Source organism: Macrosteles quadrilineatus, unplaced genomic scaffold, assembly GCF_028750875.1.
Source record: "Macrosteles quadrilineatus isolate MER2022 unplaced genomic scaffold, UCM_ALF_1.0 Scaffold_8__2_contigs__length_117827958, whole genome shotgun sequence".
NCBI classification, from domain to species: domain Eukaryota; kingdom Metazoa; phylum Arthropoda; class Insecta; order Hemiptera; family Cicadellidae; genus Macrosteles; species Macrosteles quadrilineatus.
The window spans coordinates 47,567,497-47,639,585 of NW_026542601.1; the positions used below are offsets into that span (position 1 = coordinate 47,567,497).

General features: G+C 31.6%; 1 protein-coding gene across 1 annotated transcript; it reads left to right on the forward strand.

Moving 5' to 3' along the window:
- Positions 1–20,792: 20,792 nt before the first annotated feature.
- LOC129001807 (uncharacterized) lies at positions 20,793–54,720 on the forward strand. Its single transcript, XM_054429255.1, has 10 exons — positions 20,793–20,978; positions 39,586–39,664; positions 40,016–40,079; positions 41,937–42,797; positions 43,201–43,394; positions 44,081–44,245; positions 45,719–45,904; positions 49,541–49,651; positions 50,430–50,630; positions 51,939–54,720. The coding sequence occupies exons 2-10, from the start codon at positions 39,641–39,643 to the stop codon at positions 52,227–52,229; spliced, it is 2,097 nt and encodes a 698-aa protein (XP_054285230.1). The 5' UTR covers positions 20,793–20,978; positions 39,586–39,640; the 3' UTR covers positions 52,230–54,720.
- The last annotated feature ends 17,369 nt before the right edge of the window (positions 54,721–72,089 follow it).

A 72,089-nucleotide genomic window follows, 5' to 3' on the forward strand; every position in this document is an offset into this window, starting at 1 on the left:
CGCAGGTATTAAGTTGACAAAAATGTGAGTACCAATTTTTAGCTTAATAAGGACGAGAGGGAAGATACTCTTCAAAAGTTACATCACATTTTACGTAATTGAAAATAATTTCTGACTATAAAAATAAGTGCTTAAGCAAAAGTAAAATTAGAAAACTTTTGTTTAACAGTTTGTTCACCCAACGGCAGTTAAATTAATTTTCCGAGACTTGCCTTAAGACAAATGTAATCATTTCCGGATGGCTGGAGGAATTTATGTCTTAAACATTTATGGGCGTCAGATAGAAACAAACTGTTGCTAGAATTAATTTTGTTTTTAAATTTAATAATAGAATTTATTTAATTTGTGATTTAAAATTATGTATAAGAAATTATAATACACTTAGACTTTTAATCCTGTAATAAAGAGAAAATAGACACACTTAACTCTTTTTTAGCTTTAGGCACTAAAATAACTTTAAAAACTACTTGAACGAAATTTTGATATTAAAGCCTATTACACATTTTTGGTGTTATATCTTGTATACTTCCTTTTTTCATTCAATTATTTTAAATCGAAAATTGCAAATAGCTTTTGCAACGAAGATTGTTTCAATAGACACATAAGCTAATTGTGATAAAAAGACCTATTCAAATTGTGTTATTGTAATTTGCCTTCAGACACATTTGAAGTGGGTCAAATTACAAGTCTGTAGATAATTATTTTGCAGCCATATACTATAATGTTAATTCGTTACACCATCTTGGTTAATCTTCCTTTTTCATCTTCGTTTACTCTATTTTAAACGACATAAACAAAATAAATTTTCTTAATAAATAAAAAAAAATTACAAGAAAAATTGGTTCCACTTCTAACAGTGCTCGTAAACCTTCATTGTATTTACCGATACATCCAATGCCTTATCCTCTTCATCTAGAGGCTTTGAACTGAGGAGCTTAGGGGAGCGTCTTAAAAGTTTCAGTTCAGTCCCTAATCGTTTCAATGCTCAATAGTACGATGCATTTTAACAGAGAGATAAATTGTAAGAGGCCTTTTATAGGCAAGAACTAAACATTTATGTCTGTACTATTCAAAAGGCTTAAAATAAATATCCGTTTTCACAAATAGTTATAAAAAAAAATTTGAAAAGATTGAATCCAATCAAAACTCTGTTAGAAAATGATGATTTGATTTTTAATAAATAATCATAATCTCTGTACTGTATTAAATTTGTGAACTATGAACGTGATGTTACGATTTTTAAGGGGTTTACTATCAAGTCAATTATGTAGTTCTACTACAGTTTCATAGCTAGAACATTATTTTATTATAAAATAAAACCCTGTATGTTAATGATAAACGGAGAAAGAAGAGTTTTTAAGCTGCTGACTATAATGTTTCAAAGGGTTTTAGCATTTTTCCAGAATCTGGAAAAAAACTCTCAAACAACGAGTACACGTCTGTTCTTTGTTCTCTTTGTCTTTTATCTTATTCTTTCTTATTGACGACGTGACGAAGGTCTTTAACAAACGTGTTTTAAGCAAAAATGAAGGTTTTAACAATTCTTTGAAATTCCAATAAGGACTGGAACTTGAAGTTTGATGTTAAAAAAAAATTGAGGACGTAGTTCGACTAATAATTAAGTATATATGATAGACACTGTAAATTGCTGGAATCGACTTTTAGCTTCCACAGCTTGTGTATTAGTTATAGCGGCATTTACCTTGTTATTCTAGCTTAATACTAGCTCAACACTGTCTAATTTTCTGTACATAGTTAGTGTTAGTTTATTTACTTAAAAAATATTGACCTCTTTTCCTCTTTCTAGCCATCTATCTTTTTCAATCCTTTACACAAATTTGAAAGAATGAACAGTAATCTATTTTGACTACTTTTTAAGTGTTTTCCAATAAATCTATATAAACCTATGTTTAAAAACTTATAAACCAGTGGAACGCTATAATTTCTTCAATACATGAACTAATTTCCCCTGGGGTAAGGAATAAATCTTATTATGATGTGAACTCGAGTATGAGATCAAATGGTCCCCTGGAGGGAAATTTAAGTAAGTTTTCTTTTTCTTACACTTTCAAGAACTCATTTCGCTACATTGTTTTCAATTATTCAAAATTAATTAAACGAAAAATTTTACCAAGAAGTTATTCAGTAAAACTTTACACTACAAATGTTTAAAATATATTAATCATACTGAAGGCCATCATTTTGTCCGATAGTTAAATAGGTGTATAGTATAATGATAGAGGTTGAAGTTGTACAAATATCACCTTTCAAGTTATATCTTTTTAATTTAAGGTCAATGTGACTAAGTAAAATTTCCCAGCTACGACAATTTTGACATAAGCCTCCATAGAAAGGCGCCTCAATTTGGTGCATCAATTGTGCTGTCGAACACAGTACAAAATACAAGGTAAATACCATTGTTTGATACAATATTACCACCTATGCAGTTAGTTTTGTTTTATTCGAGCATCTCTCATAAGTCTAGCAACACTTTAATAAAACTAGGAGCTTTATCTATGATCTATAAGAATATATATAATGTTAACATATTGGATTTTAAATATGAATACAATTGTTAATCAAAAACACACGATAATTCTTGTGTAGTTTGCGACTAAAGAATGTAACTGTGATTTACGGGGGTACCAAATTAGGGATCTAATAAAAGGCTTCTATTTAATTAGCAAATCTTTCCATAGAAAAAAACTACTACACACTACTATAAAATAATGAAAAACAAATATAAATCAAACTTGTAAGCTAAAAAATACTACTTCGAGTTTTCAACTTGTAGTCTTATGTCTAGTGAAAATATATGTTCCAAATAGCCTTCACTTATCCAACTACAACACAAAATGTGCAAAGTTAAATAACTTTCCATATAAGGGGTTTTATTAGCCTTCGACTAATAATACAGAGCGTATAACGAAGCAAACTGAGCGATATAAACCACTTGGTACGTGAGCGTGAAACCCACCTCTCTACCAGAATATTTATAAAGCTTAGACTGGAGCTCATCATGGGTAATAACAGTACTAAAATGAAAAAAATACATTTGATTTTTAATTATTGAGGATAAAAGAAGTAATTGTTCAGTATTCCAGGAATCAGTTTATTGCATCAAATCTATACTTAGCAAACAAATTACTGCATAGATATACACAATGTGGAAATTTAAATTACAAAAGTAAAGGTAGTAATAGTTAATTAGTTAATGGTTAATTGATATAGACTATTTAAAAATTTTAATACAGTAGAAAAATGCAACAAGTATTCTAAAATTTACTTATTTTCTGCTGACTTTTTTCAGCTACAATACAATGGACTATTTGATGACGTAAAATTCCCTTTAAATGATTTAGTCATGCAAACTTACTTCCAAAATGTCGCACAGATAAATTTTACCAAGCATTTTTTACTAATAGAGCTTTTGCTTAGTCATACAAACTTACTTCCAAAATGTCGCACAGATAAATTTTACCAAGCATTTTTTACTAATAGAGCTTTTGCTCAAAATCTCAGCTAAAATAAGATATAAAAGTATTTTTAAACAAAGGCGCAAATCCTGGGAACAATCTTCTTTGACACAATTAAACTCACAAAGTGTTGTAAACTTAGTTATTTTCATCTTTCAGCATTTACATTTATAACTCCATTCTTACATTTTGTTCCACAGATTATATTTAAAGTTTTGTTTCCAAAATCGCTACTTGGATTTAGATTGAATTTAATTGGAATAATTTAGTTGTTTATACAAATTGGTTAATCAAGTGGGTAGGCATTTATTTCAAAGTAGATTTTTATCAACGTGAGTTATTTTATTTTGTGTTTTTCATTACACCCAACATCATGTAAAAATGTCAAATCGATGATTAAATAATAGTAGTTAACCCAACAACCACGTAAATATAGTGTTGTTAAGACTTTACGCGAGATGCGTACTACTTTACTTATGGCATTTTTCAATTACTAACAATTACTACTCATAACTTCTAGGACAGTTATGTTTTCGTTTTAACCTCTCACTGCCACTGACATTGATGCAACGAATCATTGTACCAAAAACTAATTGCCCAACTCAACAATTCAATTTGCCGAAACAGCAGACTAGTCGAAGTTTGAAGAGTTACAATTTTACTTATTTTCTCACAATCTTTGAACCTAATAGGTCCGTAACCCGTGTTTTTAAGTAAAAAAATCTGCTAAGTTAATCGTTTCAATTCTAAGAACTAAACTGGAACGGCTAGTTTAAAAAACGGTCGTAATTATAAACAATTACGGTGTTAGCTTTGAGTACTGAACACCTAGAATTTATTCGAAATTACTATCTGCTGTATGCCGAACTATGTTGAAACATATAGATATCATTAACTAAATTGCATAATGTACTACTACTGATAAATATTTTAAAATTAGCATGGTTGGTCCATATAATTTTGTTTTGTTTAAGTTCTGTTTTAATTGTTTCTCCTTCCAAAGATTTCCGACAAACCACGTTAACTTAGTCAGACAGAATTTCTCCTTAGGTAGAAGTAATGGATCACTAAATGGGACTAATCTAAGCTGTATCCCGAGAAACATTCGTATTCCGCTCAACGACTCTCACAGCTACAACCTTTACAATCTACAATATTTTTTCCTTAAATTAAGTTGTTGAACGCATTGTTTTACAACTAATTGACATAATTTAACGTAATTATTTTGGTTTCAAGTAATATATACCTATCTCGTATGTATTCTGGAGTAAAATGAAAGGTTTTTAGGTTTATAGAATTTTATTTGCGGTTAACCAATGTCTTAAAATAATACACGAAATATTAAATTTATTTCATCTGTACTTGAGACGCTCAGGTACTATCATATTCGATGGGTAAAAATCAATTTTCAACTTGTCCCTCCCATGCTTCACTTAGTAGGTAAGTTCCACTTACTTTGGGGAAAATTTCGACGAGCAAATTCTAGGATGAAAAAGTCCTTAACCTTAGAATTAATATTTTGTTATGTTCATAACTCCAATAATTTGACCTAACAAATTTTGAACATACGTTTGTCTTAGATTGGTGCATTTAATTTTGTTTTATATTTTTATTAAGGACGCATAAGAACGCTTAACGGATAAAGTAGCTAGGACAAACAAATCCTAACTTGGTAAACGTGTATTCAATCAAAGCCTACATTTTACCAACCAGTGTTCTGTCTTTCATACATCAAAAACTTTCAAGGCTACAATCTTTAAACCTTTAGTTTTTTTTTGTACAACATTTAAGAAAGTATTAATTGATATTAAATGTAAAAAAAAATAAAAATAAAAGTAAAACACACACACAAATAAGGTTATCGTTGCTACAAATTGTGCTTTAATTAATTAGAATGTTCACTGTGTTACTCAGAGTTATTAAATAAAATTCATCCTTTGGTACAAAATAAATTTCAGGATAGGAAATTTAAAGTTAACCCATTTATAAAATGATGTAACCTGTTTAAAGGCTGTTTTATACCCCTGTCTAGAAAAAAACATTTAACAAAGTGGCTTCATCAGTGGAACTATTCATACTGTATTTATAGTTGATAACAGTTAAAATACCAACAGTAATAGCCAAATGGATTCACCGTGTAATGCATGGTACTGAAAACCTATTATTATATTTTATCTTGACCATTCACCTCAACATAAAACCTTTCTTTATGACCACAAATGTGTATAGCCTTAGCTATGTCCAGAACATAAAATGATAGAGTTTGTCCCAAAAACATTTGGCCGCCTTTATCAAAACTTCTTGAAGAATATACTTAAAAGTTAGTTATTACCTGGAATGCCTGAAAACGTTAAAAATCATATTGGTGGACAATAACGTTTGGATGATTTAGTATTCACTCAGTATTAAATTACTTTAAGGGAATGACATTTCTTTAAATTTGTCTTTTCCAATTTAATCTTGAACAAACAAAGCCATCATAAACTTTTTTTATCCTGGCACGCTAGGCTATAGTCCATGACTGTTTTTCACATAAATTTAGGCTAGACATAAGGGTTGGGGCATTATCAGTTAGAAAAAATCCATTGGTTACATGTTAGGATTTGAACCCGGGACCTCAGGGAATGAAAGTCCTGCGTTTCTACCAACTACCACTAGACCAGCTCGCCCCCTTCATCTATGTACTACCTACCTAACATGAGTACTTACCCATTTCCGGATTGTATACTATGACGTAGTGTTCTAAATCATGCTAGCTTAAATAAAAATGATTTCTAGGTAAACACGACGTCTTGAGCAAAACGGGGCTTTTAATTTAATATTTAAGACGGATGTGGAATCATGACTTAGTGTAGCTTATCCTTTGACATGTATATTTTTTAAACGCTGTGTTTCAGTATTTATGAAGCTTCCATACCTTTTCATCTCCGGAGATATTCACAAATTTCCTGAACGATGAAACGGGCTAGTATAGTTGGTTTTATTAATTGAAAATGCTCCTACAAAGTTGTATTAACATGCTTGCTAAGTGTTAAGAGAATCCCTAAGTGCTTAATTCAATTGATCACCTGAACAGGTTTGTGATTACATGAAACAAATTTGTAATAGAACTTTTCAGTAGGTTAAAACATAATCTATTACCAAAGTGGTAAGGTTATACCCTACCTTATACCCTCGTGACAGGACTATAAGGACTTAGCGTACTTTTAGTTATTTGAATTAAAGATTGACTTACAAATTTAGTTTTATAAGTTGTAAATGCAAAGCTTCAAACTATGGTGAGGCATAGCGTTATTCACTTGTATGCTCTTAATCTTTACAACATGCCTAGTAATCCGAGCTGCATTTTATTTCAAGACTTTATATTAGTTCTGTTGCACTTTCGCGGTTACTCAAAATTAAATTGTGTAAATTAAACAATGTAGGCTAATTGTAAAAATCTGCATAAAGTAAAACTGACTAATCAATATATGCTATTTTAACAACTAACAATAATTTGAAATAAATAATTATATTTTAGTTATAAGGTTCTTAGATGATTTTATTTACGTGTAAACCGGAAACAATTTCTTGAATTCGAAAACCAATGCTTTTAGATAAAGTGATTTAGAGTCCTGCCAAGTGAGGAAGACACGGTTTTTGCAAGAGAGGATACTTTATGGCTCAAATTCAAACATTACAATTTGCTGAATAAAAACCACTAACTTAGAATGAAATATTTAAGTTTTACACGAGTATCCATGTTTGCAATTACTGAGGGTAAAAAGTCATACAAATATCTTTATAAAATACCATAAAAGTTTATTTTTATTTTAACTTAACATAAAACTTTAAAACAGGTACTAAAAAGTTTAAAATGTAACGCCAAATGGTAATCTCTTCAGTAACGTTAACTTCTAGGCTGTTCATTAAACTTGATGAGCTAAATGATCATACCTGTATTTATAAGATAATGGATTGATGAAAATATTTTTCTCGTATAAAGTTTCATAAAACTAAATAGCTTAAAACATAAATTTCTTAATATATATTAACTTTAGTTAGTTCATTATCTTGTTTAACTATTAAAACTGTAAATATAAGGGGAATATAAAAAAAAACGCCATTGAAGTAAAACTGATGTCAGAACTAAACGTGTCTTTTGATGTTAGGATTTCACGTCATAACACAGTTTTTTCGTAGCCTCTTACAATGGTTATTAGTAATTAGAAATTTTAAAAATCGTCTAACCAATGATTATTATGATAACCTAGCTAATATGAAAACATTGTAGTTTTATGAATAAGTGTAGCATTGTGAAGCTAACAAAAGGACAAAAAGGTGTTCTGTGTTAAGGACGCTCTGTTTGGAAATGTCCATCCTTTTGTTCATAGAGTTACCTTTGGGAGCTGTTCATGCATTATGTCCTCTTTGAATGTTCATACCGTACTTAAAAACAATTTACTTGCTTTGTTTAATCATGTTTGAATTCTATAACACAAAAACTTAGCAATTCCGTTTTTTTATTAATTTTACTTAATGAATAAGTGTTTAAAAACTTACATTAGTTATTTAAGTAAACAATCGTTTGAAATCTATATACTTTATAAACTATTCACCTATACATATTATAATAATGTCCATTATCCATTCTTGGCCCCCCTGAACAAAAAAAAAGTGGTTTTCGAAGTGATTTATTTGTGAGTGAGTGAGTGTGAGTGTGTGTGTGGGTGTGGGTGTGGGTTTTATGTATGCGTACAAGATCCAAAGACCTGAGGTCTGATTTTAATGGCATTTGGTATGTACTAGGGTACTAACCTGTAGTATCTATGGTTATTGTTATATTTTTTTTTTTTTATTATCAATGATGATTTTATTATAAAAATCCATAAAAATGGGATCAAACAAAAGCAATTTGAACTTTTGATAGACATCTAGTATGATTTGGGCTTTTAACTCCAAACAAAATGGGTAAACCACCAATGCTGTACAAATTCTATTGTTCAAGTAGTATCGCATTTTTTGTGATTTTGCTTATACGACATCATACCTTCTCCCACTGCTTACCCATCGAGGGTTTATGTTAAAGGTTTCTAGACAGTACAGTAAGTGCTTCTGGCAAGCTAAATGGGGTAAATAAAGTATATGTCAGATTGCGATACTGTTTATTTAATTATTGGTGATACTGTTATATCTTAAGAAAGTGATGTATTACCTGTGCAAATAGTGTCGTTCAAATATATATAGACGGGAAATTTGAATACAGTAATCAAGTGACTTCAGACGCATAAAAGTAATCAGTGAATTTGAATTAATTAAATTACAAATTCATACTTTTGACAAGTTTTCAAGCTTTGAATCAGCGATTCAAATCCAGTTTTAGAAGGATCAAGTTCTGAATGTAAAGAATCTTTACCACCAGTTAACAACAACATTATTTTAGCTTTAAAATGGGTTTTTACCAGTACACATCCAAATTAAATGATTTACTGCATCTCAAATTAGGTGATTTTTTCACTTCAATGTTGTTATTTTTGTAAAACTGATCCCGAGTATGTGTAATGAAATTTGTAATACAGTTTTTTTTCACAGTTACTCTCGATAAATATTTTCAATGGATTTCATAAATAACTGTAATAAATACAATAATTCCCACGATTAATACATTTAAATCGAAACTATTATGAGAAAATACTGTACAAGTAAAACGTATCATAAATTAGAAAAACAAATAATCTATGAATTATCAATGACTACTATAACCACTATTTAATAACCAGAGTAATAAACTGTTTTCTATATCATAAAAAAAAACTGTTTATTCCCAATTTTGTATGAATCTTTTGTATCAGGTGTGTTTATAATCCATAATCTTACAATTTAAACAACTTACCGTCTTAACTAGTTTCTTTGTAATTCTTTATATTTTGTATAGATTAGGTGAGTTTTAAATAAGTATTTACACCTTAAAATTTGCACAAAATTTTTTTTAATAAATAAAATAATCCATCAATATTTAGAAAAAATATTAAGAGCAATTAGCATACCGATTTACATAGAAAGCATAAGGACTAAACTTTTATGCATAAAATAGAGATTAACTGAGAAGCAACTGTATTAAAAATTTTATTACATATACTCGGATAAGTTTTACAAAAATAATAACATGAAGTGATTAAAAAATCACCTAATTTTTAGATGCATAACATCATTTAATGTATGCATAAAATAAATAAATATGTATTTTTTATTATGTATTTTATTATTCAGCCGCTATACTATCAGCCGATATATCCGTGCCTTGCAACGGGGTCAGGATGAAGACAACATTTTGGTTCCTTAAAAAAATGGCATGCAGTTTGAGATCGCTAAAGAGAACAATTAATTATTATGTTCCCTAGATCTGTTGTATGTAGTTAGACTTATATTAATTTACTGTTAGTATTAACGGGCTACATAAACATAACTGTAAAAAATCTATCCATTTCATGTATCACACAGCTTTTTGTTTCTGCTTGGTACAAATTAGCTGTTGTAATAAATTCAAACAATCAATAGTGGTGCACCCTGTTGGTAAACGTATTAACTTTTTATTGCTATTGAACATCACAGAATCAAATTGTTTAGGTGAAACAGCTTTCAAGATTCTTTAATTCCATTTAAATATGAGTACTCATAAGGTTAACATGGGGAAACTCCAGAGCCACTGGGGCGGAGCAGTTAGGACGGATCACGAAATTGATGGTGTATAAACCTGTTCCATGAAATTATACACGTAGGCCAATGTACCAAGTTTCATGGCAATCGGTCCAATGGTGTCCGAGCTCATAACGTTCAAATATATATACAAACTTCCTCTTTTATAAATATAGATTTGTTTGTACTTTATGCATTTTTATGTCTAATTCTTAATTTACCACACGGATGAATCAATGCATCAATCAAAGTGTGTGTATCTAATCAACATTGATTAACGATCGTAAACAGTAACATATGGTAAACATAATACGTCATTGTGTGAATTAATCAGTCAGAGATGAACCGTGCTTTGAGTATAATGTCAATCAAATATGTCAATATACATAGGAAACTGACGTGACGGTTGGCCAATAACGAAACCGTGGTTAAATGAATAAAAGCTACATTTTACTCTAACAGTATAGATGTATTTTTTAATTATTTAATATTTTGTTGAGGAGTTGGGATTTTTCTGTTCATTTACAAAAACAAAAATAACAGATATATCTCAAATTATGAACGTAAATTACTAAAACTTTCAATAGACATAATTAGAGGCAACATTGACTTGATGGAGATATGGTAGTAATGTGAAACTATACCCTAACGAGGACCTATTCAATCACCCACCTAACTAAGGGGAATTCACAAGTGGTCTGTATATTGAAACAGTCTCCGTAGCGCAATTAAAACTACATAGGAATAAACTTGGCTTGGTCAGTGATAAAGGCAATATAATCGTAATATTTTACTTCCATTGAATTCCTGACTGTCCAAAATGGTTTACACATTGTAATTGCTAATACATGCAACAGCTCGTCGGTACCTGCAAAAAGCTTACGCTGTTTAATTTAATTTTACATGGAAAATTAACTTATTTATTATTATTATAAGATTTAGGCAATGAAGAAAATGAAGAGTAGTTAAATGAATGCTAGGTATGTTAAATTGTCAGTTATAATATTCAAATACGAATGGTCAGTTTTTCAATACAACATTTCAATATTCACTTTATTTATCATTTGCTAAATCATATTAACAATATTAAAAATATGTGATAATTAATCTTCACAAATAAATTATACAGCAGAAATATATAAGATTAATAAATGGACATACATATATGAAATTTAGTCATTAACAAGGTACCTTATCAAAACTAGAAAATTTTAGCCGTGATTTATGTCAATTCCTTATTCTAAGTAAATTAAGAAGTTTTGACAATTTAGGTAATGCAATCTTGAAGATAAAAAAGTGTACTTATCAAAATGAAGTATTTTTTTTCTTCAAGATGAAATGAAACGCCAGATTAAATATTTGCCAACCAAATTGCTACGATAAGCCGCAAGGAAATTGGTACCCTTTACTCACTTTATATAACTATGCATTTTTTTACAGAGAAATATTTTTTCGTATTTAGCCCTACCGTAAAAAAATGTCTATTTATAGTAGTTGGGTATTTCAAAAGATTGGCATATACAACCCTTTACGATTTTATTACTATGTTTTTATGTACATAGGAAAGCTGTTGCTTACTTATTATGTAGTTATTTTTATATTACTCTAAGAAAGGAGGGTGTACTAAAGTTAACATAAAATATTTGTGTCCAAGCCTTTCTTATGTACAATTTACGTCAAAAAATAAAATATATAAAATAAAAACACAATATTTAAAAGGGCAGTTGTAACAGTAACTGTTTATGTGCATTATTAGAATTAGTAAGATAAATAATGTGTTTCTGATTTGCATTTAGGTACCATGTTTTTTTTTCTCGGGACCTCGCGAACCAAAAGATCCACACCATACCACTAGACCATCTTGCTTCCCCTACGTGCATCTATGTAATGACGACATATAGTTATATATAATTTATTAATACAATTATGTTCATAATAGTTATAAAACGTAAGCACATATAATTTTGAAATGTTAATTTGAAGAGAAAAGAAAGCTGTACAAGCATTAAAGAAAGCAAAATGGTTACAATGTTGGCAATTTCTTTATTGACATATTTTGTAATAAGGTATCATAAAAAAAACAAGCATTTTGCCTTGTATTGATGTCGGTGTTATATTAATCTTTATTTATTAATTTTAGTTGGTTCATAAGATTTACACAAATAATATTAATACCATTATTCAAAATATGATGAAATAAGATGCCAAAAAATTGACAGTTATACAGTATAAGAAACTTTACTAAGTCAATCAATTTTAATCTAATTTCTGTTTATCTACCAAACAACGTAAAACAATTCTTCGGAGTATTTGATCAGAGTACATCAAAGATGTTACATATGGTTGCAACGTAGTATTTTGTTTGAATTTAGTATTTTTTACTATTTAATATCTGACTAACAGATTCCTTACCCAAAGGTTAAGAAACAAGAATACATCTTTTAAAATGAAGATGCAAAACAGACTTAAAACCTTGTTTGTCGCAACTAAATTGTCTAAGCAATGTCAACGATGCTGTTTGCTTCTCGTAGGGTTCACAAAGTTACCCTTTCCTTATTTTCACCAGAGGTTTTGCAACTTTTAAAACTCTTTTAAATTAATTAACAGCTGAAATAAATTGATACTGATGTAAAATAGATATATGTTAAGGGTAATTAAATATAAAACACCACAGAATGTTTTCTGTATAACCAGAAATACTGTGTGTATTTTCAAAGAGACCTGTGATTACAATATGAAAGTATTGGTTTGAATACGATAATAAATATTTAAATTACTAAATTTAAAAGAAATATACAGCTATAAATAAACTAACTTGAAATGAGCTTTCAACTTGTATATTCTCAATCTATATATTCATGTCAGCTGGGTCATTTTATAATGTATAACATATTATTTTTGCAGCATAGAACTAGTTTGTTTTATAAAAAAATTCATAGAAAATATTACAAGTCTTCTATCTATATCGAAACGAACAAAATTAATAACATACCATTGACTAAATAGTTCATTGAACGTTAGCAGTTTTTTATAGGTTCAGCCCGTTTCAAATACATTATTCCGACAAACCACTTTAACTTAGACGGTATTTCTCCTTAGGTAGAAGTAATGGATCACTCAATGGGGCTAATCTAAGCTGTATGCCCAGAAACATTCATATTCTGCTCAACGACTCTCACAAGTACAACTTTTACTAGTTGCCATGTTATTTTCCAATATAGTTATTCAATGTATTTCTTAGCAACAATTTGAGTTTTACTTTTTATATTGTTAAAAATGGTAAAAACATATTTTCATACACTTATTTTGTGTAACACTCAATTTTGTTTGTATTTCTTAGACTACCAGTATTCAAAAGCTATATGAAACCTATTACGATATACCGTAGATATTTTCTGATGTGGTATAAAATAAGGTATTTATACTTTTATTTATTACAATGTCTAGAATTGGACGTCTCAATGAGGACCTGAGCAATTCAAACGGTGATAATATCCAAGAAAAACGACGACAGGTTTTGTTACGGCTTACTCAAGCGACACTTAGATTTTACAGAACATTTCTTCTTTTGAAGTTTCAAACGGTTGTAAAATTTATTTAAATTGTAATTGTTTTATTTTATAAAGATTTTCCTTTTTTCCAGTTAATGTCTGTAAATATACATTTCTACTAAGAATAGTTTTAAGTTTTTATCTGCTAAAATTGTTTGGTATTTGACATTATTAATTATTAACATTTAAATTAGGCTTTAGTAATAAAAAATGATAATTATAATTAATCTTACGAACAACTAGCATAAAGGATATCTTTATGCGAGAGCATAAACATTTAAATGATAAATCAATCTAGTTCAAAATTTTTTTTTGCATTAGTAAATGTTATCCAATTGAATACTGTATTTTTGCACGAGTAAATTTTTACTCTCTACTGTGCTGTAGTATAAATTAATATTGGAGCTTTATGGCAATCGTATGTATACATTGACCGCACTCTACGATTCTTAAGAAGTATTCTAAAACAGAATGGCGTAGACCCAAATGTGCAAAACGGGGCACCTTATTTAATATTTATGACTGGTGGGCAACTAGAACTGTAACCGACCTGAGTTTAACTAGTCCCGGGATATATTTGTACTTGAAATGTTGGACAGCGTGCTTATTTATCTATGCGCTGTCTTGCAGTTTGTTTCTTGAGATATTCTTCCATTACGGAAAACACATTACAGTATAGTTCACCATACGGTGTTCTCCTATTAAAAAATTTTCTACTTGAATATTTTTTCAGCTTTAGACAGATTATACAAAAGCTAAGATAATCTTAAATACGATGTAACAACTAGCAGTTCAAATCTTTGATAAGATAGTAATGAATAAGATTTAAAATAAGCTTATATCATTCTTTTTTTACGTTCATAGGAATTATTTCACCTTTCATTCAGGTAACTTTTAACTTTATTACAATCATACTTACAAAGTTGTATTAAAAAAATGTTGTTTATTATTTCATGCATAGCATCTCCAAGTCAGCCAGTTCAGCTCGTATGCCAATTATCTCGTTATTCTAATATAGCTTATTACACACACTTTCAACGTAAGATAATTTGTATTAATTAATATTGTATTAATATTAATCACTTTAATCCGAATGTAGATTTTACACAGATCATATATCTTAAAACACATCATGAACCATAATCTTGACTTTAGTCTGTTAGATATTGTTCAATTAAAGGCAATCCTTAAGAGTACAATATACTGTATTCGGTTTCGACAGCTTATTTAAACCATAAACAAACCTAGACAAAATTAACATACACAGCCTCACTTTAGGCTGTGCTGCTGCACAAGTAGGTTTATTTTATAATTCCTCGAGTTTAAAAAGTAATATAAAAGTTCCCAAAATATAAAAAAAACTGCAATATCTATTATTCAGCAGATATATTATAGCTCCACATGTAACATTTTTCATTTGCATGTATATTATTACAACAATTATTCTAATAATATACAATACAACAACCTTAAACATGATGAATATCATCTTTTGATTATAATTCATAGCAATATTTTTTGTAATAGTAAATTATCTTTTAACGAATCGCCCAATACAATTTTTTTTTGTGATCGCTTTTCTAGAGACACGGGTATCAATTTTACGGTTATTGACTCTTGCAGACTTCAAAGGACATCATTACACATCGGCTAACAAGGCCCAATGGTAAAGACAAAAATACGAATATCTATACGATAAAAACGCTCTTTTTATGAACACATTTAAAAAGTGTTTCCATATGAATTTAATGTATTGGTAGTCATACAAATGATACCTTAATACTATTGAACAACTTGTGTGTCAAATATCTTAACCTCTTTAAATTTGATAGTTTAATTGCCACTGTTATTCAGAATTTTAGGTTTTATCTTGAAGTAGTGTGATTGACTTCAGACTTGGCAATGTAAGTAGTCGTCTAATTTTATTTTATATCCTAAATTCCAAAGTGAGTTAAGTTGTGTGTTTGATGTCTAGCTCTGGTTGGAAGCATTGTTGTTGAGGCAATTTTCCAGCAATTTTTTTATGATTTGTCACAATCTGTCAACACACTTAAAAGTCACCGGACTTAAGTATGACTTCGTTCCGGTTTCAATTGTTGTTTACATATTAAACTAATAGCAATAGGCTTTAATAGGCCATACAGGACCAACTATTGCATATCAATAGAAATGGTTCTATGTTGAAATATGTATCGTCTAAATAGGTGGCTTAAGAGGGTGGCTTTTTTTAAATCACGTAGTAGTAAATCCGTGTTTGATTAAAGGGATATGAAAATAAATACGAAAGTTTGCAAAAAAAGTAACGTCGAATTTTCATTTTTCATTACATCTTTCCTAAATAAATTCGTGCAACATGAATAATGAATTGTAATAATATATAGATTTTTAATAAAAACTATTTTAAAAATCCATATTGTTTACTAAATAAGTTATTTAGCGGTAGAGTATCTCGTTTTGGTACCAAAAGTGATATAAACATGTGGTTTTATAAACAGGCTCATCGTTATGAAACTAACAAAAGGTAAAAACGTATTCTGTGTTGTGTAAAGAGATGCTATATTTTGGGAAATGTCCATCCTCTTTGTTGATAGACTCACCTTTGGGAGCTGTTCATGCATTACAGCCTTTTTGAATGTTCATACTCAATAACAAATTACTCACTTTAAAGTTTGATGATGTTTAAGACCTTTAGGATAAAAGCTATCTAACTGCATTTTGAGGAATTTAGATCGTTCTTTAAACCGATATATATCATTTTAAATTAACAATTTATTTGAATAAGTGTGTAAGTTGATATTATAGAAATGTATTGATCCAAAGCTGTTTGTTAATCAAAGTATTTACCATTGAATATGTTTGTAATTCCAAACTTTAATTCTGTGAACTATTCATTGTACTAAAAAAATTCTATAAACTTTTGAGGAATATAAAGATTTTTAGAAGCTAGTAACTCCTTGTTCGCTCTCTCCTACCTGTACTTTAGTCAAAAGTTAAAATTACATAATGAAATATGAATTTGAAAATATATTAAAACTGTTAGGAAATACAAAAGATTCGTCCCACTAATTATCTAGTTATTCATCACCCCTGATGAATACAAATACTCTGGTATTCTCAAACAGTCTTTTAAAACTGATTTGTTGTCACTGTGATAATTAATAGTGCTTATCGACTATTTTTAAATACCATGAGTGGTTGTACTATTGAATTAAATAGAAGAAGATCAATAACCGTTATTTATTCAATTGTATTTTAAAAAACATGCTAACAATTAATTCAGGATTCTAAAATTTTGGTAATAACCCAGATGGAAATTATGAATAAATAAATCGTGGTTCAGTAAGTTTTTAAGAAAAATATTAAGTGATATTTAATAGTGTTTTAAAATATTAAAAATAACACATATAAATTGTGATTTTTCGTTAGAAAAAGTAAACACCTTTTTTGAAATACGTGGCTTTTAAAAGAGTAAATCCCTTCGAATGGTTGATAATATTATACTTCATTAAATATTTTTCTATACAATAATAAAACAGAATATACCCGTTAGTCTATGAAATAAAATTTATTTTAAACTGTAAATTACCATATTACCAAGTTGTATGACATCATACTTTAGGAATTGTGCTTATGAATTCAGAGAACAATATTTTAATTTAGCTACAAAATTGAGTGGGTGGGTAATTAATTTAAAATATTGCATGGTAAATAAAAGAAATTGTAGATTCCTACTATATGTGTCCTATTTACGGATCTAAATCCCAGTATCAATGTAAGATAGTTACATTATTTCATACAACACTATTCAAAAATAAAATAAATGTCATGTAAAAAATCTGGAAGCATTTAATTTTAATTTTTAATCGTCACAATTAATTCAAATCACAAATTTGTACATTTGTGTGTGTCAGGGCTATCAAGACGAACTTAAGTTATTGGATACTTTAATTATATATTTATATTGAAGTATATTGAAGACTTTAAGAAACTATTTTGCCACGCAAATGCACTTACTCGTCTCGTAAGATATTTAACGTTCAACATAAAGTCAGCAAGAGACTCCTAGAGGTCCCAGAAGCGATCAGTACATGTCAATAAAGTTTGAATGAACCGTGAACGTTTTAAATTATGTTTACTGAAGTAAGAATGGTGGAATTCAGATTTTCTAAGAATTTCTTATTTAAATTTACAAACGTCACACTCTTAAGAAAAATTTAAAATAGAAAATTTGACTATTACACTTAGCAGTTAAAACATGTTTTATTGAATGAGGCAATGCTGTAGTAGTCTGTTGTTTTTTCATAAGGTCCTGCGTAATAATCAAGAACTTGCTTATATCGCCTGTCGAATACCTCAATTACAAATGTTCCTACTTATACCTTCATATAGATGTTAAAGAAGAAAAGTCTGGTGTTGTTAGACGGCTGAATTCACCGTGACATGGCTTCATCTGATTTAATTTCGTGATGATTAAATCCAGGATTCCGGGATAAAAGTCTTGCACTAACACCACCAGTTTCTGTGCTTAACTGTATCCTACCTTAATCCCATGTTACGTCATATCGCATAATTTAAGTTTTGAAAGACTATTCATTTATGATCCGTAGGAAAAAGTTTAATATTTAAAAGTTTAAAACTTTATTTAATTACCAATTTCCATTTAAAGTCTCTGGTCAAGGTCCGAAATGATACTTTGTTTATATCAATGTTAAGTTAACATAAATATCGTATAGACGGATTTAGGCTGGTTCTAGAAATCCCTGTAAGTCCAGTGTGTAACAATAAAGATTACGAGTGTCCAACTAAACTTAATCTCTCTAAGCTTGAGAGACTCTGTAACTTATATTAGGGTATTAATGTAACAGGTCGACAAAAAATACTTTGTGTGAATATACTGTATAAACATGAAAATACAAATTTTTAAGGTAAATACCTAGATGTAAATACTATTATATTTATTGTTTTACTAGAATAATAAAGCTTTCAGTATGTAAAAGAAACGTTTAAAACACCTTTTCACACAGACTAATAGTCATGTAAATAATTATTTTGTCTGTCCATTGTTACTTACAGCAAATTGTAAGACTATGTATAGACGTACCATAAAATCGAGGTATTATTGGTTATCTATTGATTTTATTTTTACAATGCTTGTTTGTTACTAATATTTGTGGCATTAATTAATGTTACAGTAACAGTAAAATCAATTTAAAATCTTTTCTCAATTGGTTAACCCTTATTGCTTTCAAAGATAGACACATTTTAATAATCATTACTGAACAAAACAATATGTTTGTAGAAATATGTACTCTGCACGACGCCTTTAACCACTACATAAAAAAAAAACTATTTTATATACACTTTATGGTAAACATAGAAGTCCTTTTCTCAGAAGCTGTTTTGAAAATGTCTGTTCCATGTCAAAGAAGTCATTTGCCTTTGGATGATTCATTGAGAGTGTACATGTCTGATGAAAAGCTTTAAAACTCCTTTCAGGAAACAAGAGAGGCCGGGGTTTGTAGGTTTCTTTGTAAAAGCAAGGTAGTTTTTAGGTAGGGGTTTTGGACTTTCACAGGTTAAATTGTAATTTTTCACAATGCACCATTTTTACCATACTATATCTAGGTTACATTTTTATATATCTCCCAACATGGCTATGTATCTCCTGAATTAGTTTGTTACCATTTACAAGCTATTCGCAAGGTTTTTAATACGAACATCAGACATATTTTACAGTTCTTTTATCTAATTTATTCTTTAAAAGTCTTACTGAGCACGTTTTATAAATTTTTGTATTAGATATCAATAACCGACTATTGTAAGAGTAATATTGTACCATGTTATAGTATGAATGTAATAGTATATTATAACAAATGCTGCCAAATTAGTATATTTAGTCATGTATTAAAAGGGGTAAATCAGAGGTCGATTTTGGACTGGTCCAAGGCAGTTTAAGACCCTCCAATGCTATGCTATAACAATCTATGCTAATCTAATGCTATTACAATCGTCACTGACTTTTCCATCAAACTTAGACCGTTGCGGTACTTGATCTTTTTCAGACCACTCCTCATTTCAATAGGTTTAAAAAGCGAGCAGGTAAATTTGATTAACCATTCATTATTTTGGACTCATTTACAGTCAGTGTATAGGCCAAGGTATAATGATCCCCCTAAGTGATCGCTAGGAGTAGGTATAGCTCTCAAGCTTAGTAAGTGGATGCAAATTGCTCCATGATCCACCGTGAACTTAACAGAACAAATTTTTACTCTTATAGAATAAACAAGAGGAGAGGATCAGTGTGAGTAACGAGTTTTGAGAACATTGAGTGTTTTGGGGGAACACTTTATGTCTAAGTAATCTGTAGATAATTAATGGTTTCTCAAGCCTAGTTTACTCAAATTATCTTATTAATCGCAGAATGTGCTGTTTTACAGGGTTTTAAAGTGGTATTTTAACTTACCACAGGATATCACTGCTTGATTTGCTGGTTTGTTGCATATAACATATTTTTTATAATTTACCAATTACCAATAACCGACCATTAAAATAGCAATACTCAAAAGAAGGTAGCTCTACACAGGGGGTGTAAGAGACATTTACAGTTTCCTTATTATTTTCTGAACTTAAACTCCCTAATAATCTACACAGTATAGTCATTGATTACAGTGATTTGTTTTATCATATAATTATCTAGGCATGAAAAACTGTAAGAAATAATTTCAATGTTTGCTTTATTGTTGCTGTCTAATAGTAGTATTAGATTTGTTTACAGTATCTTCATACCAACAACACTCATGTACTCATCATAAAGTAAAACAACACAATTTGTTCTCCAGGTGTAACTGACAGAAACTGTGAGAGAAACGAACAATAATGTAATTGCCTGATTTTCCATCGCTGTAGGCAAAACAGAAAACAATCAGGCTTGAAGATGAGTATAATTTGCAGATGACAGTAGGTGGTAGGTCCGCGTCGGGATTGAATTAGATCGGAAGAGCAGAGCAGCCGGGAGAGGGTGTTTTGTAGGGTGTGGGTGTGAGAGGGGGGGGGGGGTGCGCAGATGCAACGGATGCTGGGTGGTGCTGAGTCCAGTACTGCCGGAACCGCGAGTCCAGTTACACGTTATAACTACTCTGACGTGCCTACAAGGATCTACCCGTGCACGTACACGACACGTACACTACTACACGACAACTACACGTGGACCTGTCAACGTGTAGTAGCATATCGCAGCCCAGCCAGCCCGGGCCCGCTGCTCCCAGATACACAGTGGGTACGTGGTCTGTTATTTACTATTGACATTCGTGATTTGTGCTGTTAGAGACAAAATATGTTCAGTTTAGTTAATTGAGTTTTAAATAAGTAGTGTAGTGGGTGTATTTATTCGGATGTGGGAGCGAAATTGGGGATTCACCACGCCCTGCAGCGTGTCTGGTGAACCTATTGCAGATTGCAGTGGAGAATTCATATTTAATACTTTATTTACAACCTTAAATAATAAACTGACTTCTTGTACAATACAAATTCTGTATTGGCCATTGTTCTTTTAAAATATGTTTGTGTTTTAATGTGTGTGTTTTAATGACCTTTTGATGTTTTCATTGTGTAACACATGTATTTGAAAAATAAAGTTGCTCTTGAATACTGCATTTCTTTTGGAAATTAATAGTGGCTGTAAAATACAAAATGAGGCGTACTCAATATGTTACATCCAAAACATTATCTTATATGTGGAAGAAAATACCTTATGGTATTACAAACCTTAGTTATATATCTCAGAAACACTTTTTTATGTATTTAATTTAATTTGTTAAACTGAGATAAAGTTACTGTATAAATAAGTGACAGTTTCATTTAAGAAAATAATCCATTCCACATTTTTTCAGAAGGATTTTGGCTTTTATATAGCACACATTATTTAAAAAAAAAATTGTTAAGGCAATTCCTACGTTAATATTTTTGCAAACAATGTGTGTTACAACGCAAACGTTAAACAAATCGTTTGACATAGATTGTTGAAAAGACTCACAAGATTTGTAAGCTTAAACTAGTTATAATGACTATCGTTGTATAAATGCTCGAATGATGAGTTTCACGTAGCACACGTTTGTAGGTCTATCACTGAACCTAATTATAACATAAACGGATCAGTGTACCTTAATCCGGCTGATCTGTCAAATTAGTTTTAGTTGTTGGCCTAGTCTTGTATATGCCAACTTAACCAATATTTAGCTTTTGTGGTAGTGATTATAGCTTGCAGCTTTGGAAACTCTATACATTTATTACCTACAATTTTAATAGATATGTTTGACTTTAGTCATTATAAACATATCTTTAAACATGTTTATTATGCTTGGAGTTAAGATTTTATTAGTTTGAATTCCAACAAAAACTGTAAACGTAAAATGTTTATACATTTTCTGTAGATTTTTCAAATCGCAACCTTTTTTAGACTTAATAGCTCAACTGTAATTTTTCAGCTGGTAAAAGGACCGAATTTTCACGGAATATATTTTGGTCGCTATTATCTGCTGTTGAAAGGTGCATGAAGCACTCAAAATGACAAATGATCCCGCCTCAAACCCTAGTCGCATTCACCTCCATTGAGCTTTTGCACACGTTTAAAAACATACAATATACACTTAACCTTTTCGAATTGGAGCTTTTAGAACTGTGATGCTAAGTAGGACCGAGTATCCAAACAATACTGCTTGGGTTGTACTGTATTATATATGTCATAACATAACAAAAGTCGAATAGTATAATAATTATATACTGTGTGTTTATGTTAGTGCATTTGATTAAGCTGCTCAGAAAATTATTCTAGTAAACACAATTTTCTGACATCAATTTTAAACTGTCTTTTCATGTTTAAGTAACAAAAAACTAACTAGCGGTACGTACAGGTTTTTACTAGCACAGTGAATATCGTCTCAAATTTAACTATGAGGTTCACGAGGTCAGTCCATAGCATATGCAAACAAAGGGGTTGAATCTATATTGAGATGCAATGTTACTAAGTTTTGTAAACATTGTAAACGTTGTTTCTATATCACTCAGTTATGTTTCCCTTGTACAAAATAAAAGAAGAATACACTTCCAAACAAATTACGCAAGGAAAAAGAGTGAATAAAAAGATATTTCTATACTCAGATTACAATAATATTAATTACTTCAATCAGTTTATTATAAACTTTTTCTAGTTTTGTAGCTTTTAATTTTTAGCAACACGGTGTAACTTCCGTAACTAATTTTGAAAATAAAAGACATTGCCAATTACACAGTAAATATAAAGAACCATCGCCAGTAGGCTTCAAAAGAACTGATTAAAACGTATTGAACCAAGAGATCAATGCGCTGATCTCTGGTGTAAAGGCTTAGCCTCGCATGAAGGACTTTAGTTTTACATAGGAATTTTACACTTCACAGATATGTTGCATCAGGTTTCAACCTTACTAATTTGTATAGTCTATGTAACCATTAAACTTCCTAGTTATAGAGATAAAGTATGTTGATATATCCTAGCTGTAACGTAATTCCATTTAACAAAAATAAAACACTATCCTGAATAGAACCATAGAACCATCCATCACAAATTACAAAACAGAAAGTGTGGTATTTGACTATGATTCATTTCATGAAAGTGTTAATAATATTAGAGTAATGGGGTTTTATTTGTATCCAGCAATCAATATTTGTTACTGATACAAAGTTAGGTTATTGTTTTGTCATATGTTTTATATGTTTGTGATAACTTTTGCTTGAAAACTATATCAAATAGTGTCGAAGAGAATCTAGATAGCACTACTAAAGAAATATACCTCGGTAGCTAAATATCACAAATATTAGAACAGAAACGATATGGATAATAAACATAAATAAATTACGTCACTGGCCCGAACGTCTATACTAATAGCCGCAACAGCTGGTTTGACAGTTCCATTCAAATATAAATAAAATCATGGACAATGCTACACAGATCATCTCATCCAATTCTATGCAATCAACAGAAAACCCCTATTTCAATTACAAATTGTGTCACTATCAAAATACAGGAACTAAGTATTTAGATGATTGTTTCACCCTGGGATGGTTAAATCATTATTTACTCGGCCTAGGACTTCTTACACATTTCACGAATAATAATGATTACATTACACCTTACACCAAATAATATCTCAGAAATTTAAATAAATAAAAGAAAATCGAAATATGTTTACTGAGCAGAAAAGAGAAACATATATTAATAGAGGAACATATCCCGTTATTAGCCAGGTCGAATTCATCAGCCGCGCCTGGTTGCAATAATCACACGTCCGGAACGATTACGTTACTGATCTAGGAGCAACGCTTTGTCTCGCGGACAAAGTTGTGATATAAGATAATATGATATAAGATTTATAGAGGAACATATCCAGTTATTAGCCAGGTCTAATTCATCAGCCGCGCCTGGTTGCAATAATCACATGTCAGGAACGATTACTTTACTGATCTACGAGCAACGTCTCGTCACGTGTACAAAAACATGTGATTAATAGAGGAACTGATCCAGTTATTAGCCAGGTCTAATTCATTAGCCGCGCCTGATTGTAATAATCACATGTCAGGAACGATTACTTTACTGATCTACGAGCAACGTCTCGTCACGCGGAAAAAAACATGCGATTCTGTTGTACTGTAACAGATGTTAAATGGGTATAATTTGTTTCCCTGTAACAGAAAACAGATTTATGTCAACTATGTTTTACTTTAAAATTAGTTTTGCATTCCGTGTCGAAGAAATTACGCACCCACATCTCTCATTGCCAAAATGGAAATTACTTGGTTAGTACATTAACGAAAGTAAAACGTTTTGAATCACTGATCCCACGAATTCTTACTCTAGGAAAATGTTAAAAAAAACCTGTGATAATGTGTTACTTAAACATTTAATAGCTTCAAATATGACACAGTATATCAATACAGTATCATGATTATTATTATCATAGGAGACAAAACCCAACTCTAAACATAAAAAATGAAATATCATAAGTTATGAACTTATTTTAGGAATAATATGTATACTTTTATCCTTTTATTTTTTAATCCAACGACTCAAGTAAGTCCGATATCATTACAATGTCTTCGAACACTAAAATAGAAAGGTTTACCTATGTGAATGGTTGTACATAAAAACATTATATTTGTTTTACACTAAAATGTATCACTTTTTGATTCTCCAACAGATTTCTTTCAATAAACTATTATTAACAGTGCATAATAGTAATCGCTCTCCAATATAACATGTATTGTGACGTAGTGCATGAGTGGGTGTGTGTTCTTTCTGGCGTGGTAAGGTTCAACTCAGCTTCCCAACATCAAAGCGTAGTTTCCAATAGGGATTTGTCGCTGGAGACTGATTGTAAAGGTTTAAAATAAATGTTTGTACATCTACACTGGCAAAATTCTAGATAATCACTCTCTCGGTAACGTGCACATTAATAGTTTACTTTCAATAGGTTGTTGCATCTGAGTATTTGAAATTGTTTTCAATCTTTTAAACAGGTAAACATTGTTTTTTTCGGGTCCTTTTCCCACGATACGGGTCAGTATAGCAGACCTATGAAGCACGTGCTTCTTAAAAGACAACAAAACAGTTTGTTTACACTTATAATTTTTTATAAACGTTTATAATTTTTAGATATTTTGATGTTTACCTTAAATTGCATATCTAACTATACTCCTATTAAAGTAGTATTTGGTATTTGCTACCATTTTTAAACATTAGTTGGTGGGCAAACTACAGTATAAACAGTGAGGATTTACATACAATTATTGATTACAGGTGTTTAGGTGAATAAACTATACAGTTATTAGTAAGAACCTTATCTTAATTGTAATTCACAGCTCTGCTATTTTGTTTTGATTCCCACCTTAACGGTAATAAATTACGATGTCAAGGTTTTCTACCAAGCTCACGCTTTGATTAAAGATAGATAGATTTTTTTGCAAAATATTGCAAATAATATAAACGAGATCTACTTTCATTACTAAACTTAGTAGAACAGAGAAAGTTTATGAAAAGCTGGTTAACGTGTGTCAACAGGAAGGATTATATTGAAGCTGAGTACAATGGCAAATCTTGGTGGCAAGGAAGGCTCCGAGAGTTACTACAATCTACGTCACGTGATTGATGTTCAATCACTGTTCAATATTGCAATCACAATCGGGATTTATGATTACTTGATTAGGTGGATTGAATACTCATTAAACCGTTATCTATGATATCTATGATAATATTCAACGAATTGAGTAACGATCGAAGATAATATAACGTTTGATTTTGCAGTACATGTTTTAACACAGGTGTATATTTGAATTGTTTTTGTTTAGTACTTTGTTCTTGCAGAAGGTTCTCCGAGATAGAAAAAAATAAATCTGTAAGAGCTAGAAGACTATTCTAGTTGTTGACACTAAGCAAATAAACTAAAACATGTATAGTGAAGTTCCTAGGATGTATTGTTAGAGGATAGTTATTCGTTTAAGTTTCGATTTTCACAAATAGTGTAGTGAGTAGCCAATTATTTGTTTACTGGATTATGATATCTTGAGCGCTAATAGAAAAGCTTAAAATTCCTACAGGAACGACACATCTCAATTTAGTAAATTATGAATCAAATATATGTATATTAATTCATATGAATTGGTGTAACGTTGCCTTGTACATTTTACCATAGGTACCACTTCTTATGCAATAACAAAACATGTATTTCATTTATTGTGTTTGGCGCATTCATTATAACAATTTAATTGTTAGTTACAATTAATACAAATTTGAGATATGCATATATCAAAATTATTTTACATTTACACATTTTACATTTATGTAGTTACAAAACGTTAGACGGATTAAATAAACCCTAGACGAATCATCAAGTGATTTGCCATGCCAAGGAAGATTACCCTCCGAGTGATTACCTTTAATTAGGGTGAATCAATAATTGGTTCTCTGTCTTTCCCTGATTACCTCTGGTTGGTTTTGCGAAGCCAGAAACAATCCCTTCTAATTAGTAAAATCATTAGTCTTCCTGACTGCCATGCTTGGGATGTAAGTTCTTTGTCAATAGGAGGCTTTATAACTATCGTCATTTTATGTAATAATCAGTTTTATAAACATGGTGCATTGAAAGAAAATAAACCTTTGATATAATGTTTTAATAACTTGATAAATTATGACCCAGTAGATAACATTTTATGTTGCTCTAACTTTTTGAATAAACATTTGTTTACGATGAAAAAAGTTGCATAGTTTGTAAGATAAACTAATCACTAATCTTTGTAGGCCCTAACTAACATTTATTTAACAATCTTACTATTTGAATACTATTATTTCAACTCAAAGTTATCATATACCTCAAAACCAAACTAAATATCCTCCACTTTCTCCCCTTAATAATAGTCAAGAATATTAAAAAGAAAATCCGAATATTTACAGTGACGTATTTTTTTTTTATTTTTTATAATCTCGTTATGTTTTACAAACGATCTTGTAATGCCAAATTTCTCAAAAATGTGACATAGTTCAGATCACCAACAATATCAAATTTTATGGTAAGACTTGTGAGCACAATTCATTATAATTGGATGTTAGGAACTATATATTTTTTATTTTGGTACACCAAAAGATTTTATACCCCAAAAAGATTTTATAGCCCCAAAAAATTTAAAATTCGTTTTTAACCCCTTTGTTTAGCTTAAAAAACAATAATTTAGTATATTGTGCTATAGCATATTTACTGGCTACGCGTAAAATCGTAATTCCTATGGAGGATAAGTTTATGAGTTTATTCGATCAAATTTGACAAATTAAGTAACTTAATACTAAGCTATTAACGTTTCACTCAAATACACACTTTAATACTTTAAATGAAGCCGCAAGCTAACTACTCAAAAAACCTAATGTTTTTTAAGGGAGAACACATTTGATACGTTTAAGGACTGATTTTAGCGAAAAATGAAAATGGCCAATGGAAATTTGCTTAGTCTGCAGGTTTGCAGTGGCAGGGGTATTTATATTTCACTGTGTTATCATTGACCATTGACCTGAATCTCCGGCCATTACAGTAGGCCAAGCCAGAGGCAAACGAGCTGCATAAGTAATGGCAAGTGTTATTAGGCCCCATTAGATTACACTAGTAGTAATGGCTGTGTCTCGGTAGGCTTAAGTTTATAATGGATTCCGTTTGTAAATTCACAACATTTAACTAAAATGTTATTTGATGATATTTTTTGTTTTGTTTTTTCAATTAAAATTTGAAATTATAAACGAAATACTCTCTTATGCTATGGTACGAATACCTATAACAACGAAACATCAAAATGATTTGTGGCAAGAGTCGGTAAGAATATGTGTTGTTAAACAGTAAGTATATACTTTACAAAGATTTAAACATGTCAAAGTGATCTTTGGAAATACACAATTTTATAATATTTTACCTCGTAGTTTTGGGAGTCGTTCAGTGCTACCTTTTGTAATAGTTATTTCCTGTAAAAGTTCGCCAAAACAATGATTAGTGCCTGGTGAAAAAATATTTTTTGCGGAAGAAAACATCAGTATTAATATTGACCTCAAGCAATTTTCACCACAAACTGCATGTTTTAACACACGAAGACAGTAATAATATCAATTATAACAGGAATTGTGGACGTCAAGGTACGTAACCTGTTATAATTGATTACCAATTCCGGAAGGCTTCAACATGAATAAAAAGTAATAATATCCTTCGACGGTGTACTTGATTCTTGTTTGGAACTGTATTATGGTTATTGTAACTATATCATTAACAAATGATATTATTAACCAATTACATAATTAAAGCTAAACTACACACCTCAGAGCTTGCTATAATAACCAGTTCAGACAGTTATCAAAAGTAAAAAAAAAAACATTAACGATAATTCTTTTCTCACTTCCGCTCATACTTCTATTTTTTTTAAATACCCTTAAATGGGTATACCGTACTTTAGAACTTACATATTGGCTTGTGAAGTAAATAAAAAATTACAATATAAGATTGTTTTACGCACCTCCCGAAAAATATAGAATCAATCTTTGTGCTTAACAGCACAAGTCACATTGAACAGCACATATTGAACTTTTGACTTTTCTGAGCTTGGGTTACAGGGTTGACTTCTGAAGGAAACTTTGGTTTTGACCTTTACCACTGAAACCTTACTAGTGTCCACAAGGTACTTAGTTTGCTGACAATTAATCTATCAACCTAACAAATGTATGCATAAAATAAAATTAAAATATTATTTTAAAAATTGTAATGTTCGAATTTGTTAATGTTAAGTTCGTTTGAAATTGTACAGGTGAGTCAACAATTGTTTCTTCATTAACATTTACACAGTTTTTAATGAACTTGGTAAGAATGGCTAAAATATTTTCTGCCGTTATTGCTTGATGAGGTTAAAAAGATTACACAAGGCCTAAATCTCAATTATTATTATTAAAGTAGTGTTTACTATAAAATTATAAATACAAAAACTGAAACATACATGAAGAGTCAGCTTTAACAATGCTGATTATTTATAAAACCGTAGGATTACTTTTCACAATCTACATATTTTAAAAACTATTGTTATCCGAATTTTTATCTTGCATCCTAACATATTCTTAAATAATAATAGCGTCATTAGAAGTATTAAATTGTAGATGTTTTATTTCCTAATGGAAAGCAAGCAAAATAGTTACCGTTAGTTTTGAACAACAGTGTTAATTAAGTATAATATAATATCATAGAAGGAGTTTGCAAATTACGACAATTAACCTCACGAATTGCACATTTTAAAGTGCACTCATAGTTAAGTGGAAACGAAAAATGAGGACTATTAATCCAAGTGACTCCCTTTACACGTTGAGGTGTATTACCTTTAGTGTAATAGTGTAAGGTTTAAACATAATGATTGAACATCGAGTATTCTTGTGCGAGAATCAGGTGTTTGAAACTCGTGGGGATTAAAAGTATTGTCTGCTATCTGGTTTTTGGCATTAATATATTTGAATGTCCTAATAAAAAAGGACCTACTTCAAAAACGTGTGTACACAATTTTCCCTACGATCTCTCTCTAAATGTTTGTCTAAAGGATTCGATTGAAAAAATCGATTATCGTATAGTGTGGATTTGTGTGTAAAATTAGATTTAATAACGTCGTTTAATTAAAACTATAAATAAGTTATAACTAAAAAATTACAACTAATAAAGTAGTTTCAATCAACAACGAGGATATAAAAATCTTCTATGCTTGTACGTTTTCATTTGATAAAGAAAAGTCCATAATGTATTTTTATATCGTTGACTGAGACACATAACGAAGTACAGAACTACCCTAAGTAGCAATTTCCTAGGATTAGACCTAGGAAATTGCAATTTCGTAGGTCTAATCACATACAAATGTCCACTGCCTGAGTGATTGCCTTTTGTTGTTAATTTTTGAAGTGTTCTATATCAAATATCTGTCTGTTTCCATTTGACCTTAGTCGATTTGGGAATATCTAAACCATTGGACTCTAGATAATCCAATCTGATAGTTTGATACATTATTGTAACATTTAATCGATTTTAAGCTATAGAGACACCTTTTCCTGCACAGCAGTTTGTTAAATGCATGGCAAATTATTGTTAATAAAAAATTATATTTCTATTTTCTTTCGCTTATAACACGAGGTATTTGTTAAAGGACTTTATTTCCTAACAATTGCCTCTCAATGCTATGTTGTATATTGGTATATACAAACAAAGCAACGTTTGTAAAAATGGAAATATTTGGAGAGTTTAGGTCTTTATTACTTTCTCGTATGTAAACAATTAAAATAACAATTCTTACGGTATCCTACAGTCCACAAATCATTAGTTCTACTTACGATAATCTTTTGCACAACTTAAATGAAGGCTTAATAAACTATTATTCGTAATAACTTGTATTAAAACGGCCAAATAATTTAGTTCGTCAGTTGAGACCGTTTAATCTTAATGTTCCTTTTAAGACATTAAGATAGCTTCAAACTGACGTGAAATAGATATTTAATCTATTATCCATGAGCAGCTAATTAAAGTGCAAAAGAGGCACCATTTCAATAAATTTTGTGAAAAAAAGTTAAAATGGCAATATATATTCCAGGTAATCATAAAATTGCAAATATGTTTGATTTTCATTTACCTAACTATTATTTAATAATATATATATTTCCGATCAGATTTATTGCCATTCTTCACAACACTACATACCTAGCTATAAATCAACCCACAAATTCTAACAAAGTAATATTTATGAAGAAAACCTTCCGTTAGCCTGAAGATTGCGGTGTTTTCGATCAGCAAAGTATAAATTATTCATTGACTGCGATGTACCTTTATCCGTCTAGTTGTAAAATGGAAAATGACCCCTCATAAATATTTTAAAAGGAAATGTTACGGAAGCCAACTTTCTGTTTGTCTTGTTTAACCCTAAATGATTTATTTTCCACTAAATTACACTTTACAGGCAAGGAGCTTTTCAAAAATATCCAAACAGTTGTTTCAATTTTCTTATACTTGAGTCGAATACTATAGATCATGATTACTCCAAGTTTGTAACATAATTTATTTTTCAAATACTATTATACAGAAGCCTCTTATGGCATATATTCTAAGTATACTGTATATTTCTAGTGTAAAATGTAAATAATATTTGAATTATTACATAAATAAATATTCCCTGAGTCGAGTAACGGTGGTGGAGTGAACCATATTGATCTATCTAACAAACATACTTCACAACTTGGTAGCATCATACTTGGAGTTTCACAGTTTCAACTTCAAACTTTTCCATTTCAAGTTACCTTTGCTGTTGAGTCCCAGACTATATCATACTAACTAACTCAAATGGTAGATTCACATAGGTTGGCATTACGCAGAGATATTTACTCTCAAGCGTGATGTTTGGGGTTTAAACTTGTTTGTGGATTGAAAAAACAATCATAATACGAAAATTATCAAATGGAAATATAGATGAAACCTTTAGTCAGTCGTTAATAATGCAACTTTACACATACATACCAATGGGAAAAATTTATATTTTGGTTATACATCTAAATTATATTTAAATTTGCGAAACGCTTTACAAACTAATAAAAATACATATGAAAATTATATCTTCACACAAAAATTGGCAGGTAGATAATATCGTTGAGAGGGAATAGTGAAGGGTGAATTGATCAATAAAGCACAACGGACAGGACAGTCAAGTGAAGTCAATGTCACTGGAGCTGCGAAAACACTGCTTTGTTGTTGTGTATCTGATGGACGCTCTCGTTATTGGTAGTTATACGGTTCTATAGCTGCTGTATTGTATACTGATAGCAAAGTACAGTAATATCAATGACATATGTATGCGATAATTGCATACATATGATGCTGATATACTACTGTATAACTTGGTTGTTGTATATCTGATGATCTATTGACGTGACATTAAAAGCTGATATTACTTCAATACATAAAAACATTCCTCACTCATAATGTATAGTACTCATTATGTTTACTCATTAAATGAAGACAAGATCAAAATATTGTTGTTAAATGTTTCAAAGATTATTTTGCGTGAATTTATTTCATATTTTTAGTGTAATCATAAAACTAATTCGTATAAATATGTGACATAAAGGCCTGCTAACTATTGTAACAAAATATACCACTATATTCTATGGTTTCTGAGCTGCTCTAGTGAAAGAGCTCGGGATCATGTGCTAATTAACTGTTTGGTTAAATATAGCTCGTGGACGAGTTATTGTTTATGATTAGATAGTTTTATTTGGTTAAACGAGGTTTTAAATTTACTGAAAAAACAAGAAACAAATTGTAAACAAAACACGACATATACAGAAAAACGGACAGAACTAAAATAAAATTGGCTTCAGTTGTTCCATAAGGATGGGAAATCTACTAAGGGACTATGTTTTATCAATATAAATGCCGTGACCCTCTATAGGACTAGCCTGAAGTAACGTGTAAAACGGTTACGGGCTAGAACATAGCGTCCTAAGGATGTGAAGGTGGGACATAGAACGAATATATGTTTTGTTATTTAGACGTTATGGACAGATTGTGACAATTTTTTCAAACTTAAATATAATAAAATATAAATGCCAACCCTAAATCAATAAGTATTGTAATATTTGTTAAAATTGAAATATCATTAAAATATATTATTAAAATCCATACGTTTTCCAATTACACATTAACTGCCTACAAGATATTAACCTAATAACCAATCATTTTAAGATCAACTTGCACAGTTGACACCCACAATTTGCCACAACAATTTACCAGCTGCATGTAAATACGCTGCTATAAATATGCTCTGTAACCATAAAACATATTTTAATACAAACAGGTAGTGTTTCTTAAGATTATTATTCCTGATGCAATGATAAAGAATAATTAGGTACAGAGCGTTTTATGTCAGAAAGACTGATACAGTAGCTCTGTATTTTATCCACTTTATCAACCAGATTCCTGAAACATTCCTTATCATTTCCTTGAAGGATCAATTACTAGAGCACTCGTCACAGGATCAGTTTATTGCTCAAAAAGTTCTGCGTCAGAGCTTAAAAAGTAAATTAAACGTAAAATGTTATTTCAAAATGCGATTAAAACCCCACAAAAACAATAAAATGATTTTTTTATCATCAATTCTGTCTATCAATGTAGAGGATGTTTAAAGATGAGGTATTTACCAAGAACGTTACATACAACTACTGTATTAACATACCCTATCAACAGCTATGTACACCTTATTTCAGGAATTTAGTTAAAAAGAACACATCCGTTGTGGAAAATTTCTTATCTAGGCTTAGTATACGTTGGCGGAATATATAATTTTGATAAATGTATGCTGGCATAGTTGATGGTTGTTGAAGGAAAATAAATGAAAATAATCATAAAATAAAAAAAAATGTTTTATAATTTATTGATAAATATAATATTTGCTTCTAGCTTTATTTATAAATTTGACGTTTCCAATGTGGTTTTTGGTGTTGTTTGTCTATTAAAATAAAATTCCAACTAAAGCTTTTGGTTTAATTTTTTTTTTGTGTGTTAAGGCTTATTCAACACCCTGTAATTTAGACAGAATCTATATAATTAATACGCTACATGAAACTTTGTCGGTTGAACTCCTCCGCCATTTCTTAACCGATTTTATCCATTGACGTCTCATTGGAAAGAGCGTGTCGCGTAGATTTGCAAACTGGCCTTAGATTTTTGAAAACGTCCCTTGGGCTCTGCCTCAGTGGCTTTGAAAGTTCCCATGTTATCCTTATGGAGAACATAATTGTTTACATTTTGATCAGCTGTATAATTTAATTGCTGTTATTTATTTTTCAATTCAATAAAACACATTGAGTACATTTATTTACTATTTGAGTTTGTGTAAACATAACCCCCAAGACGGATCGTGTTAGTATGGTTGTAGTTGTATCCTAAATTTGTGTATTTATCGTTGTTTTGTGTCGCTATGACGGATCGTGTTAGCATGATTGTAACATAAATTTGTGCATTTATCGTTGTTTTGTGTAGCTATAATTTGTTTATTTGTTGTTTTTTTTTCTTTTAAATGCCTCCGACGCGACGACAACGGAACATAGACAGGAGACGTAATCGTGATAACGACCGCAGCTACAGAACAGTGGCGCGCAATGCTTAACTCATCACAGAGTCAGCACCTGACCCTGGACTATCTCAACTATTAAGATACAAATGCGCCCTAACACTAACCCAAAACGACTTTTCGTTCTCAATTGGCCCTCTATCAATGACCTGTTGCATGTACACTGTACAGCGAGGTATTTTGAGAAGGAGAAAACCGGCCGGAATTCTTTAGGTTCATCAATAACGTAGATAAACATGGTCTGAGTTACACACAGGTAATCTTTGAGTTGACTCTTTTTAAACTCATTGTTAATATGACTGTTATTCGTTTTGAAATAACTCCTGTAATACTTTGCAATTGCTCGAATTCGAGCAACATGTACACTAGTATTAATAATTAGGCCTAGGTAGCCTTAAAACAGGCCATTTTATAATTAAATGGGATAACATTATGTTTCCAAATAGTTCAAAATACAGAAACAATTTAAGGGTAAAATGATAAAATAATTTATATTCAATCTGATCCGAGATAAGTGGTGCTCCAACAGTAACAATGGGGACGAAAAGTTTATGTTGATGTCACTCCCCCGCCCTCTTCCTCTTCTACAGAGTTGACATCAGACAATGTTGTAATCAACATCACAGGTCGCTTCAGCGCAACTCTTGCTGCTGATTGAAACCTTTTGTCTCATCTCATCGCGCTACACTCGCACGCAAACAAAGACTTGCCTGTCACTTTTAATACCAAATAAAAATGTATTTCTTTTTAGCATGAATGTAGCACATTGTATTGCTACGAAAGTAAGCGGACTTCCAAATATACCTTATTGGGGGGATTGATTTACTTCACGATGGATTGATTGTATTGAATTTGTAATTTTGCCATGCTGCTCATACTTCTTTTCAATCGTTAAACGTTCAATTTTTTGTTTGATTTTTTGTATTTGTTTTTATCCTCAAGTTAACTTATACTGCCTGTTAATATTGTTAACGTATAAATCAAGAAAAGTTGTATCTCTTACCAAATGCATTTCATAGATTCTCCAAGTATGATTGAATCCTAGTGGCTACTTGCGTATAATGAGGTATTTAATTTGTTATTTCAGACAAATAACTGTGTACATTATGTTTCTAGAAAATACTAAAACACATTTCAATCCCTCTACAAGAACACCTTTTTACTAGCTATTTAAAGTTTTTGTAAAGAGATTGGTTGGCTATCAAAACTTCCTAGTTTGCTTTGCCAAAAAATGATAACAATAATAACATCCAACTGTATAGAACTGAAATAAATAGTTTTAAAACCCCCTTCCACCATTTTTTTAGTGTTTTCAAAATAAAGTTTTGTTTTAGAATATCCTGAATGCAGAGCAGATGAAATTGGACTCAACTTCGGGTTCAAATGCTAACCATGACCTGTTTTCCCAGTCATCACATGAGACAAAAACGGGACAACTAAGAGGCATAAATTGTTGCCAGACGTATAAGGCCGCACTATATTAACCTCCTAGTAATATATGTGTCTCAGGCTGCTTATGTTTGGGCTTGCTCTAGTTTCAACTGCTTTCTTAGTAGATTGTTGTGTATTTTAAAACGTTGATTGCATAATGTTATCAAATAAACTACTTTTTAATAAGCGATATATATAATCCAAAATATAGATACTTTTACTCAATCATAAATTACGGTAAAATTCACTGGCTGGCTCACTAACAAACATTTTTTTAACTAGATATTTATTTTACATTTTGTTACGAGATTGTTTATCAGCAAGAATAATTCAAGAATCTTAACTTTCATACAAATCATGACGATAACATGTAATTTAATAGAATTAAATAAAATGGTACTCCTCGAATAAATTACGAAATACGTACTCCTCCTTAAATAAAATACGACCCAATAATATTGTACACACAATAATATTTGTATCGTATGTGTACACTGTAAAGTTTAAACTGGTTTGACATCGTACCCAGAGCACATACTACGATTTAATAATAATATTTGTGGTTTTAAATATTCCAAAATGAACGGTCAAGCGAGCATTTTGCAAATGTTTAAACGTGTAAGCCAATCTCTGCCTTTCATTTTAGAAGATCCTGTAAGGTTAATGGATACAGACAACAAGATATAGCAAAAGAAATCTTACACTAGCGATGTTATCCGAAATATTAAGTGCCGAACGGTGATTCAATCTCTTCGGAAACACATAAACTCCAGGTTACAAAACATTTCATCGTTATAGCTTATTGGGGTCACAACCGAGGCAATGAGTTTGTGACGGAAAACATATTGATATTATAACGTATGAGCACATTTTAACGCATACGTTTCTTGAATGTAACGAGGAGTTTTTAAAATAAAAATATTTCCGGACTTAAAAAAATAAGAATGAAAGTTGTTGTAGGAGATTGCTATTGTCAGCAGTTAATGATAGTTTTTTTTTTACAAGGGTATATTGTTTAAATGAGCTTAAATTCATGAGCTTAAATTTGTTTCACAATGTTAAGATGGTAAACATTTTTAGCAGTAGGTGCGAGTTCCTGTGATAAAATATATTCAATAATATATAGGCTCAAAACTACTTGTATGTTTGTCGTATGTGAAACGCAATCTTATGATTTTTTACATTTCCACGCTTTATATATTTTTTCATGTTGTTATTTTTCATAGGATTGCATATATTATTCTTCGCATACGTATATAAAACATAAACACCTTACTCGAATTACGGCAGAAATATTTGTTAACAGGCCCAAAGTAAGACCTGCTCAAACAATTTAATTTAGAATACACAAACAATTCACCCGTTTCGGAAATCCGGCCTTCTTCGCAAATGATCGAGATTAGAAAGATCCATTAAATTTTCACACTTCCATGAATGTCAAAGGAATCTTCCCTGCTCCCTAAGGTGAAGTTGTTACTGTACTCTTAGCGTTTTTGTTGTAAAAAAGAGATATGCTACAAATGTGTACAGTAGTTATAGTTTATTTTGTAGCATTGTAAATTATTCAAATCTTTGGTAATATGTTATGAAGGGTATTTATCTATTTTATCATTCAAAGTCCTAGGCTCTAGTCCAATCTAAGCTAATATTACTTCAAAATTAACATAGAGGGGTTGTGGGATGATCAATTAAAAGAGATCCAATAGTGGATGTCAAATGGCGGAAATTGAAACCGGAACTTCGCTTCGGGGACCCAAGCCCCGCACTCTACCACTAGATAAACTCACTAAGTCAAACCACTCCAGTTAAGAAGAACCAATCTCGATCTTTTTTCCCTCTACTTCGAGCTGGTCAGGTAAATGGTCTCTTGGACTGCCCTGCTCTCTTGTCTGGCATCGACTTTACAATATCTAGAGGAACACGTTCCGGGACCATCTTCCAGAGAAGGTACGAGCCCTTTTACTACGCTGATCACCATGGCACTTCAAGAATTCTAAGATTTAGAAGCATTTTTGCTCCTCGGCTGAACTTGGTTGGTGAGTCGGTGACTCAGTCGGTAGCGTCACGGACTTCGGACCCAAGGCAGCGATATCGTGGGTTCGGATCCTGGTCTCTACCGAAAACATTTTATCAGTGCAGTTCACCTTTGTACTGAACCGGCTCACCCCTTGCTTTGCTGGATACGTTCAACGCACGGGCGGTTAGTCTATGTGGACGGGCAAATGCAAGGTTAAAAGAGGCCGCCAACCTCTAAAAAAAAACACACTTCTTTGGTGTCTCGGCTAACTCCTTCAAGAAAGAAGGCCAGAGGCTTCTGCAATGAATCCCTGCAAATTGGACGGTCATACATTTGTAGTTGTTGTATTGATCTTATTGCAACGATTACCTATTTGCATGAAAAATTTTATTGTGTTTATAAACTAGGTTATTGTTATCTAAGAGTATTATTAATTGCTACTCACTGTTGTTATTCATTCATTGTTAGTTGATATATATTGAATATTTATTTATTGTACTCTATTGCACTAATTTTTCGTTACTTGTTATTTATTTAAAGTATATTAACTTATTGAACAACCATCCACATATATTTACTATTTATCTTTGGTTGCTTGGTTATTGTTAATGCACGCACAACAATGTATTTTCACTGTATTGGTTGAAACCGTTTAATGAATACATCAAATGAATTAATTAAATGAACTTATTATTCGGTATGTCTTAAAATTTTCCTAAGACAATATTTTTGCTCGTATATTGCATTTTGAATTAATATGGATGAGGTCAAACAGAGCTTATTTAATTTAAAACAACGATTATTATATAAACCGTAGGTTTAAATTTAAACTGTAACATAGTTATGACCTTCTACGTTTAAAGTTTCTCAAGTATTGCCCTATAATCCGATATGTTGTTCATTCTCTTAAAGCAATATAAATAGCATAAGTGTTATATTTAGTCCCCCTCTAATAATTTTTAATAATTTTTTAAATTTTTAATATTTGAGGCAATCATTTATTAGTTTTGTACAAATAGGATTTTTTTACAACCAACCTCCACCGTTTGAAAACTAAATCCGTTACATCTCAGAGTAATAAAACAAAATATTTTGTTTTATTACTCTGAGATTATATATATATCTTACCCAATTTCACATTTAACAATGCTTAATACAAGTTTTAGATACAGTAGTAAATTAGGTTAACACTATAATCACGTGTCTTTAAAAATATATTCCTTTGGGAATTTCAAAGAGTAATTTTGGCAAAAGGTGTTTTCATATCAGGAAGACTGATAGCTCCGTAAATGAGTTCCGCTTTATCAACCAAAGTCCTGAAACATTCCTTAACTTTGTCTGCAAAACTTATGCCATTGGAGTTTGTGTCACATGATCAATGCAATTAACGGTCTTATTATATTATTAAGACACTTATATAGATGGTCTTAGAACTATAAGTATTCTGTAAAAGGTTAAAATACATATGACAATTATGGGCGATAACCAACCATCATATACAAAAACAATACGATGCTCAGCTCATAGACAAAAGCGAACAAAGTTAGGTTTACTGTTACTAAAAAATTACATACTTATTTCAAAATGTCTTAGTAGTTGCTTGGGGTTTATGTTTAAATTAACGTTAACAGTTACAGTTGCAAAGAAACTCGTTGTTTAACACAAATATCTCAGGTAAATTGATACAGAATCTACAACTCTACATGTATTGAATTGTTTAGTATTTTGCTTTTTGTTTCAGATATTGATATGAAGAACGCCATGCAGAATAAAGTAGAGTCTCCTTGGCTACAGCAATGATGACACAGATAAAAATAAAAGTAAGTAGGCTATACAAATCAAATCAAATTAATCTTTATTTTTTTAAATAATACATATTATTACAATCTCCAACTAAAAATCGTCAAATAGGCAGCTAACTGTGCATAACACAGGAATACCATCTACTTGTGTTGCTCTGTATGTTAACTGAATAAATATTGTAATTTTCCAATGTCAAGGCTTAAGCATAAATTTCATACACTGTGTTAAGAAGGGACGTCGTGAAATCAAATACAAAATTAGGTTTTATTGCATACAAAAAAATATTTATGATATAGGATTGTTACGCATGAAACTAACCTTGATATTTTATTTTTAATAAGGTTTACTAACTGGGATTTAAATTTCAGATGTTGCAGTGTTCGGTGTTCATCAGTTGTCTTCTGGCTTTCGGGGGAGGTTCTGGACTTACAGGTAACATTCCCTTCTTTTATGTAGTTTAGTTATAATTTTATCACTCATCTTAACAACGAATATCTATTCTTTCACCGCATTCATTTGAAAATAGTAAAACGGAGTCCCAGTCATAGCGGTTAATTATTTGAATGTTTTCTCTATAACTTTTATTCACTATACTCCCTGTTAATCAGAATATACGAGTACAGTGTGTAAACTAAGTATTGAAACAAATCTGTATTTTTAAAACCGAAATAGATAGAAATATTCTGTTTGTGGCAATAATTGTTAACAAAGGTTCCGCAATTTTTTACATCAAAAATATTTTTTAACCCCCCTAACAGGGTAGGAGGTAGGGGGTGACTTATTTTTTTCAAAAAGCAACCCCTATTGAGTCTCCTCTAATTTTGAAAGTTTGTCAAAAGAAACACAATGACGCAAATCCGAGGTGAATATCTCACCCCTAGCCAAAATCACGGATATTCCAAAATGGGTGCTTTTAAAAAAAAAATTTAATTTTGGAATACCCGCCATTAAGGCTAGGAGTGAAATATCTACCTCGGGTTTGCGTCATTGTTTTTCTTTTAACAAACCCTTCAAAATGAGGGGTCACTCAGTAGGGGCTGTTATTGAAAAAGATAAGTCAACCCCACCCCCTACCCTGTTAAAGGGGTTGAAAAAATATTGTTGATGTAAAAAATTGCGGAACCTATGTTAACAATCAATTCCACAAACAGAATATTTCTATCTATTTCGGTTTTACAAAACGCAGATTTCTTTCCATTATTTGTAAAATTTGTGCTTTTTCACATACAGTAAATCAAATTTTGAAATGCCTGCCATTTTGGCTAGGGGTGAAATATCCACCTCGGGTTTGCTTCATTGTGTTTTTTTTACAAATCCTTCAAAATGAGGGGTCACTCAATAGGGGTTGTTATTTGAAAAAAATAGCCACCCCCTACCCACTACCCTGTTAGGGGGGTAAAAAGATATTTTTGATGTAACAAATTGCGGAACTTTTGTTAACAATTATTGCCACAAATAGAATATTTTTATCTATTTCGGTTTAAAAAAATACAGACTTATTTCAATACTTAATTTACACACTGTGTATCGTAAATTTATTTCCATACAAAAAAACTAAATGGAAACCACGTATCGCTAGAAAAAAGCAAGCAAATATTAAGAGAGATTTCGAAAATAAAATAAATACGTTGTTACAAAATGAGCATTGAACCTCCCGATGTTACCCATAAACCACAACCATTAACTTTTCTCTTCATCAAACAGCACCAATACACGAATTAAAGAAAAGCTGTTTACCACTCTCAACTAAATATACCTGTCAGTTATTGCGGCATTATATTACATTTTAATTATTATCCGTAAATATTAAACTCGTAGTTATTTGTGTAACTAGTGTGCAAAGGCAATTTGCACTCGTGTTACTCAGAAAATGTTTCCTATAGCAATAAAGCATAGAAATACTTAGTCTTTCAAACGCTATACAAGTTTTTAGGTTAGGTTAAATCGTTAAGGTTAAATGTTGAACGAAATGAGAAACACTGCATCAGCTGATCATAGTCGTAGTGTCTTTAAGTGCTACCAACTTATTTTTAAGTCTACCCGTATTAAGCCCATAATAAAAGTAAACCGTTTTGTGTTATTTGGTTGGAATACTACAGTGCGGAGATTGCGGGGAAAATTATTAAATGCAAACAGTAAGAAACCTTCTCTTTAATCAGTGCAAGGAAGCCAACATTGTCTGATGACCATTGTGAAATGTATTTTAAATAGTTTTTTAGCCCTATCAAATTGGGAATATACATTTATCGTTGATAAGATTTTCTAGTTAATATTTTCCACGTATTCTAGGTATGTCCGCTTTCGATCGCAAGACGACAACTGGATCGCCCAACACGCCCGGGCCACCTGTCGCATCCAGCGTATCGCCCAGCCCCGAGTACCACCATAGTCAAAACCTGTCCCTAGTCAATCTCACACTACCCTTGACATCTCCTGTGTCCAGCACGTCCTCGCCTCCAGACAACATCTGGAGCACCACCGAGTATGACTCTCTCCCTCTTACATTCTCAACGAGTTCAGTGGCAACGCGTACTTTAGAGGACGCAACCCCTGCACCAACGTTGACTCAAAACTCTGGAACGCCCAGCACAACTGGGTACCTATCAAATACAACCACTCAAAAAGCTGAAAACAAAAACAACACTAAAGAACAAGAGCAAACAGTGTCACTTAAGTCAAGCAAAGAATGGTTCATAAGGAGAAAGCACAAGGGGCCGTATTTTGAAAAACGAGTGAAGAAACTATCAGCGACTCTAAGATCCCCTGAGTTTAGAGTTGGGAATAAACAAAGAAAATTTAATATTTCACAAACTACACCTGACCTCGTAGAATTTCCGTGGCGGTTGACGAAGAAAAACGATGTAAGGCCTCAAATGTTGAAGGGTGATTCGAAAATTCAAAACGCTCGTGATACAGAATATCCGTTGAGAAGTACACGGAATAGTTCTAGAAGAGTTAACAGTGAGGAGAAACAGAGGAAAAGGCCGATAGCAATGGGGATTCCCGCTTCTTCTACGGTGCTTCTTGCTCCCACTCCCTCCTCCCCTTCCCCCGTTACAGTAGGCATGGAGAGTCCTCAGGACTCAGACGAGTACTACTCCTCATACGGCGAGTACCCGGACGTTCCTCTGATGGGCTACAATAGCTCAGGTGAGTAAAACACGTTATACTTACTAGTACAATCAAATAGTAAAAAGTAATTTTTTTATGAAACCAGCACTCAATGCTCTGAATTGAAATAGTTGAATGGATAATCAGACACGTTAGGGTGCCAGGAAGCTAAGTACATTATAACGATGATAACCATTCATTATTTCATTTGATTTCAGGGTTAATGTTGTAGCCAGATTCAAATGAAAAGGAACATTGTTGGATCGAACCTCTGATAGAGTCCGTTGATGTAAATAGTTACGGATTTTTCGAATTCGTGAAATCCAAAATTCAATGGAATTCCTAATTAGTAAACGTAATAAGTCAAATATACTTTAGTTGCCTTAACTGGAAACTTACGTTACATATAAATAAATTGCTTTATTTATGTTAAATCTTCCAGGGTATGCAGAGGCCGCAGTTTTGCCAGATCCAGAAGTGGAAGTAGAGGAAGAAGACGTAGAACCGGAAGTAGAAATTCCACTTCCAGATGACAGTCTCGCTGACACTGACCTGCATGATCATGACCTCATAGATAGCGTCATGTACATATACTTCGGTTCATCCGAGAGGGATGAGAGGGGTGCAGGAAGACAGGTAGGATATGATAATTATAAGATTATTTTAATATTTCCACAAACAAACTTTGGTTGTAGTTTTTCTATCAGCTTGATGAGAATAATTTTTGTAAGGTCCAAAATGTTGATGAAAGGTGGCTCTTAAGCCATGTTTGTTGTAGCCCAGTTCCTGACACTCGTCAGCATGTTGCGCCATCTACACTCGCATCCCAGTGAAGACTAGATTCTGCTGAATGCTGAGCTCTCATGATTGTGATATGTTTGTAGGTGCCGATAGTAGGAGCTGTAATATCTCTGGTAGCCCAGTTCCTGACGCTCATTAGCGTGCTGCGTCGTCTACACTCTTATCCTAGTGAATCATCAAGTTTGATTCTGCTGAGTGCTGAGCTCTCATGATTGTGATATGTTTGTAGGTGCTGATAGTAGGAGCTATAATATCTCTGGTAGCCCAGTTCCTGACGCTCGTTAGCGTGCTACGTCGTCTACACTCTCATCCCAGTGAATCAGCAAGTCTGATTCTGCTGAATGCTTAGCTCTCATGATTTTGATATGTTTGTAGGTGCTGATAGTAGGAGCTGTAATATCTCTGATAGCCTTGTTCCTGACACTATTTAGCGTGCTGCGTCGTCTACACTCTCACCCTAGTGAATCAGCAAGTCTGAATCTGCTGAATGCTGAGCTCTCATGATTTTGATATGTTTGTAGGTGCTGATAGTAGGAGCTGTAATATCTCTGGTAGCCCAGTTCCTGACGCTCGTTAGCGTGCTGCGTCGTCTACACTCTCATCCTAGTGAATCAGCAAGTCTCATTCTGCTGAATGCTGAGCTCGCCCTCACAGCCGGTAACCTAGTCTTCATGCTTGGAGTTCAGGTAAACTTACTTAACAGTTCCTATTCATGTCCATTTCATTGTCTGGCTAACGTATATGAGTGAACGAATAGCCTAAGTAATGAATTCTTAAAATTTCTTTAGATGAATGTAGACTTTAAACATTTTAGATATCGTACTGTTTCTTCATTTGCATTGGCTTCTCGTAGCATGGCTCTAGGTAGCCTACTCATTTATAAATTATTTGTAAAAGGATAATGATTTGTTAATTTCCTTTATCAAATTGATAAGATAATTTTTATCAATTTATAAAATGTAGCATAAACACTACACTACCTACCCCCTCCCTTACTTCCTTACTTCTTGTTTGTCATTTGTATTCAGTTTTGGATTATTTTTGTTATAATGATTAAAACGATCCAGAAACAATAAGTTGGATGAGATTAAATCCATTTGATCGTTAATAATAAATACCCTTCTCTGATCGACCATAACTCTAGGCTGGCCAGTAATTGCGGAATCGTAACGACATTCCTGACATAAATGATTTCTTCCTCTTCTCATTCCAGTTTCATTATCTTTTCGATATCTTGTTTTCACTCTCTCTAATAAAATAAAATATTTTACAGTGATCATAGGTCCATAAAATCAATAGGAATTGATATTTTACTGAGCATTAATTGTTGAGGTCTACGTAGTATGACGGATAAGTGCGATCAGATAGAATAATAACTATCCTTCAGGTATAAAATGTGGCAAAATGGTTCTACAAAGAAAAACAGTTATTGACCTTGACAATTAATTTTTACAGAATTTTGAAGTAACCAAGACTAATAAAGAGTTACATACGAAAATCTAGTATGGTCCTTGTATTTTAAACAATACATTTCCTTAACTTGCTTATGTCTAAAAACATTTCCTTGCTTAATTAGTAATTTTTTTATTAATTTATTAAATGTACACTGTTTATTTGTTGACCTTATTAAACTTCAAATTTACACTTAAATATTACTATTATTATTAATAGTTGTATTATAGATTTTTTCTGATACATACAATTATTTATAACTCTATTATTAGCGTACTTTACCGTTTCCATATTGTCATTTATTTAGGGATCCACAGTTAATAAAATTTATTTCATTATTTATAAATAGTTTTTAATGCCACTTTTGTCATTATTGATTACATTGGTATATTTCTGCATTTGCTAAATGATGTGAATGGTTTCTGTGTCAATACTGTAAAAAACGCACTAACAAAACAAATAAATGCAGTGAAACATACAGGCTAAGAATTCTGAACACAGCGATAGTAGGGATCAGCACGGGTCCTGCCAATGACGTCACACTTGACCCCGCCCACTTCGTCACACACCAATACGTCACTACCCATCACACATGACGTCATGGGACAGGAAACCGCGCCACACCCTACTAGTATCAAAATACAAACAACACTGTAAACTTAGAGTAAAAACTTGCTACAACTCCTAAACGTCTATTTTCCCGACAGGCGACAGGCAGCAAGCGGCGTTGTGAGTTCGTAGCTGTGACTCTTCACTATCTCCACCTCGTCACTTCCTGTTGGTTCCTGGTGAACTCTGTGTTCTCCTACCTGGGACTTCACAGGCCCGAGGCACGCCGGAGACTCCGGCCCTGGTGGTTAGCTGCGTGGTTCATACCGGCTGTTGTCGTTGTTGTAAGTCTTGTTTTCATTTCATTTTATATTCCTAGTTATATGAGACTTGTGGGACATCAAAGATCAAATGGCGTATTTCAGGGAGAACAGAGAAGGTAGCCTTAAAAAGCTACTGACTTTTCTGACCGTTATGTGACAATCTTATGATAAATTATGAGCATTTTATAAATTATACGAATCAAGCCCATAAAATAGTTGGTTGAGGGAATCTTTAAAGCCTAGTCAGGATACTGCCTTTGTTTTTAAATGAACTTAAGTAATACACATTTCTGTATAACTTAAATAACATCACTTTATAGTAAAGAACGCACTTACATATTCACAAAAAACATGCATTGTATAAAGCGCAGTCTAGACTTGATACTACTATTATTTTATTACATACAACTATATAATTCCATGTAAAAATTGTTATCAGTTTTAGAACACAAACTATAACAAAAATTACGTATTTGAATTGACTCCGACAGAATTCGAATAAATCTATGATTTATGGAGTAGACATATTAATAAAACCAAACTGAAATTGCAGCCAATTAATGAACCCTATAGCGTGTTTCATGTAACCTCAACCATCATAATGTAAACCTAAGAGGTAGAATAAAATTTTAGACTGCAGTGCAACCTGTAAATGACTAAATCAACTGTGTTCTTTTTAAATAAAAAAAAACCGCGAAGGCTGGCCCATTTACATAGGATAACTATTTCACTATCCGAGAGAAAATGATACTAACTAACGTTGGCCTTTTTAGAAATCGTTTCTAAAAAAACAACCTTTGGCAAATTGGATATATTTATACAATTTAAAATAAAAAAATATCACCAATATTTAATATATTTTTAATTTCATGAGGACTTTTCCCAATTATGCTGGCATCATCAGACACATCATAAAGTTTTTTGTGATCGACAATTTTATTAACACTGAAAATATTATATATTCATGTTAACCATTTAATTACGGGTTGCTTCCAATTTTACCATTTCTTCTTGAAGATTGGATCTATTTAGATCAAACTACTTAAATAACCTCTCGTATAAAGCACCTCTTGCGTAAGTAGCTCTTGTATAAAGCGTACCTTCATGCTGATACTGTAATACTAAGCACATTTGTAAGCTAACAGATTGTGCTAGCAGACTTTCAAAAATATTTTGCACACAAACCCAGCCTTCAAATTTTCACATGTCAAAAAATAAAAGCTCCATTTCGCTACAATAAGTGTTTTACACACTTTGGCCAACATAGTCTTAACGGAATTTCTGTTTCTGTATATTTTGGACTGATATATTCATGGTTAAATATATTACAATATAAACCTTAGAAGATCTTTTAAGATGCCAATCACTTTTCTTTTATTACCGTGCATAATGGTAAATTTAAATATTATAAGTGAAATAACTTCAATGGAGTTATAATGAACTATTATCTTTGCATTTTATGAAAAGTGCTCACTTAATTAAAACTGAAAATATTTTATATTCAAGTTTACCTTTTAAACACAGGTTGCTAGAAAATGAGTGAAGTAAATAAACAAGGAAATGAGAAAATGTAGTTACTACTTCTTTTGAGGGCTCTCATTCAAAACGTTAATTAAGCGTAATAAGATTCCATTCGATGCTGTGCTGTTAACACTGTTTGTTTTTGTACGCTGAAGTGCTGGACCTTTTCGAATACCTACTCAACCCACTCCCATACAAAAGTATTTCCGAGAAACGTATTTATACAAGTCTATTCCAAATCAAGAGCTTATTTTATAAGACTTTTTATATTATTCAGAATCTTTTTATTGTAATATTTACTTTAATAGCTATTCCGTACAGTACTGTGTTTAGTGAGACGGATAAGAGTTGAATTCTCATGAAACAATCTGGGAGCGTTTATTAAAAAGAAGATAATATAGAATATAGTTTTTAACACAATATCGAGTGCAAGATATCTTCAAGCAGACTTTGCGAGTCGTTTGCTCCCTTTGCAATACTGAAGTTTAATGAAATTACTTCTCTTAGATTGCAAAAGTTGAACGTAGCTGTGAAGTGCTAAATCTGCATTGTAGCCTCTTAGACGTTTCTAGAAGTTTGTTTAGTAGTACATTATATATAGTAATAATAGTTTTTAATAAACCTACTTAATAATCTTAGATTATGAACTGAAAAAATCAATAAAGAGTCTTTTTAAATTGATTTCAACTTTAAAGTGTAACTAAAATGTTGTAAAACTACCAAACATACGAGAAATTCCTCGTTGAGGAATTCCAATAAGCCTCGATATTAGTGTTGATGAATCTAAAATGAAAATATTTTCATAACTTTTGCCAGAAAGAAGGGTGCAATAAAATGCAGAGGGTTCTCAATATCTATGGTAATACGTTCAAGTGTGTGATATTGCGCATATCTACGGCACCTGCAGCATTGGAGCCTTACATATTGAGATCAAACTATAAGTTGTTCTCCTCCTAATGGTCAAGCTGAAAAAAGTTGTCTGATAGTTTTTCTCCTTGTTTATAATTCTAGACTGGATATTTTATTTTTCAAACATTTGAAGAAAAACATTGAATTAATTTTTTTATGAATAGAATTAATTATTGGCACAATCTTGGTATAATACGGTTGGTTGTTTTAATTTAAATAACCCGAAAACATGCTCATGACCTAAATACCTTTTCATTGGATTGATATTTTTACAATATTTTTACAATTGTAACAATTTCTACTAATGAATTTCAGCAGATTTTTTTAGAGCCTGTGTATAATTATACTACATACATGTCTATTAATTCATACTACCGTAATAATGTATTGGTTTCTTAAAAACATTTCCTATGCCACTATAGATACGGCACTTTTACATGTTTTTGTTTTGTTATATCATTATATCAAAATTTAAAACATCTTTCAAGAAGTTCCATTTTTTAAATAGAGGAATATTTACATTTCTTTTAAATGCGTTAATTATAGGAAGCCAATTGATTTGACAGATTTAAAACCCCTTAACAAAATGAGCAAATAATCAGATTTTTTATTTTGATTTTGAAATTCATAGAAAACGAGGTTATCATTCAAATATACTCACCTAATACAAAAAAAAAAAACACCTCAACCGTTCTTTAGCTGGTCAATCTCAAGCCAAAGAGCGGTTGAGGTAGGTTTGTTTGTATTACAGTACAACTTCTGCGTATCTTAAAATATTATTATTTCTAAAATGAAAAATAACAACTTTTGTTTGCACTGAGAAGATATTGATGTTTTCGGTTTGATGTATCACGCACGATTTAAAAAAGATGAGTCAAAACTCAACGATACAAACATGCATGGCTAAACATTTCATGTATTATTTATTGTACTATTATTAAATGATTGATTATTTAATATACCAAATAAATAATAATATCAATTTAATAACATATAATAATATTATTTGATATACTAAATGAGTGAATAAAAGGCAATTTGGAATCACTTGCCAGGTTAAAAAGATCAGTCTCCTTATCTTCGATCTGGTCAACTGGTAGAACTGGTTGGGCTTTGGTCCTCAAGTTCAAGGGTTCAATCCCACTAATTACCAGTATATTTTATCAACACGATAATGCTAGCCTGAGTACCGTGCTATAGTCTACTAATCTTCGCTTTTATTTGCAGGCGAGCGTCATGTTCAACCGTAGAGGATACGAGACGAGGTCATTCTGCTGGATGTCTGTTGCCAGAGGAATGTTATATTCATTCATGGTTCCGGTCGCCATCCTCATACTGGTAAATACAACCATAGCATCTTTATATTACACAGTATTGCATTTGTTCTAAGAGAATATAGTTGAATATACCACCTACAAGTATGCTAGTAGTCACTGTAGTAGACTTAGTAAGGGGCTGAAACTGGCAAAATATCAATTGATGAATTTTCAAGTAATGAAATTAGACATCTGAAATGGGATCAATAAAAGTTGACTTAATGCCATGTGACATCAAATAACTTGTGACGTTATTAAAAAAAATGCATTACCTGTGACGTAGTTGACATCATAACTTGTGACTTCATGACCTGTGTCATTACAGCTTATGACGTGGTGATCTGTTAAATCATAGCTTTTGACGTAATAACCAGTGACGCCATAGCCTGTGGCGTTATAACCTGGGACTTGTTTTATATTTTGAATGTTATGCTGCTGCTTCATTAGGATATTTATCATACAGCTTTAAATACACATTTTGCCAGCAATGATTGTTACTAGCGGGAAACTTGGCAGTAACTTGTAGTTACGTGGGTTACTTGTCTGTTTTCAAATTGAAACATCAGGTAAAAATTAGTGTACCTTTTGTCCGTGACCCATAATTTGTGAACTAAAGACTTATGGGCGTTATCCGGATAATGTTTTAGAATAATGAAACCCATGCCAAAGACTATAGCGTAAGTCTATAGTGCGCCCGTGCACTGTACACAAGCTACCTCATGTTTCGACCAATACATAACCGTTAAAGTGTTTGATTATTAATGTAAAGTTAAAATGTTATTGGTAAAAATGTTCTCCAGCTCAACACATGCCTCGCTGTCCTGGGGCTTCGACAACTCTCCCTATCTGACAAGACGGACGACGTTGACCGGAAGTCCATGAGGGTCTCTGCGACGCTGCTTCCGGTCTTCGCAGTGGTTTGGTTCCTGGGAGTGGTTGCGCTGGAAAACTCAGTGTCTCTAGTGTTTCCACTGATGTTTGTCGCAAGCAGCGGGTTCCTGGTGAGTATTTTCACATTAGAAAACTAATTTAGGGATGTAACAAAACTTTGAATACTTAGTGATTGAATCAAAAATAATGTACATGAAATGAAATCCAATGTATCCAACTAATCCTACGGTTATGAGTAGTTACTGTATACAGAGCCCCTGATTACATAACAAATGCTAACCCAATCGACATCCATGTTTAAACATCTGCTTACTAATCTAATTGTAATCAGTTACACGAATGCGCGTGCTGGATTCAGTTTTCAATTGCAACAAGGCTCAAACACAATTAATTGGTAAACAGGGAACTGTAATACCAAATTATGCACTTAATTAGTGTTGGTTTAATATTAAAATATCTATTAATGCCAACCTTGACTTCGCCTTGCCATTAAGTTTCATGTTCCTATGTTCAGCTTTGACTAACACATGAAACATGAGTGGGCAACGTAAAATATGCCACTTTCGGTACTAGCACAGAATAAAGAGTAGACATGTGGACCCTTGTAGTTTTGAAAAAGGTTTGGAGGAATCTTTTCAACTTGCACTGACCCATCCACATGGACCTCGGGGGGATTTGCGTTTAATTTTTGGTAAATCAAGGTAGCAGTAAAAACATGAACAATTCCAATAAACCCTCTGTTAGAAATAGGATATTTACCCAAGATATCGCTTTCCTTGGTTTTAAATCCGTTCTACTAACTGTCAAACTATACAGCATCTAGTATAGTTAGTACACCATTATTAACAAATACCATCTACTAAATATAGATTTACTTTTATTTGTATTTTTTTAAATATGCGTACATAATTAGCAATTACTTTAGTTACGGATGACAAATTAACTGGTACATCAAAACTACTATAAGACCAACAATGGTTTTCCTGCATATGCACACAGATAATAGGAGTACCACTTTAACCTAAAAGAGTTTTTGACTCCTTCATTAAATTCAACTAGGGTGTATTACTTACATACTTATATGGTGTCACTTGTATCCGTTGGCAACGTTGTATTATATGATACCACACAGTAAGGAACAGAACATACACTCCATGGTAGAATTAAGTGGTGTCCAGCACTAGTGCTGGTGTATATGATAAAGTTCAACACCCCCCCCCCCTCGACATCATGTACGAAAACGCTCACGGTGGAGGAAGACTCAGTGCCCTGTTCAATAGGAATTTTCAAACAGTGGTCTCCTCTCGGGCTCTCCCTTGCCCGTTTCAAGTAGGCCTATATTTCCGGCGCAACGTACTGGAACTGAAAGCGCATGGTCATCCCATAAGTATAATTCTAATAGTAGCATTGTCCCGCAGAACTGGTTCGTGTTGGCTTGCTGGTTACCAGCAGACCTGTCACTTTGGCGAGAGTCTGACGAGGACTACGAGGACGACGACGACGACATCTATGAGGAGGTCCTCAAGACACCTGCGGACTCACAACCACTGCTTGAGGACAGTCAGGTGTACTCGGCACATATGGACCCAGGCCACATGGACCCTCATATGGACCTCGTGTACTCCTGCGGTCGTAGGGACCCGTGCGATCTTCAGATGGACCCGATATGCACCATAAGTGGATATTCAACGCAACTCCACACTATTTAAACTAACGTTTAATGTTTGTTTTGCTGAGTGCAGTGAAGAGGAATTTTAAATTTCGCAAAACACTATAACCTCACATAGTTAAAGTTTTGATAAAATTATGGGAGAAATTTGTTGTGTTGGCAGAACTAAACGCAACCCTAGAGAAATAAGGAAAATAAGGTCACTTATTCTTTCAACGGTTTGAAACAATGTTTGAATTGTAATTAAATATTGATAATTACAATAATTAACAATAGGCCTATTTTTTTAAATATTATTTTGTTAGGGGGGGTCAAATTAATTGAAAAAAGCTCTTGAACTAAAAAATGATAAGAGGGCAGTTTTGTTTACTTTGGGCATAAGTATTCAATTATAAAATCATCAATCATTGAAAATTGTAAAGACCATAAATTTGGGTTATATGCCTATTAAACTAATTCATGCCTTCAAACATTACACACGACAGAAATTGTCATAACTGACTAGAAACATAAAACAATACGATTTTACGTTTAATGGATATTAAGGTATTAGGAAAATTTGTAACTTATTAAAAATTTAATGAAAAAGTAAATTAGTTTAAATAATTTTATAAAAAAAGGAGAGTGGTATAACTACTGTTGGGGAGTAATCCAACTTAATTTAAAAGTATTTTACAAAAATACTAAACCTTAAAATATATGTTTGCTCAAAATTGTAAAATAATAATCTAATAACGTCGATAGTTTTATTCAACATCAGTCTTGTTTGCAATATAAATACATCTTTTATGTACTCTATTGTTACGATCATAAGAAATAAATTTTGCCTTTGCGTTCTTGGTGTTTTATAAATGTTTAAAATTTAAAATTTCATTCAAAATGTTCTTAATAATATAATTATATTTATGTGTTTACTCGTTTCAGTACTTGTAGAGTCTATTTTGTCGTTATATCTATAAAATAAATGCTTACACTTCTATAACCTATAATATACTAAACGATTGCCTTACTGTATATTGTAACGTACACATAACACTTCTTGCATTGTTATACAGAATCTATTTACTGTTTGAATCTGAACATTCATTTGGACAATAAAATTGTGTATAGTGTAACAAACAGATCGGCTCATGTGTATTTAAATTGTTCTCATTTGTAACACGTAGAGTATTTTGTAAGTGCAGCATTGTAGCACATGTAAAATTTGGCGTACATATTTCATGTAAATCGATGGACAGTACAAAATCGATGTATTTTGTAAGACTCTTTGAATACTGTATTATGTGCTGTCATCTCATTCCTTCTTTGACATTTTAATTTCAATCCACCCGGCAAAGGTTTTAACATTATTTGTATTAGTAATTAAAAGTAAGGCAAACTACTGCTAGTTCTGAAATTATTGAGAGGGATTATGACATTAGGTGAACATTTTTGTAGTATTATTTAATAATCGTTAAACTAACCGAAGGGAAAACCCATAGATCGCTACAAAACTATTTATTACATTTACTATTTTAAAACCACCAGAAACACTTTGTAAACAACCATCTTATCTAAATGAAATCTGATAACCTTTTTTTAGGGTAGTCTTTTAAATTTTAATCTTCAACCAGCCCGGTCTCATGAGCTCAGTTTTATGAGTGAAATGTGTTAAGCAGATCAAAGTGTAAACATTGTATTTAAGAAAATGTATCGATATTTTTTTAATTGTTTTCACGGTAATTCACAATATCAACTGAGCCCCTGACTTTAAATTAATAAAGCAACGATCAATAAATCGTTATACATATTCTAATTTTGTTTTACAACACTTAATATAATTTACAGTCAGTAATATTTCAGATTAAAATATTTACGATATTTTTAGATATGAAAAGGATTTTCCAAATTTTTTATCCCTGACTATTGAAGTCTCCAACGTTATAAAAACAGATAATACTTAGGTATTATATTGTATTTTAAGCATTGGTAGGCCTTAAAGTTTTCAAAGTTTACATTACAAGTTTGAACACAGATTCTATAATTAAAAACAAATTGCTCAGATAGTTCTATTGAGTAGTATTTACATTAAATCTTATGCAAATACCCTTTCAAAAGGTGCGATATTTTTGGAACTGCAAACGTATATTTTACTAATTAACACTGGTATAAACCGAACGAAATTAATGTTGGGTAAGAATTGCAATTCTAATTTACTATAGAGAGTCAGGTTACGATTAAGTGGAAGTTTTTTGATTCATACTGAGAGGCAAACATAGTTTAAAGAGGCGAAATTTTAATTCGTACTGTAAATTTCCTATAGAATGTTATGTTGCATTTTCAGCCACCTCTATAGTGCTAAACTTTACAGTAGAGCTGATGTAGTGCCGGGATTGCGTCTTTCACATGTTAAAACTATGCTGAGCTACAGTACTGTTCGTGAAGTAATTCTAAAATATTATAATGTAGATATATCTTTGTTTCAAATTGAGATATTTTAATGTATATAAAGGTTTGTTTTATTGTAACTGATATTAAATAATACAACAAGACTTGTACTGACTTATTTCCTAATGACTACTCAATACTAACTGCAAACATGTTTTGTTTAAGTAGACTAAGACTTGTGTTAGGTATTCAGAGGGTTACTAGTTTTAGAGGGTTACGGCATAATTACATGGGTGATGGGTGGGATTTAAACTCGGGACCTCGGAATCCAAAGCCCCTCACTCTACCACTATGCCAGCTCGCTCCTATATAAAAATAAGTAGCAACAACAATTTGCACGGTTCCACGAGAATCTGGTGATTATTTAGATTGTAGGTACGCTCTCCAATGTGTAGACATGAATTTAAAATGTGTTTACTTATATTTAGAGTATACATTTGTAAAACCTTTGAAAAAACACTGAGTATACTATTGAGATATTTACAAGCTATGAATCTATGAAAAAGTTATTAATTCACTTACGTAAAACAGAAATGGTAACTACTACTCAAATCGTTAATTCAAACAAAGAAGGTATTTACAACTTTTTGGGGGGGGGGGGATAGGGATGATGCATGCATGATAATTCATATTGTGTGATGTTACTCAAAGATCAATTACAGCATGTACGTTTTATACAACAACATATGCATTTACGAAAGATATAAGACCAACAAAATTCAATCAATCAAGAATTTCTGAGAGTTTAAAGGAAGAGCGGATTTGGTAAGGTTGAGTCTCGCACGAGAAGGCTAAACTCAGCTTACCGACATCAAAGCGTAGTTTCCTATAGGGATTTGTCTCTGGAGTTTGAGTGAAGGCGTCTTTAAATAAACGTCAGCAATAACAGACTTAAATTTCCAATTAAACACTAAGTAAACGTCTCATTTATGAATAAGCTATGTCCTTTTAAATCATATTAATAGTACTGAAGTTCTCTTATTTGCTAGGATCCTTTACTAGGTGTTCACTACATTTCCGATACGCTACTATTTTAGTTCGTAAGCAAGAAAGAACTACTTTAAGTTTGTCGCTGTGTTTTAGATGTAGGTGTCTTTTAAAACGTCAAAATAGTCTAAAAGAAGCACAAAGTTCACTTATTCCTAAGTAATGAAACATTTTTGTTGCTTGGACTTTATAAGGTTTCTCAGAGACAGTAATTTGTTTAAGCATTTTAGTTATGAGATGTATTTGACTTTAAATCTGTATTCAATACAAATTACTCCACTGGCAGATCAAAGAACAAATCATAGTACATTTTAATTGTCAACATCAAATTTTATTGAATGTTATTCTTAAGTGGGACTTAGTAGGAAACACAAATGTCTCATAATTTAAACTCCGTCATTAATTATTTTAGTTGAAATATCACATATCTAAACTATTCCTTGTTTAAATAATTAATTTGCATCTGATATGGTAATGCATTATTGTAAGCACAAAAACCTACAGTAGTACATGTTAATAATTGTTAAATGAGTTAATTAACAACTATTGTTCCTATGGAGAGGACGTTGAGCGAATGATTTAGTCAAGCTGATGTACAGGTGCCATTTGAAAGGCCTCTATTGAGCTGAGGAATTCAATGGACGAACTCCTCGACAACGCTTCATCTTGAAAGGGATACTGTTAACACTGATGCACTTCATACTCAATAGCGTTATGTGTTTAAATTGTGCTTATCCTTCCACCCTAGTAATGAAATAAACACATCTAAATGTACAGAAAATTTGTGTGATTTCAGTAAGTATACTTCGTTAGGGAGTTGTAGGAAGTATAAATTTGGTTCTTTTTCAAATACCTGGTACAGTACATATTTATAACAGTCTCGGTGCATTAACAGTTAAATTCTTCGTAGATTACTACTGGTGACTTATTATTTTAATATTAATTGTGTTTCGTCAAGTTGTATTACTTAGTTTAAATTTAAATTTCAAATTTCGGTAGCTACTATGAATTTATATTTTTAACAGATGACCCATTTAAATTATATTGTCTGATGTATCTTCTCGACAAGCCATAATCAACCACCAGTAGAAAATAAGAACTGGAATAATTATTGCACTCTTATCTACACCCTTGAATATTCTTTTGAATCACTCAATTTTAAGTAGCCATGTCTAATAAAAGATAGTTTAAAGTTATAATTTTTAACAAATCGTAACAACAAACAAGGTAGTTAGAATGAAAATAATTGTAAAGTTAAATGAGATATCTAGTATTGTCCCAAGTTTTAAATTTTTATCCAAAACTTAGAGTCAACTAGAATTTTCTTCCAAAAAGAAAAAAATCTACATATTTGTTTAAACACTAAAAATATTTGTAACACAAATCATTAATAACTTTATCTGTAGCCAAACCATCTAACTTAGTACGAATATGATTCGTGTGAAGATAAGCAAGCAAAATATTCACTTTGATTACCAATCAGAGGTCACATATATGTTAAATAACCAATGTAATGGAACCCTCAGCCAGGTTATCCCTTATTGGTCAGGGGTTGTAGGTAAACGATGATAAGAAGGGTTGACAGGGGTGATTCTATCAGAGACCAACCCTTGTTTCCGAACTCTGAGTATTACAAGTGAATCTCTTCAACAGCAATTGCACCTAATAGTTTTAAACAATATGTAATTAGTATGTTAATGTGCCTCTGGCGCAATCCATCTGACATCGTCGGTCAAGGATTAAGGACACAAAATAAAAAAATAATAAATTATACTAGGCTACTCCAAAAGTTACCAATCTGTAAATTTACAATTGCAACGATTTTTATTTAGCATGGTCTAGTTTCCACGAATTCCCCATTTAGGGAATAAGCTATTACCGTAAGTCTCATGGTAGGACCAGGAAGACCTGTTTAGAATTATGCATATTTTGATCATTTTTAGAAAATTTGTTTATTTTGTAAGCAAATTTAAAAGACAAACACATTTTATTACCTTGCCTGTATCAGCAAATCTAAGTTCTAATTTACGTTGATGTATTTTAAATAGAGAATCATTCTGAGCATTTTATTTTATTAACACTCCAACCAGGTAATAATAGGGAATTCACTTAGTCGGAGAGAGTATTTTTTTATTGTTAAAGAATTTAAAAGGATAAGTCCTTCACTGTAAATACTGCTAGAAAATATTGTGTTGTCGCGCATTTATTTAGGAGCCGTTCATGATGTATATTGCGTATGAATTTAAATTTTATGTTTCTTTACATTAACGTTTTAAGACATTTTTACTTCTTAACAAAAACGTTTAATTACATTTCTACTGAAATTGTAATATAGCATTTTTAAAAGCAAATAAAATACAGTAAAAATGGTTAACAGAATACTCAGTATAAGAGCTAGTAGCAGGTTTTATAGTTGCAAATTATTCTAAACCATTTAAGTAAATGAAAGAAACATTTTGAAAATGTAAGAAAAGCCTGAGAAGTGCGTTGGACTGTGAAAGCTGGGTGTCGCTTGAATAAACCACAACCAAGCTTGCCCCCTCCCCTTACTGGCTGTTACTTCCCACCAGTTTATTCTAATACTCTCTATTGGTTTACTCTAACACATAATACACACGTTTTCCAGCTGTAATATGTTTCAATACGCCTGTTTGGCACGTGTTTTGGGAACACACACTCTTACCTATAAAGGATATAAATGAGTGTAACCTTTTATATCATTGTAAGTTGTGAATAACTACAAGATACGGAGTTAGATGCGCATGTTATTAGATTCAGTACAGGTCCAGCACATTAAAATTCTTTAAAAATGATTTACACGTAACGTTGTTTTACATTAATGTAAAAAATAACCTGAAAATGTATTTAATTAAGATTTGAAATGTATTAAAATGGGGTAGCTACTCAAAACTTTGCAGTCTTGTCTGAATATGTTAGGGATATGTATTTAGTATATACCACCGTGGAGTACATGGTTTACCATACAAATTTGAATAAACTGAATACCAAAATATAGGCTGTGTAAAAAAAGTTTTCTTAATAAAATACAATCTTGGTATTCAAACATTCAATTTACTTAATTCAGTCTGTTAAATTTAAACAAGAAACACAATATCCTGGCACATTATTACTCGAATGTTTCATAAACTTTTGAAATAAAAACATTGATAATCACACAGTAAATACAAAGAATAATCACCAGCAGGCTTCAAAAGAACTGATTAAAACGTATTGAACTGAGAGATCAATGCGCTGATCTCTGGTGTAAAGGCTTAGCCTCACATGAAGAGACTTTAGTTAGCTTTTACACTTCAAATATAGGCTGCCATCAGGTTTCAGCCTTTACAATAGTAGTTTTATTGTTTGTACATATTGTTTAAGCATATTAAAGGCAAAGTTGATATTCAAAACCCTCTTTGGTGGAACTGTGATGGTATTTAAATAAAAGTGATATTAATTTATATTTAGTCTTTTGCATTTTTTACATGCATTTCATCTACCTAATTAGTGTTTTAAATAAAATAAGGTGACATCAAAAGATTCCAAAAAATCTTTTTCTTCATAGTGTGTAATAGATTTGACATAATGTTAATGTTTTCCTTGTGTACATCAAATTTAATATCGTACAGATTTAAGCTTAAAATTACAATCAAATGTTCGACCTAGTAAAATACTTCAACACGATTTAAAGATTGTATAATTATATAAGCTACTATATTCTGGCCATCAAATGTTATTCCCAAAGCGAGGTGAGATATAAGATGAGATATTGTAGAGGATGATTACAAAATTGTCAAAGTCATCACCAGATCGTTCAATAATATTACTTAATTTTTAAATCTTTTAATGATAATCGCTTTATCTAACTGAAAATGGCATTTATTACCTTCCCAAATTCTATTTCATTTTACATTGTTGCGTCTGTATTTTCTCTTTGATTTTTGCATGTAATAATATATTTTAAATTGTGATGCTTAATAAGATACCTTTTCTCAACGTTAGGATTTGGGAATTAGCACCAAAATAGACACGGAACTTAGAGGATAGTAATGCAATATCGTAAACAATCCTCTTATATCGCAATATGATATATCGTAAAAAATACAAGCAATGCCTGAACAAAACAGACACATTTTGATAGCTGCCAAATGAGAAATGAACAAAATCTAAATAAGATCTTTAAACACTGTCTCCTACTGTCTCCTACCTAAACAATCATTGAAGTCAAGGAATAAGAAATTTAAACAATTATTAACTATCTACTTAGTAAATACTAAACGGATTTACCTGTACATTCCAAACTATAGCCATAATTGAGTGATTTTAGAATGAGCAGAAACCCCCCAGAAGACATATGCATCCTTACCTTAAATGTAGGGCGAGTTAGCAGATGTCATACTACCAAGCTGTGGTTGTGAGAGGGTTACGTCGGTGGAAATCAGGGATATTTGTCTCCAAAGTTGCTCGAGGTAGTTATAAAATAATCAGCTTCAGTCAACCATCTGTTACGTCCATCGTTTCACACTTAGAGGGAAAGATTCTTTGAAAAATCTACATCCAAATATTGTACCGTCCTTCTTGAACCGTCTTGACTTATCTACTTCTTGTTTTGCATAAAAATGAAGCTATTAACTAAAGAAAGAACAGTGCAGTTGAAAATTAATTTCTTTATTTAATAGAATCTTTAGTTTAAATAAAAAAAAAATCAAATATAGTTCCTTTAGATGCTTCTCAACACAGATAAAAAATAAAAATAAATAATTCAATATTCTACTGAGGCATAGCTTATATTTTACTCTGATAATCCATTTAAATTTATTTCAAATATTGGTAACGGGAAGAGATTTGTATTTCAAAATTATTAAACTGTCTAAAGTATGTGTTTTCTCACTGAATAATTAAATTACTTTAATTTAAACTCAAACCAAAATAATAAACTGTAAAAAGCCCTTTTGACATTGCTTTTGGTTAATCCAATTTTTTTTACTAAAAGGGTAAAACCTAAACTAAAATAACACTTATTTCTTGAGCATTAACTTTTACGTCAACAACTCACGTAAATAAATGTCGTCACTCAGGCAAACTAAGCATAAATACGTCACAAATACCTTCCAGCTTTAATTACCACATGCACTTTGCTAGAATAACAGGAATCCACAAACCGACTATTTCGATGACCACCGAGATTCGGGCTTAAAACTAATACTGCTAATTGTACGATTTAACTATATTCTGCGAAAGCATACATTAGGCCTAATGTAACAGTCATATATTTCTCATATCATTTGAGTTGTGCCGTGTGGAGAGTATTGTGTGAGTTCTTTCCGAGTGAGAAAGTTCAAGTCAGCTTTTAGACATCAAAGCACTGTTTCCAATAGGGATTTGTCACTATTGACTGAATGTGGAGGTTTTAAATAAAGGTCTGCACAGATACGGCAACGATTTTGCAACAAGCTGTTATTTGGCAACTAATATCTATAACGCGGCTTAGGTTTAAATACAAATAATTTATTATAATTATTGTATAAATACAATAATTTTTCACTATTCCACTCCAGATACAATTTCTTTACAATGTCCTTTTTCTTCAAAATTAAAAATTGATTTAAATGTGATTAAATGTTTAATTAGTTCTTGAAACATTAAATGTTTCAAAAATTAATTTAACATGTAAACCTTATTTATCTTTTTATATCATATTTAAAAGGGTGTTTATCGTTTTTAACTCTACACTTTCCAACGTATTTAGGGTACGACTATTTTCTGCTTTTGTTTCACTACCATGTTGTCATTGACCATTGACCTGAATCTCCGGCCATTACAGTAGGCCAAGCCAGAGGCAAACGAGCTGCATAAGTAATGGCAAGTGTTATTAGGCCCCATTAGATTACACTAGCAATAATGTCTGTGTCTCGGTAGGCTTGTTTAGGGCAGGTGCTAAAAAAGACAGTATGATATAATACCACAGTGGCATTTTGAATTATATGAAATATTTTGATAAATTTGAAAAGGATTGTGTATTTTATGTCAACCACAAATTATTATGTTTAGTTGTTGTGAGAGATTTTTTCTAACCTCTAGACCGATGAACTCATTTTTCTATAGTTTTGTAGCAGCACTCAATCCAAGTAGATTTTTTTTCTTACTTGTCTACGTTTCACATCACTGGTCTATTCTTTCAATTAAGATTATTGATCATTAGGAGAAAATTCATATTTGTTGCAAACAGGAGGCCTGTGTGTTCTAGAAGCCTAGGAGAAAGTTTCTTCATTCATAGTTTAGAAAAGTTTTATTGAGAATGGTCCATTATGGTAGAATCTTCCCTTTATAGCTTTTATTTTTACGGAAAATAGATCCTCAAAGAACAATTAATTTTAGAAAAAAAGATTGAATGGCAAATTGCCAGAAACTGCAGGAATTGGGAAAATAGTTGTATGAGCTAATTTGAAAAAAGTTAACTGTTTTGTAAAGTTTTTATAAAGTTACATATATTTTCTCAAGCACTGACGTATTTATGCACATTAAAATTACAAATTTACTTTGATATGTATTAACATTTAAACATGTTCAAATTCAGGTAAAAATAACCTTATTACATTGTTCAAACAACACAAACAAAAAATTATGGAACTGAGAAGGATGATATCATATCTGGTTTTTTATTGAAAATATATCGTCCCAAATAAAAATAAAAAGTACTCTCTTGCAAATGTTGTACTATACATGCTAGACACCAATTAAGGCAACCGTTAAAAAATTCCCTATTTCTGCTGAGGGGCGAATAGCTTTCCCTACACAACATTGGATGAAAAATGTTACGTGATTATGTAATGTGGATAAAAGATTTAACAACAGTTTAGAAAGGTAATCAAAACAATGGATATTGTTTACACATATTTTACAAACTATAAATATTTCACTCATGAACTTATACTAAAAGTGCACTCACAACAAGTGAAAAACTGAGACTAATAATCAAAGTGACACTCTTTATACTTTGTCACCTTCATGAAATTACTTCTGTAAATTATGGCAGCTTAAAAAAAGTGTATCAGCAATGCGGTTCTTATCAGAGGTAAGTTTACTCATAAAATCATGCTCTAAACATGATATTAGTAAACTATAAAGGTAAACAGACAGTATTATGTACCAGATTTTCCGGAGTATCCTTGTTAAACGTTGGCCAGTTTGTTAATAACACTTCCAGCATTTATATCAGCATGAAGTTATTTATTTTAGGGTAAAAAATAATAAAATTTTTCTTAACAGATTAAATATCTAATTAGGAGATGGAAAAACTTCATTAACTATTTTTAAAAACACACATTCAAAAATATCAAACTATATATTTCATTTACAGATTTTTATAGGAAACTCTAAGAGATTTGAAAAACAAACTAGTTGGTTTCTACAGTTTCCTGATCCAACCACAGATGAGTGTCTTGTTCTGAGTGATTACCCAATGTTGTTAATTTTTAAAGCATGTCATAACAGAGAACTTTTTCCATTTCCCAAAGGACTACATTGAACCTTCTAAAATACTTGAAACATTAATTTTTCTTCAAAAGCTGTTATTTTCTCTTGTCTAAAACAGAATCAGAGACCCTTCATTGTAAATTCCTTCCTAAAATTTGAGTTTTGAATAGTTAGAGCAATACCCAACAGAAATGGATGGATTTTTTTATATTTTGTGTGCAAAAAGGCAGCAAGTAAATATAAGTGAATCCAAACTAACATACAAAAAACTTTAGTTTAACTACAGTAAGATTTTTTACTACTAAAACCCGTAGATACACTAAATAAATTAACGTAGGGCATTCATTGGAGAAGGCCGGATGATCTAATAGCTCTAGTTTTAAGAGTCTTCCATAAAATTGAACTAACTTTATGGTCAGGCTAATTATATCTGTTAATTATTGGCATAGTTTTTTTGCTTTTAAGACAATTCGGATGCAAACATCAATGTGACACTTCAACTAATACGGAAAATATTTTTTTAAGATAGAAGTGTCTCTGATCAAAGTATAAATGACACATTGACTGCAAATCACCTTTATTTTTCTAGTTAAAATGGAAAACAACGCTCATAAATATTTCAAAAGCAAATGTCAAGGAAGCCAACGTTTGTTTGTTTTGTCTGCTTGAAGTTATTTATTCAAAACCAAATTACTGTGTGCAATATAAGGTTTGCATAGTTCAAACGTGTATTTCTCGAGTTTTGTAGTGGTAATGATGATATTTCTAAATATGCTTTACAACTTGGTAGCATTGTACTTGGAGTGTCTCAGTTTCAACTTTAATCTTTTCTATTTCAAGTTACCATTTCTAAGTTACTAAACTCCTCTTTAAACAGACATTCACATTTATTGACTTAACTGTTATATCTATTCTCCAAAAATAAATTAAGTAAGTTTTGCTCCAACCTGGACATTTGTGTCAGCTGTAAAACAAGTTATAACTTAAACTATATTTCCAGTATATAATGGTGTCCGTCTAAACGAGCTTATAAACAATTTTTATAATTTTTATAGAAGAAAAAATCTTCACAAAAAATTTACAGGTAGTAATCGTTGAGAGGGAATAGTGAAGGGTGAATTGATCAATAAAGCACAACGGACAGGACAGTCAAGTGAAGTCAATGTCACCGGAGCTGCGAAAACACTGCTTTGTTGTTGTGTATCTGATGGATGCTCTCGTTATTGCTGGTTGTATCATGCAATAACAGTTATAATGTATACTGATAGGTATGTAGCATCGATGTCATTGGTCTGCAAAAACACTGCTTTGTTGTTGTGTATCTGATAGACGCTTTCGTTATTGCTGGTTGTATCATGCAATAACAGCTATAATGTATACTGATAGGTATGTAGCATCGATGTCATTGGTCTGCAAAAACACTGCTTTGTTGTTGTGTATCTGATAGACGCTCTCGTTATTGCTGGTTGTATCATGCAATAACAGTTATAATGTATACTGATAGGTATGTAGCATCGATGTCATGGGTCTGCGAAAACACTGCTTTGTTGTTGTGTATCTGATGGATGCTCTCGTTATTGCTGGTTGTATCATGCAATAACAGTTATAATGTATACTGATAAGTATGTAGCATCGATGTCATTGGTCTGCAAAAACACTGCTTTGTTGTTGTGTATCTGATGGATGCTCTCGTTATTGCTGGTTGTATCATCCAATAACAGTTATAATGTATACTGATAGGTATGTAGCATCGATGTCATTGGTCTGCAAAAACACTGCTTTGTTGTTGTGTATCTGATAGACGCTCTCGTTATTGCTGGTTGTATCATGCAATAACAGTTATAATGTATACTGATAGGTATGTAGCATCGATGTCATTGGTCTGCAAAAACACTGCTTTGTTGTTGTGTATCTGATAGACGCTCTCGTTATTGCTGGTTGTATCATGCAATAACAGTTATAATGTATACTGATAGGTATGTAGCATCGATGTCATGGGTCTGCGAAAACACTGCTTTGTTGTTGTGTATCTGATGGATGCTCTCGTTATTGCTGGTTGTATCATCCAATAACAGTTATAATGTATACTGATAGGTATGTAGCATCGATGTCATTGGTCTGCAAAAACACTGCTTTGTTGTTGTGTATCTGATAGACGCTCTCGTTATTGCTGGTTGTATCATGCAATAACAGTTATAATGTATACTGATAGGTATGTAGCATCGATGTCATGGGTCTGCGAAAACACTGCTTTGTTGTTGTGTATCTGATGGATGCTCTCGTTATTGCTGGTTGTATCATGCAATAACAGTTATAATGTATACTGATAGGTATGTAGCATCGATGTCATGGTTCTGCAAAAACACTGCTTTGTTGTTGTATATCTGATGGACGCTCTCGTTATTGCTGGTTGTATCATGCAATAACAGTTATATTGTATACTGGTAGTGATGTAACATCTGTGTAAACATTCCAAAATAATAATTTTTTTTGTTACTGATCTTATTATTTCTAGCTATTCTACTAAGAATAGATTTTACTTGAAACGAGCGATTGGTTAACCGTTGTTGCTGGGTTTCAAGAACTTGGTGTAATATTTGTAAGCAAATACTTAAATTTTACTATTCTTTTTTCTATGGGACTTTTCACACGTGTCTTTGGTCTGCATTAACACTGCTTTGTTGTTGTGTATCTGATAGACGCTCTCGTTATTGCTGGTTGTATCATGCAATAACAGTTATAATGTATACTGATAGGTATGTAGCATCGATGTCATGGGTCTGCGAAAACACTGCTTTGTTGTTGTGTATCTGATGGATGCTCTCGTTATTGCTGGTTGTATCATCCAATAACAGTTATAATGTATACTGATAGGTATGTAGCATCGATGTCATTGGTCTGCAAAAACACTGCTTTGTTGTTGTGTATCTGATGGATGCTCTCGTTATTGCTGGTTGTATCATGCAATAACAGTTATAATGTATACCGATAGGTATGGAGCATCGATGTCATGGGTCTGCAAAAACACTGCTTTGTTGTTGTGTATCTGATGGATGCTCTCGTTATTGCTGGTTGTATCATCCAATAACAGTTATAATGTATACTGATAGGTATGTAGCATCGATGTCATGGTTCTGCAAAAACACTGCTTTGTTGTTGTATATCTGATGGACGCTCTCGTTATTGCTGGTTGTATCATGCAATAACAGTTATATTGTATACTGGTAGTGATGTAACATCTGTGTAAACATTCCAAAATAAAAATTTTTTTTGTTACTGATCTTATTATTTCTAGCTATTCTACTAAGAATAGATTTTACTTGAAACGAGCGATTGGTTAACCGTTGTTGCTGGGTTTCAAGAACTTGGTGTAATATTTGTAAGCAAATACTTAAATTTTACTATTCTTTTTTCTATGGGACTTTTCACACGATAGTGTATCGATTAATTAATACACGTTTTAATTAGGAAGCTAAAACTCATACAGCAATAGATAAATTCATTAGATGGACAGGAATAATAGTCTAATTGATCCTGTGGAGCCAATCCTAAACATTATCTTTTACTACACAAACATAAATCTAAACAACGCTTAATGATAGTAAAGATCCAATATACTGATAATAAAACTTCCCAATGCCCCTTAGTGTCTGGATATAAATTTAAATATTGTTTCGTATAAGTCAAAGGATAATTTTCACTTTACCTTACCTTAAGAAATGGCTCAATTGTGTACAAAAAATATTAGAGGAAAGCCGCTCAAAACTAATGGTGCATCTGCAATTTCTAAGATTAATTTGGTAAAAGGCGTTTTCATATCAGGAAGACTGATAGCTCCGTAAATGAGTTCCGCTTTATCAACCAAAGGCTTGAAACATTCCTTAACCTTTCCTTGAAGAGTCTACAATTTTATCATATGTCTTAAAATAACTTAAGAAATATAATCATTAAATTTTTTTATGATGTAATGCATTCACAATAAGAATATTAATTTTCCCACAGTCATCCGACAAAGTCGGCTTCCTTGCACTAATTGTAGTACCGCACACTTTTTACTTCGTTGCACAAGAGTATTCCAACCAAACAACACAAAACAGCGTGATTTTATTATGCACGTAATCCGTGTACGCTTGGAAATAGGTTTAGTTGGCAACATTTAAACATACTACGACTACGATCAGCTGGTGCAGCGTTTCCCATTTTGTTCAATGTTTGGAGTTAATCTAACCTAAAAACGTTTTGTACAGTGTTTAAAACACTAATTATTTATATGATTTATAGTATCTGTAACAAAAATATAATGTGTAACACGAGTGCACACGAGCAACTTTCCATATTCGTGTGCAGCAAACATTTCTCTCGTTCGCAGCAAAGTGCCCCTTCACCCACTTGTTACACAAATAACTATTGTATCGTTATTTTGCTTAGCTACACTCAAAGTGTTTTGTATTCACGTTTTGGACATATTTCTCACTTATATATGTATTGTTATTTTTAGATGATTAGAATTTAGAAACAAATTAAAAATTCATTGTTTTGTTTTTGTTGAATGTCCTACACTAATATCGTAATATGCCATCAACGTTAAGTACATAATACATAATGAATAGTACTTTTAAATTTTATTCGGTTATAAGTAATTTAAACATTGGTTTAAAATAAAATTTATGTAGTCTGGCAATTGATATCCAAACACAGTAAAAATTTTCAGCCATATACAACGTTGAATGGTCGAAACATAACTAGTATTGCAAAGTTTGTAAAATAATTATTTTAGTCTTCAATGGGTAATCCTAGTAAGGCCCTTGCACATTCAGTGGGTTTTAAGATATCAAATAATGTATAAAACTAAGTCTTGTAAAGATAAATTGTGTTAATTTGATTCTGTAAACGATACCTATTGCACTCGTTGTTTATTTTAATATAAAACATTTCAGTATTACTAAGAGAATCTCAGTAAAATCACGATAACATCCGTAATTTTTGTCAGTTAATTTTTTTTTTCAACAAGAATATGGTAGCGTTTTCATTTTGATCTAAATGCAATACACAATACTAACCATCTATAATTTTGGTAAACCTATTGATTTGTTGTAGAAGAATCATTAAGAACTAGTGTACCTGTTGCTCGAAATCGAGCAATTGTCAAGTACCGGTATTATACAGAAGTTATTTTAAAACTACTATAATAACAGTCATAATTTTCGATGAGTTTAAAAGACCCGACTAAATGCTTATGTAACTAATTGAAATACGGTATTTATAATAGCGCTTTGAAATAATAAACGCTTTTTGTAAAAACAATTTTTAATTTTTGGGACCTGGCCTTATTTTTTAGTGTTTTCCACAAATGTTTCCCGACTTAAAGCTGTTACCAGTAAACATTTCTTGCATGTATTTATTTTATGTGACTTTATTTAGGTAGGTTTACTTTTACTGTGACAACATGGTGTGTATATTCTTAGTTTTTTTTTTTTTTTACTTAAAAAATAAGTTGCCTAGCGTTACTGGCAAAAATTATTCATCTCCCCAAGTGATTGTGTACCTGGATTCCTTACTGTGAGACCAGGCCTCTCCTCTACCCTTCCATACGTATAAGATTTGCTATTAATTGTCTCCTCCTCCTGTTTTCAATATTTCTACTCGAGAAATTGTCTGTTCTTCCAACAAAACTGATTGACTGTTCAGATTTGTCTAAAACCTCCTAAATATTACAAACATCAATATTTACTCCCAAAAAGCTGGTGAGTTTCTTTTTATATGGGTACAGCTGTTTTTGTTTTTAAATTTGTTTTCAATGTAATTCTAATGGGGAAAATGCGACATTTGAGAGCGTCTCGTGCCCTTAAGGGTAAGAATTTTAAAATCCTAAAGCCTTTATGCAAACCTACGAATTGAGACAAATTAGTTGACACCTCAAACGTTAAAATCGGTCCAGGAGTAACGGAGGAGTTTCGTTCACAAAAAACAGGCCTCACGTATTGATATAAAAGATAATATTTTGTAACTGTTTAATAGGTATTTCTATAAAAGCCAAACGTCACACATAATGATATGAGATCAACAATAACAGATACACATAAAATGTATACCAAAATGTGCGAAATGCACGACAAACGATTCAGTGTTGTTACAAATAACTTGATATTGAGTTCCAATACTGTTTCTCTGGTTTACGATGTAAATGGTGGATCTGTTTGTAAAGTTAAAAGTGTGATAGTAAAATGATGAAGGAAAAATTTAATTTTTTAATTTGTGATTCTTGCAAATTATTATTTTATAATTAGTCTAATAGTCATCTGTTCATTCATTATGTCACATTGGTTGAACTCAAATCTTATTTATACAGAACACTTCATAGTTAACTCCATCTTTGCTAAAACCGAAATTTATTTTGTTCATTTGGTTTATGAATGTAGATATTTTGACAATGAATTGTATGTGTAACCCGGCATAAAAAAAATTAAAGTTGGTGTTAAGAAACCCAGGTAATTTAATTATTTGGCTATTTTGTTCAGAAGTCTTAGTGGCTTAGCTAACTATTGTTACCTGATACCATTATGATCAAACATGTACATATGCATGGATGTCCAACAATGTGCTGTATAAATATTTTCTACACAATAACATTTACAATGTCCAAAAGAAAAAAAATACTCATAAAAAATCTTGCCGCGTAATAGCACTGTTTAAATGTAGAAGCCTCAATAAATACAAAGATTGCGGCATTTTCGATCAGAGAAGTAAGTATAAATTATTCATGCCTCTCGGATGCGCCTTTCCTCTCATACTTCAGGAAAAATATGCTAACTCCTTTTTTTTACAAATAATAATATTTATAATTAAATTTTCTTAAAGTTATAGTAAATAAAACAGGTAACATAGTTTGAAAGATACAATCTCTCGTCTAGTTATTTGACAAGAATTAAAAATACAGTTCTATATTAATAATAAAAGTATCAATGTTAAAACATAATCCGTATTCACGAGTCGTATCCTATTTTTCTGTATACATACGAGTTCATAATCGGGTGTTAGTGTTTATTATTTGAAATACGAAATTTAATGTATATGTTCAATATATGGGTAGCTAAATTAAATTAAAAATGTTATCTAAACCTTACATTTGAATGATTATCATTCATTGTACATTGCTATTTGTTAATTTAATTGTACAGATAAAAGATTTTACTCACGTGTAAAAGGTATTTAAAATCAAAACTATTAATGTTAGTAGTAGATTACATGTCACCAACTGGAATAAGTGTATCTCTAACAGTAACAATGAGGACGAAAAGTTTCTGTTGATGTCACTCCCCCTTCCTCTTCCTCTTCTACAGAGTTGACATCAGACAATGTTGTAATCAACATCACAGGTCGCTTCAGCGCAACTCTTGCTGCTGATTGAAACCTTTTGTCTCATCTCATCGCTTCACTCGCACGCAAACAAAGACTTGTCTCTCACTTATAAAACTAAATAAAGATATTTCTTTTCCGTGTGAACGAGTGTCACTCTAAAAAGAGTGTGGACGTCTAAATCGTATTTCACAAAATATTTTAGTGTAATACTTATTGTTTATGTGCTCCCCATAAGCTTACATGATTCTACATATTTATCTTACAGGTATTATGTAACCCTTAAACCCCTATATTAGTCAACTAAAAATGATGTTTCCTACAGTTACCTAACAATCTACGTGTTCTCTCACTGATTTGAGAAAGCAAAGTGACCAATTCCATCATCAGTGAGACAATATTAACATTTTATCACTCTAATTACTTTGTCTCACTCCAGATTTGCAACGTGAGGCACGTTTCTTTGTCAATTTATTTGTTTTATGGTAACTGTAGGAAAAATATAATGTGCAACTCGAGTGCAAAGTGCTCACTTTGCTCACTAGTTGCACAAATAACTATAAAACTATCTTTGTTGTGTTTGTCTCAACCACTTTGCCAAACCTTGTTGCAACCCAACAATCCCCTCTAGAATATCCTCGCAATTCTTTGTTAGGTTGAAGATTGGCCAGATTAATTAGAACATAAATTTGAGTTTTCACATCAACTACGACCAATGCAATTAGTTCAGTTATTACAGTAGTCAATAACTCGAGCAACTAGAAGTCATAAATTGTTTTAAGTTAACTTGGTAGTTATAATACACTAGTATTAATGGCAATACTGAAAGGCTGCTGAAGTTTCAACATATGCTGATATGTAGTAAATTTGCAATGATTGAAAATTAAATATTGATTAATACATATCAATATTTAACACATACATGGCATACACTGAAAGCCAACGAGGTTTTTGGGTTACTGTTGTGAACATTATTACTTTTAATTACGTTATTTAGAACCTTTTTTACTGTATATTTCTTAGAAATCTGTCATGAACAAGTGTATTTTGTAAATACGAAGATGCACTTTCTAGACGTTAGGGGGAAAATATAAGAAAAAGTGAGTGAAAATATAGTTAAACACGAAACTGGATTGTATAACAATAATAATATTTCAAGTATAATTTTCATACGGTATCGTTTAATCTAATATGTGGTCCAAGGTCCACTTAAATTATATAACAATCTAGATGCAATAATTATTTAATTGGAGATTTCTTCACTATTACTTTTACACAATCTAAAAAGTCCATATCAATATAAATAACGTTAGATTAAAATAAACTAATTAATCTTCCTTAACATTAATTATTATGCCTATTACGGGTTTTCAAGTTAATATAAAATATGTGGCCACGTTCGGTTGAGAAAAAAAATTATAATCACTATGATATAGTATGTATCCCAACTGATAAATGATAATTTAGAATATCATAAATGGACAACAACAAAACACAATAATTTGTTATCCTTAAAGTTAGTTACTACATGTTGTTTAAAATAAACATTAATCAAACATAAATCATGTATGGCTTCTATTTTATTTGGTCTTTAATTGTAAACAATAACAACATAGAAAAGATATGAAAAATAATCCACCCTTGTGATGTTATC

Coding starts and splice junctions, on each gene's coding strand:
- LOC129001807 (XM_054429255.1), top strand. CDS start 39,641: ATGATGACACAGATAAAAATAAAA. Junction 43,395..44,080: donor AGAGGGGTGCAGGAAGACAG/GTAGGATATGAT, acceptor ATATGTTTGTAG/GTGCTGATAGTAGGAGCTGT. Junction 50,631..51,938: donor TCGCAAGCAGCGGGTTCCTG/GTGAGTATTTTC, acceptor ATTGTCCCGCAG/AACTGGTTCGTGTTGGCTTG.